General features: G+C 39.6%; 1 protein-coding gene across 1 annotated transcript; it reads right to left on the bottom strand.

The window, feature by feature from the left end:
• Nucleotides 1–12,356: 12,356 nt before the first annotated feature.
• Nucleotides 12,357–54,999, bottom strand: VDAC1 (voltage dependent anion channel 1). Its single transcript, XM_075209779.1, has 9 exons — nt 54,906–54,999; nt 36,344–36,413; nt 31,690–31,739; nt 29,793–29,945; nt 29,639–29,691; nt 22,877–23,104; nt 21,257–21,407; nt 17,210–17,267; nt 12,357–13,326 (listed from the first exon to the last, which is right to left on the bottom strand). The coding sequence occupies exons 2-9, from the start codon at nt 36,408–36,410 to the stop codon at nt 13,235–13,237; spliced, it is 852 nt and encodes a 283-aa protein (XP_075065880.1). The 5' UTR covers nt 36,411–36,413; nt 54,906–54,999; the 3' UTR covers nt 12,357–13,234.
• Nucleotides 55,000–72,089: the final 17,090 nt, after the last annotated feature.

Here is a 72,089-nt window from a genome sequence, read left to right as displayed (position 1 = left end):
TACATTTACACAAGCCAATAGGTTAATATTTGACTACCTGACAGCTTAGTCTGGAGGGTGCTGCCTGACCCTAAATATTTAAATTGAAGCCCAGGGTTGCTCGTTTTTAACTAGTGATGCAAATGATCCAGAGAAAATGTTTGATGAACACTTACAAAAATAAGACATAATTTTTTTTTTTTTTAAATGAGCACACTGGGGATGCTTATCTAGAAGGATAATTTTCATGGCTGTACCTGGCTGATTGGGTCAAGGGTATAAGAGGATGGTTATCAGGTTTTATACATGTTGTACTTCAAGGACTGTTATTAATTATCCTTATGATTATTATGTATACTAATAGAACTGATGATGTGGCTTATTAACAGGTGTATTAAAGCTAAGTGTTTCTCTTCCCAAAACATTAAGGTTACCACATCTGTCTTAACCGCTGTACTGTACACCCCATCTAATAAGTGTAAACCTTGTGGAACTCAGAAACCAAGAACCTTTTCCTTGGATTCCACATGCTCCTTAGTGAAGCCTATCCTTATGAAGTAGCACTGCTAACTCCCAGTAACGTTACATTTAAGCAGTGCACAATGTTGAATCCTGCTGCCTTATTGCAGCAAGTTTCAAAAGATGGGAGAAGTATCTGTATATATTGGGGTTACCCTAGGGATTTGGGGGAATTCCATCCCAGCTTGAACAGAAAGAAAAGAAAAAAAATGCAAACAAAATTTTTCTGAACATGATTGTATAGAACTAATGAAACAAGAATCTCTGGTTTTATCTGACATTAAAGATAAACAATTACCAGATGCAGACATCACTCTTTTTGTAGATGGTTCACACTATTACATAGATCCTGTCCCGTATCCAGGGTGTGCTGTAACTACACACACAGAAATAGTGATTCAACAGACTCTACCGAGTCACATGTCAGCACAAGAAGCTGAACTAAAGGCCCTGACACTTGCATGTATATATGCAAAAGCACAAAGAGTAAATATTTACACTGATTCAAGTTATGCGTTTGTAATTGCGCATGATTATGGCCCTATATGGAAAAGTAGGGACCTTATGGGTTCAGCAAGCAAACCAGTCAATATGCTGAACGTACCAGGGCACTGTTCACTGCATTCCAGCTGTCCTCCAGACAGTGATGAAGGTGAAGACACACACAGAGATACTACCCCCGAAGCTAAGTGCAATGAACTGGTAGACCAGGCCGCACGAGAAGCCGCCATAGCTCCAGTACCCCAAGGGGAGTCTATTTACATGGTGACTTCCTGACCCCAAGTTTGACCAGACCACACTCCAACTTATGGAAAGACAAGCAACAGAGAATAAGAAAAGGACTTGGGAAAAACATGGAGCACTAGAAGTGCAAGGAGAGTGGTGTAAAGGTCAGTGTTTGTGTCTGCCAAAAGTAGTTTATCCCATTATGGCCAATATAGCACATGAGAAAGTGCATCTGGGAAAAGATGCTAAGGTTGTACTCACTAACAGGTTATGGATAGCAGCAGGGTTCGCCCAAGCAGCACAGTCATTAGTGGCAGGATGCCTAGTCTGTGCACAGAATAACCCTGGTAAGTCTGTTCCAACTCCATGGAAAAGCACACCCCAGACATTGTATCCCTATAAGGGGATACAGATAGACTTTATACAACTTCCCAAATGCTGGGGCTTTAAAAATGTGCTTGTCTGTGTCGACTTCTTTAGTCACTGGCTGGAGGCGTGGCTGTATAGAAAAGCAAATGCTAAAGCATTAGCCAAGAAAATTGCGAATGAGGTAATCTGCTGATATGGGGTACCAGAGGTCATTGAAAGTGACAGAGTAATACACTTTAAGAGGCAAGGATTCCAGAAACTAACACGTTCCCTACAGACCCCAAAGTTCAGGATGTATGGAGCACCTTAATGGTACACTGAAATTGAAAATGCAGAAAATAATGGCTGAAACAGGTCTGCCATGGATCTCATGTTTACCTGCACTCAGTAAAAAAAATACTGCTAGGAAAGACACTTGCCGAGCGCACTGTGTATTTTCTTCCTCCCTTTCCTTTTTCATCCTTCCCTAAGAAATCCATATGAGATACTGTTTGGCACAGCAAACAGAACAGGCTGTTATTTTCCATAGCAACTATAGCATGTTTATAGTGATTTGTTGAATTATGTTGACTTATTACAGAAACAACTAACTGAAATACATGGTCAAATGTTCTCCTCCATTCCAAACCCTAATTTTGATACAGGTACTCATAAACTGCAACCTAGGGAATGGGTGGTCGTGAGAAAGCACATCAGGAGAAGTCTTGAACCCAGATACAAGGGTCCTTATCAAGTCCTGTTGATGACTCCCATGGCAGTGAAAGCAAAGTCTTCAAATCAGGGGAGTCTTGTTCTGATGAATAGAAATGACTGTCTCATGGTATCTCATGGTATTGATATGTCTTGCCAGAATAATTGTGACTAAAGATCAAGGCCTCCCTAACCCAGTATGAAACAGACAGATAAGTGACAAATTGCTTATGCCACTGTGAGAAACATATGAGAAGGAGTGCTCAACAATTTGCACTCATAGTAGAGTAAACTCCGAAAATGCCTTTGTGTAGATACATAACCTCACTGGTAAAGTTGTCAGTAATGATTCATGTTGGATATTGGAAATATTGGCATTAGTAGCAAATGGTTTTGCAATCCTGTTGATCGTATATGTGATAATGAAACTAAATATATTTCTGATTAAGAAGTTACTGACACTTGATTGTTGTCTCTCCAAAAAGGGAACCACTGAAAATCCCGAACCTCTGATGATCACAGAAATTACTGCTGAAACCTGACCTGACTATGAGCATCATGAATTATTTGGACTAGCAAAGCCAAAGAACTGCACAGTTTGCAACAAGAAACTACTAAAGACTGAACAAAGGACATGCAAGGCCTGCAGAACTACTATAGACTCATTAACTACCTACTAAGAAACCATCTTTTAAAGAAACCATCTTTTCTAGACATGGACATTTGCCAAATTGCATCTCCTCATAAATCAAGTTAGGACAGGGAGGATCACAGGCTTATCAATAGTGGGGGACGAGTTGAGATTTCTAAGGGGAACAACTCTATGCATGTTGCCTTCTACATGTGTATACGTACCTGCTTATTAAGAATGTGGTCCTATAGATAGGATTAGGTAGGTAGGAGGAGAAAGGGCCGAAAATTGAATAAAAGATGGGAAATGTTAAATATGATTTTTTGTTAAGGCCTCCTAAGGCCTTTGTTCAGCCATTTTATTGTACATTGCATAGAAATATTATTTGCTAGAAGAGATTATTCATTTTTCTGCTGATGTGAGCCTGTGCCCTTGAAGTTGAGCTGATGGAGAACACAAAAATAAATGTAACAAAATATGAGGCAATGAACTTTTTCATATCCAGCTGGCAGTATGGGAGTTGTGCCCGTGATGTTGCACATAGCATATCTCCAGCTCCCCTTGAGATAAAAAACAATAGGCTCATATGTCCTTAAAAGAGAGAGAAAAGTAAACACTTCAAGAATACGTGAGAAAGTTAATCAGTAGTGCCTCTCATAGACTAATGGTATAGAATTGTATGCATATGACGTAGGATTCATTTATTCAGTAGGCTACAAAAACTTGTATCTTTGTATCAATAAACTAGAGAATATTACTTGTATACAGAACTTGGTCTGTGTCAATTCTCTCCAGCTGATTGAAGCGCTTCCAGATATACTTGACACCACAGGCAGACGTGGGTCAGAATTTTAGATCTAACAGTATCCTAATATATTTTTGTATATTTATAAAAAATTAAAAAGGGTCTGGGATGGACATTGAAGAGAACTTCAAACCATTGCTTTATTTGACACTTTGCAGTATATCATATACCTTTAAACTGTTGGCCTTGTTAGCAGAAGGAGAAGGGGAAAGAGAAAAGGAAGATAAAAAAAGGGAAAAATAAGTCTTTATATAACTTTATTTGTATTTCTTTTTTTGTCTGTTTGTTTGTTGTGTTTTTGTGTTGTTGTTGTTTTTTTCTTTTCGTTTGGATGTATTTGGAATATGTTTATAATTTCCTTTGTACTTTCCTATTCGCTATTCACACTCTAAATGGGCATTGTGTGTTTGGAAGTATGTTGGTGTCAGACTTACAGCATGCTGACATTCTATTTTGAAGCTATAATTTGATATATGCTATTGCCATTGCGATTGAAGGAAAATTGAATTGAAGGAGAAAAGGAAACAAAAGTGAAGGAAAAAGAGACAAAAATACTCCTTTTTATGTCACTGATTTGAATACCTTAAATCTGAGTGTTTATATTTTGTCTATTTCTTGTGGGATGAAATGTTATTTACATAAGCCTGCTATTGCAAAAATGGGAAAATCTAGACAAACCCAGTCTAATTCTCAGTCACGTAAAAATTATCCTCTCCTATGCCCCCCCCTGAGAGAGAAGATACTACATCAGTTTCTGCATCTGCCTTATTGGCAGCTCTTTCAGCTTCTGAAGCGGCTAAGGAGATGTCACTAATTATTATGCCCTTTCTCAAACAGAAACTTGGGGATTTTCAGGCCACGGTATCTAGCTTACAAACTTCTATGGCTTTAATAATTGCTTGCTTAGACTCTAAAGACAAACGTATGTTAGCTATAGAACAACGCGTCAGCGATGTAGAGGACTACCATACAGAGATTCTTGACACCTCTTTATCTCCAAAACAAGCTATACACTCTTTAATAGATGAGGTGGAAGACCTCGAAAATCACTATAGGCGAAACAATTTACGTTTTGTCAGCTTATCCGGCTCCTTAAATACCTGAATTTTCGGGATAAAGATGACATATTAAGAGTCTATAGAGAGGAAGACTTATTTTAAAGAATGATAAAATCCTGATTTTCCAAGATTTCTCCTTACAAGTCTCATAGCTGGAGAGAATTTACACCTTTATGTAAGCTTCTTTCTGATAATCATATTCGCTTTGCTTTATTGTTTCCAGCGAAAATTAATATTTGACATGCAGGTTAAGCATCTTTGTTCAATATTAATAAAGCTAAGGAGTTTATTCAAAATCTGAAATGATATGATTGACAAATTAGATCATCATGTATTGTATATTACTTTGGTTACTGTTTTTTTTATTTTTGTTTCTTTTTTTACTGTTCTTCTTGGTATTTATACCTAATATGGGCGAGGTAATGCTCTATATGCTTTACAAGTTATTTGTTGTGATCTATAATCTGTTTCATTTTTTTTGCTACAATACCTACAATACCCGTCCCCTCTCGCTCCCTCCTCTCCCCTCTAGGGGTCGCCCTGTCATCCGCACCCTCCCTCTTGGGCTCCGTCCTATGCGGATCTTCCCTCTCCCCTCCCCCACCCTCTCTAGCTGTGCTTTGAGCTTACTGAGTTACTGCGCTTATTGTTTACTGTACTGTGCTGTCTCACCTCGTATTGTAATCGTTTGTCCCTGTACGGCGCTACTGACACCTAGTGGCACCCTATAAATAAAAATTAATAATAAAAATATTATGTGCTTTATGTTGGATACTTACTGATTTGTGTGTTTATTATCTTACCACTACTATTATTAGATTGGTGTTCTGGGCAGAGCATTATGCATCAGCTTTTTTGCCCTTTTTTGAGGACATTGTAGTATCTTGATTCGCTGGCTGAGTGTAAACCTATTATTTAGATTTATGTTTGGTAATCATATGTTAAATATATCTCAGGCACCTCAGGCATCTATAACTTCAACACAGTTTTGTCTGGTTTCATGGAATGTGGGAGGATTGAATAGTCCATTGAAAAGACATTGGGTCTCCTCCCACCTTAAATTTTTTAAGCCAGATATAGTATTTCTTCAAGAGACGAATTGGTTGATTAAACAGAGAGTTTCTATGCAAGACTCCTGGATTGATGATTGTATCTCGGCTTCTTATTCGCAAAAAAAAAGGCGTGGCAATTCTTAGAAAAAACCTTCAGTACAATATTTTGGATCGATTTGAGGATCCTGGTGGTAGATTTATCTGTTTGGATATAAAAAATTATTCAAAAAGGTTTACTCTTTTGAATATCTATGTCCCAAATCGGGACTTCTATGTATCTTTATCAGTGTCAGGCGCCGTCCCTGCACTGCTCATAGGTGCCCGGGAACGGCCGCCTGCTTGTCTCCCTGCTCGCGTCCCATTGCTAGGCAATGGGATGCTGTTCTGGATGTCAGCTCCCTTCACCGCACACATATGCATTTCAGCCATGGCAACGTCGGCGGTCAGCTGTGCTCTGACCGCCAAATTCCTAATCCCCCAATTAGGAGTCACTTCCTCCTACTTAGGGACCTCACTTTCACTGGCTCCTTGTCAGATATTGGTTCACCAGTCTACAGCGTTCCAGTGTCCTTCTCCTTGTTCCTGTTTGTTGCTTATCGTTCCTGACCTCTGGATCGTTCCTTGACCCCCCCCTTTGGCTTTGTGATTCGGTACCTTATTGTTCCTGACCTTGGCTTACCTTGACCATTCTTCTGGTATTCCCCCTTGTACCTCGTCTCGGCTGTTCCACTCTCACTAATACTGCCATCCTGTGTATACTCCATTGCACTGGTGACTAGTTGGGAGAACCGCAACCTGCGCACCTCACACAGCCAAGCCCATACCTCCTTGCAGGGGTCCCTGGTGAATACCTGGGGTGCGTTAGACTCCGCGCTTCTCAATCTAGTTGTGTCAATACCTGTCAGTGGCTACTTCAGTACTTCAAACGTGACAATCAGCTTTTTGTTACAGCGTGACACTCCAAATCTTATAATTGGGGGAGATTCCAATGCGGTTGCTGACTTAAATTTGAAAAAATCTTATACTTCATCATCATCATCATCATCAGATATTTATATATGTATCCAGTTCACAATGGGAACAGATTCAGGGTTTAAAACATAGACATACTCTGACTGATCCATGAAGATTGCATAATCCTGCGGATAGGACATATACATACTACTCATCTGTTCACCGTACTTTTTGGAGGCTTAATTATTTTTTAGTGACTGACTATATATTGCCTAAGATACATTCTACTAAAATTATTAGTATTTTGATTTCAGATCATGCCCCTATATCAGTTTCAGTATTGGCCCACACTCATATTTATGGGAAAAGCAGGTGGAAATTCCCTTCTAATCTTTATCAATCTGAGGATTTTGCAACTTTTTGATTGCTAGGTGGTCTGAATATGTAAATGATTTATCTCATTTCGATGATCTTATTTTATTTTGGGAGACTGCTAAAGCAGTGTTGAGAGGTCATATTATTTCTTATTTGGCCAAGAGGAAGCAAGAGTACTGCGAAAAATACAGCACTTTACATATGGCAATATCTAGTCCTTTTAATGCCTATATAAAGAATCCCTTGGAGGAGACTCTTTATGATTACAGTTTAAAGTGACAACTCCTTAAAAGTTTCTGAATTTCTAAGGTTCAGCTTAAATTGGGCTATTCTAAGAATAAGCTTTATAGATGGCGCAATAAAACTGGTAAAATCAAAATCAAAGACCAATCAGATATCTGCAGTTAAAAACCTTGATACAGGGATGAGCTATACAACAACGGACGAGATTATATCAGTCTTTCATTCGTATTATGTACAACTCTATTCAGTCACTCTGACTGATTTACTTTTTCATTCTAAATTGATGGAGGCTGCCAATCTCCCAGAGTTTACAACAGAACAAAGAGAATTTTTCAAATGCGGATATTACCGAAGAGGAGATTAGTGATACTATCAAATCTTTAAATAATACAAAATCCCTGGGTCCTTACGGATACACTACACAATTCTTTAAAATGTTACCTTTTACAGATTACCCCTTTTTTAGGCACACTGTTTCGAAAGCTTTCTTCACAAGAACTCTCTCTACCCAACTTTTAATGAAGCACGCACTATACTACTATTGAAACAAAACAACCCAGATTTAGTTATTTCCTATGGCTCTATTACTTTACTAAACCAAGATTTTAAGATTTGTCAAAAATCATAGCAAATAGGTTACAATTAACTCTTCCGCAAATTATTACATCTCATCGATTAGACTTCACACATGGCCCACACTCTGTTAAAGGAGTTAGAACCGCTATTGTGGCGTCATCTCAAAGAGGTCAAAAAAGTATTGCTGGAGATGTGCTTTTGAGTATTGATGCTGAGAAAGCATTCAATACTGTTTCTAGGACTCATCTCCAACAAGAATTTATACATCAGGCTTTTGGTTCTGCTCTTTCTCAATGTACTACTTTTTTTATATGATAAGTCGCCAACTTTTCTTAATATCAATGGTCAGACAAGCGTGCCTAAAACTATGACAAGGGCAACCCATCAGGGTGCCCATTATCTCCATTATTATTTAACTTGGCTCTCGACCCCTTTCTACGTATTTTAGATGCTATGCCTAGTTTTAAGGGAATTCAGTCTGGTACATCTGAAATCAAGATTACTGCAGTGATAGATGATTTAATGCTTTATATATCAAACCCATTAAGTTCCCTTAAACACATTGTGGATATTATTACAGATTTTGGTTCTGTATCTGGCTTTAACATCAAAACAAATTTATTAGTATGATTATTAATCCATTGTTAGTTCCTCATTGTCTTAAAAAACGAAAGCTCTGTTGGGCTGGAGCAGCTATAAACATATTTAGGAGGAATAAAACTTCCAAAAATTTTCAGCAGTTATATTCTATCAATATGAAACCACTTATTAAACGAGTTTTGAATGAAATTCAAAGTTGGTCGAAATTTCTTTTGTCATATTTGAGTCATATTAATTTGTTAAAGACGGTTGCTCTTCCCAAATTACTTTATCCTCTCCAGATTCCTCCCTTAGACTTAGACTCATCAGACTTCTGCTGATGAGACGCTTTTAAATAGGGAGTTTCAGAAATTTATTTGGCAGAACAAACATTCACGAATTAGCTTTATCAAACTTCAACAAAACGTAACCTATTCGAGACTGGCTCCATTCTACAAATCTATATACTGATACTCAGTTAATCAACTCCTTTATGGCTAACATTAATTTAATTTAATTTCTGCATTTACAGAAAGCTGATTTATCTCATGATATTCTAGATATTCCTTTATTGATATCTACTTGGGCAACTTAGAAGACAGTATGGAAAAAATGTAACTTAAACAGTTCTCAATCAATATTTTTGCCATTTTTGAGGAACCCTGCCTACTATAATGGTAAAGCCTCTTATCCTTTTTTGCTTATGAGTAATTTGGGAATTTGTAATGTTCGATCTTTAATGAACTTATCAGAGTACAAACCCATGATTTAAATTTGGGATACCAATGATGCACTGGTTCACTATTTATCAAGATCAACTTAATGTCTCTACAATTGTAGCGCTATTAACATCACGCGATTAGTGTAACGAACTTGATGATGTATTGTTACAGCCTTTGGTTGCTCGTGGGGCTGTTTCTTTGCATTATCAACTTCTGCATGGATTATTTGATCATGTGGGAGCGTCTTTTAGTTTATCTTGTTGGCTTATGATATTCCCGAAACTTTCTATGTATTGTCTTATTAAAACCCTATTTTAATTATTACACTACAGTCTCAGCTAGTTCATATAGGGAGATGTTCCTAAATATCTTTCACCGGGTTATCCATCGCCTAAACATCGGTATGCCATGGGTTTATCTGAAAATGATATATGTTTTAAGTGCGGATCCTCTGGGGCTTCTTTCGTACATTGCATGTGGGAATGTCTTCCAATTTATTTTTTGGGGAGACAGGTTCATCAATATGTTTTGGAATATCTTTTGAATTATAGCCTATTTACTCTGGTATGGGTGATACTCCGAGTGGTTGATTCTGCTTTTAAAATGTCTCTAGGGAGTAGGAAGCTACTTCTTATTATTTCAGCGGTAGCAAGAAAGTATATTTTACATCAGTGGATTTTTGACCAGCCCCCTTTTCTTACTTTACTCAAGATCAAAGTATTTTTTGTGTTTAGGACTGTCTGGAGACATCATTACATAAAAAAAGTTATGTTAAGAAATGTTTTATTATTTGGGAAAGTTTTATTAATAGTTTAACAAGTTCTACACAATATTATTTATCGTTGTTTTCATTTTGTTTCATTCTATATGGTTTATGAACCACTACATAGATCCTCTGTATGGTCTTCTTAAACCCTCTATTCACCAGTTATTGAAATAGAGGTTGAATTTATGTGTGTTTAATCATTCACTTTGGCAATTTTGTCAACATATACAATAAGTATCTACGGATGCAACCATTGTTTACCATTTGCTTAATATATGCATGCATGCAATAAATTGAATTTCCTCACTGCTGTTTTTTATCTATCACTATTAGACCTATCTATTTACTTTACCCAACTGCGTCAAGGGGAGACTTTTTCTTTATGCTTAGCGCTATACACTTTGATTTTTAAGAGGCACCACTTTCCTTTGCCCTTCTGTCTGAAAGACTGGGGCCTTATGGCACTAATTTATTTATTGACACCAGAACATAGCTCTTTTTTCACGTTCTGCTTGTTTTTTGTTGTGTCCTGAATGTTTTCAGGGGTTTGGGTGTAGACCCTTATGGACGACCCTCTCCCCAAGTCATCCAAGGCTCCCTCCTTTTTCGGGGAGCTGAAGAACCAGTCCCCCGGGGAAAGCGTCGGCCAAACTTGAGATAAAGGGGATCACCCGAGCCTTGCTGCGGAGGTGGTCCTGAAGACCCTTGCCTCCAAAAGGGCCTTTTGGCTGCGGAGGTCCGGATGTAAAGGGGCCCTCCCTATCTTTGGTGAAGAAGGGCCTGAAGATCTCATTTTTTCTCGCTGTAGGGCCTTCTGGCTCCTGGGGGAAGGAGAAATACGGTACCCTAGGGAAGGGTCCCAAGTTCCCAGCACAGTATTGCACTACACTGGGAGATTTGGAGTCACACACCTTGGGCTTCAGTTAAAAAAAGATTTAAAAAAAATTAGTAAATGATAGATGATCGGGACTGACAGAAAATGCAGACAGCGGGTAACTGCGATCTGTCAGCCTGTGAATGGGCATTTTAAGACATAAATTTGCCTCACTTTGGATTATTTTACCGTGGTCTACATCACTAGTGGGGTTTCATCAGCTTGTTATTACAGTAAACTATTCAGTACTTGGTGACAGCTAATAGCTGGATGGTGTTAGGTGGGATGATGTTCTCTTTAAACTTCTCACTGCTCTCAGATCAAATCATAGGAACTCATCTGATTTAGTGTCATAGGTCTGATTAGCACTATTACTATTGTCATGAATTGTGAACAAGGTTACCTCATGTAGCTGTTAGGAACCCCCACAGCCAGCAACACAAAACCCGGAGTCTGCTCAGAAGTCTGGTTTTCACTGGAGCCCCTAGTGGTGGGGACAGACTTGGCCGCAGACAGCTGAGGGTCGTGAATTGTGCGCAGACTGGGGAGAACCCAGCAATAGCAGATGGGAGAAATAGCAGAGTGAGGTCAGGCAAGGGTCAAGGCAGGCAGCAGACAGAATATCCAGGACACGAACCGGAGTCAGAGGGCACAGGCAAATCAGCAGTGCAGAAATCCAGGCAAAGGGTCAAAAGGGCACAGGCAATCAAAACGGAGTCAGGAATCAGGCAGAAGGTCAGCAACGAAGTATCAATCCAACAAAAGTACAGCAACCAGGAACACGAGCAGGCTAGTCAGCAGAAGCAGGAACTATAACAGGCAGGGAAGGATTGCCCCTCCCTGCCTTAGATACAAGTACTGGCCAATAGGAATTGCCAGAAGCCCAGGAGTAAGTGGCCAGCTGTTTCTATTTAGTTTGCGCACGCGCCCGGCTGCCCTGGATGCCGGGACGCGGCGCTACACAAGGGAAGCATTCCGACCGTTGCCAAGGCAACGGTCTGGGGGTAAAGCGGAAATGACGTCTCGGTCGTCATGACGACGGCCGGGGCGTCCAGCAGCAGACGGGAGCGAGTCGCGGCGGTGCCCAGAGCCGCCGCGACTCGTAACAGTAGCCAGTTCAAGCTTGACTGGGATACAAGTACTGTTGTTCTATTAACGCCATTTTATTAAGTCAATCCTCAAGACTGGGTGAATGACACTTTTATGCCAATATTATTATGGTCAAACAAAGTTAACAACAGCATTACACAATTGTCAATGTATCTATACAGTGTGTTTTTGCTTATTCTATTAAGCGAAATCTAGATTGGATTGCCTGAACCTTCTTCAACTTTAGATGAAATAAAAATGGTTTAGTAAAGTTAATGAAAAACTGTTTGTTTTTTTTAAATTAAGATTTATTTACAGTAGTCAAATAATAGACAACATATACCACACAGGAGTTTTAGTCTAGTTTAATTTTAGTTGATGTCGCATACAGCATATTGGGAAATCTAGTTTCACAAAATGGAAGACACTACATGAATCGGTCACACTGCTAAAAATATTTTTTTTTAAAAAAAATGATGCAGGAAATAAAACAAGTAAAAGTATTTTGGTGAATAATGGTTACAGGTGACATCACTATGAGAACTTGAGAAACAATGTCTCTTCCCTAGCATATGGCTCTTCAAGCTTTCCTGTAGTATTTCAGGGAAGGGAATTACAATTTGCAAAATTGTAAGATGCAAAAACTACCTAGAGGTGGTCTATGAACAACATTTGTAATGTCAGACAACTTTCATATAAGACTAGAACAGTTCATGAAATACTTGACTTTGAAGTCCCTTTCTGTGCAGTCAATAGCTACGCACATGGATATTGATAAAAACTTCAGAATCATTAAATCCCTTTCCTTAATTTAGGATCCAGCAATGCTATGCTGAGTACTATATGCTGTTTTCTCATGTTTGAAAAGAATTGAAAAATCTAAAATATACAACTGCATTTTTTCAATATAATTTTAGAACTACTGTGGTAAAAAAAAAGGCAATTGATACCTTCCTGACTAGTAAGCATGGTATAAATGAGCAGCTATGAAGTATTCCACATTTATCCTGGAATAACAAAATCTGTTCCCTAAAGTTTCTCCGGCATTTGAACAATAACACTTTAAAGCTTAGTTGTTATTTTTTTTTCTCTCTGATGGAAACACTGGTCATTGACCCAGAAGGTTCCTTGCATCCAGGACATAGAACATAACAAAGGTACACTAGATTCATAGGATATCTATGCTGCAGAACAACTGGACAATGAACTTGTACAGAGTGAGATGCATTATGCTTCAAATTCCAGTCCTAGACCCAGTTTGTGACCTCCTGCATTGATGTTCTTGCCATCGAGCAGCGTAGATAATGTTAATTTGATACCTGGAAGACATAAATATTGTATCACAAAAAGTGGCTACATATTTGTAAAGTGGGATTTACAATTATCAGGACTAACTCATGTGAACATAAGACACATTTTAGTGATGCATTTTAATGCTTTTTCTTTGTGCTTTTGATGCATTGGTTTCTCTGTATTACTTGTCATTTTTTTAATACATAAAGTATGGATGAAAGCCAGGATGTATTTTATAAAATAAATATAGTAAAGCTAATAATATAGTAATCATATGGATTATTTCTAATAGAACCAACAACAATGAATTTTCTTATACGTCTTACTTTGAAAGACTTATTTTGATAACAATTATACCTCGCTTGCCAACCAATCAGCCAGGTGAATGTGCTATATAAACATTGCAATAAAGTTAAATTATAAGCCATTGAAAAGGGAAGTAATATCCGAAACACATCTACAAAGGGGAACACGAGGACAATTCGGTGGTCCACAAATGGTCATCGAGTGCTGGTCACCAACCTCTAGATCCCCGGTATCCAGACTGTGTTAGTTTTTGAAAATGCTATTTTAATGATTTGGAATAAATATTTATACTTATACTGGTCTTCTCTGAATTGTTTCTTTTAATTATACCCTAAAATTATAACCCATACTTATGAGTGTAGCAAGAGAGCACAATGATGAAATTTAAGCTACATGAAGAAACACAAATTAAATTGGCTTAAATACCGACATGGTATGGGAAGTTAAAGGGTTTGACCAAATTACCTAAATAGTTACGTGTTGTGAGTATACCACTAAGTAACAACCACCAGCAAGACATTTATTGGTTCGTATGCCATAAACATGGACAGCAAATAAATATATGACATGGAAGTGAACTGCATACTTTTCTTATGGTTACTTCTGGCATAAGGAACATTAACAGGTGGTAGTATTTACTTGTTTTGCATTACGTTTTAGAAATTCATGTGCATAATAAACTTTTTCAAACTGTATTAACCTTTTATTGTTACTACATGCAATTTTCAGGATATCAATACAGGCTTTACTTTTTGTACATACACAATTAATACACGTATATATTCTGCAAGAAGTCTGGAAATCAGCTCATGTTTCATAGCCCGGTAGCTAAGTAAAAGCATTGACTGCTATTGTATCTGGCAGTCACAGGGTCTATAAGTGGAACCAATTGGATGACAAGAGTAAATAGCACATAAATTTTTTTTAATGTATTGTAAGACCCTTAGGGGCTCATGTAGAGTTGGATGCCTTTGCGGCGCAACTGTATGCAGGAAAATAAGCACGCATGATGAAGCTCATCTCACGATGGTTCCAGCTACTAGCATTTGCGCCAGGTGTACATCAAGAGTAACAATTGTGTACACATACACCCCACAATTGTGTAGAGATGTTGCTTGACAATCTTAATAATAAATATGACTTTCTCATTACCCAATTTTTATGAATGCTTGAATTGGGTCGGTATGATATACTGACACTTCTCCGCCCCACTTCAGGAGCATCCGGGGCCGGCTGTTAGCTAGGAAAGCAAGGTGAGGGAGCGCTAAGCCTAAGCTGGAGAGGCGCTCCGCTCCGCCTGCCATCCCCGCTTGTCCCTTGTCAGGGAGCTGCATCCGGCAGCAGCTCCCTGCTCCTCTCTGGTCCAATTCTTACTGTCAGTGTCGGGTGTGACATCATCACGTCCCGACACGGTCAGTGAGGAGCATCACCAGAGAGAAGCAGGGATGCAGCTCCCATGGACAAGCAGGTGGAAGAAGAGAAGATATAATTAGGAAGCTCAAAGAAAATTAAGTAGAAACGGAGGAGGACAGCAGGGGAAACAAGGTGATGGAGGGTACAAGGTGATGGAGGGCCACAGCGTGGGTGATAATGGAGGGCACAGTGCGACGGAGGAGGCACAGGGTGATGAATAAGGGCACAAGGATGATGATGGAGGGCCACATGGTGATGGAGGCCACAGGGTGATAATGAGGGCCACAGGGTGATGGAGAAGGGCCACAAGGTGATAATAAGGGCACAGTGTGGAGGAGGGCCACTGGGTGATAATGAGGGTAGAGGGTGATGAAGGAGGGCCACAGGGTGATCAATGAGGGTACAGTGTGACATGTAGGAGGCACAGCGTGATATGAAAGGGTCACAGTGTGCTAAGGAGGGGGCACAGTGTTCTGAAGGAGGCTGCAGTGTGATTTCACTAGTGAGAGGGAACAATAGGAGCAGGAACAAATATAGATAGAGAGGATCAAGGAGGAAGAAAACAGCGAGAGAAGAAGGATGTAAGACACAGGGGAGAGTAGGTAGGGAGGGACTGAGAGGGATACCTGCAATGAAGATAGGGGCACATAGGAACACAGAAAGGAAACAGATAGGGGAAAGGGTAACATGGAAGATATGAGGGAGATATTTTGGAAAGTTTTCTTAAAATATTATGGAGATATGATGGAAAATGTAAGTGCACAAAGGAGACATGAGGGAGAGGTGGAAAGGTAATCTTGACGCAGCTGCAGGTGGGGGACACTGGGCGGATGGCCTTGCATCATTTAATGTTTCATATTATACTATAGTGTTAAAATGCTTCTAAAATGAATTTCATTCTATCAAAATCCCTAAACTTTTGGGGGGCCCGGACGTTCATTTCAAAGTGGAAGTTCCATACCAGCATTTCTAAATTTCCACTTCGACCACTGATTTGTACACAATAAGATAATGTAATGAAGTGCCATATATACACCAGAGAATAGTGTCTTGACCGTTATTGATAAATGTGAAAGCCACATTTACCATATAAAATGTAATGAAATACAAACACAAAATACAAATGAAATTCAATTATACAGAATAAGAATACAATTATCTGTTTTCCCCTTTTAAAATCAAATGGCAATATTCTTGTCAAAGTCCAAATGGAAATATCATCTAAGTAATGAGAATAGATGGCCGCAATTTCATATAATATAGCAGCTACACTAATGAATTAAGGGCTATTACCTAGAGAGGTCAATCAGCAATCAGCCCATCGGTAGCAGTTAATTAGTGCTGCTGATCATTATCATCATCGCTTCTCATTGTACCATTGTCTCAACACAGAAGACATACGCCTCTTGACAAGTGGATCTGCATTTGGGTTTACTTGAATTGCAATTACGTAAACATGTCCTTACTGCATGCCTATGGCTAGCCACCCCTTCTGTTGCCTGTTCTAAGAAGGCAAAAACGTAAGATGTGCAAATAAAACAACAACATATGTCCAACTCTACATGAGCGCCTTAATCCTTATATGCACGTAGTGACTCATAAGCAAACTTCCGTCTTACTCAGCAAAGTGAACTTAGACACTGTGGGTCATATACTGTATATTACACAATGGGCAGTTATCGTTAGATATTATATCTTAGAGTGTACTTGACATTCCTCTTTGTTTTCAATGGTTTCCATGGGAAATCATTTGAATAGAGGGGAAACAGATATATGATACTTACCCCCAGACATACCATTTATTTGACATTACTGAGGTTTCAAACATCCAGAACGAGAAGCAATTGATGATGCTGGGTGTTTAAAACCCCGATGACATCATACAAATGACAAAATAGGGAAGGAAATCCACACAGTGCCCTTCCTTGCAGTTTAAATGCATCCCCTTTGTAAACAGATGAGGAACAAAAGTAATTAAATGAACTATGTTAAACAGTTTCTAACCAATTACAAATGTGAAGTAGGTCATTCCTTTTTGTAAATTAGCCACAGAATATAAGCTTTTTAAGTAAGATTTAATAAATTAGGCGGTTAGCGTCTAAAAGATGTGCTGCTTTCATTTCTGCAACATTGAGCACTTTGAGCATCTAAATCAGATAGTTTGGTAGGAAATTGCTTGAATATCATTACCTGGCTTCAGAGTTTGAGTATATCCTAATCCAATCAGACTTGAGTTATTCACTTTAGCCTGCATAATAAAATAAATGATGAAATAATTAGTCATTCAAAATAGGAAAATTTTGCTTTAAAGACAATACACATTTATAAACATTTTCTTATACGAGTCATAATATTAACCAAATATAAAATTGCAGTATTCATAATAATTTAGAGCACTTTTATATCTCCCATTATTTTGTAATTGCTAGAGATGAGCGGTTTGGATTACTTAAATTTCGATGATATCCGAGTAAAACAGAGTTGTGACTCGGTTTCTCCCTCCAAACTTGGATTTCAAAATGAGGAAAAACACCATTTCATTTCCATGATTATTTTTCTGCAAAACTCAAGCAAGCTTTGGATCGCCATCTTTTGTATATATAGTCCGCCCTCATGCTCTCAAGTGCCATTTTAGAACAGCGTGTAAAGAGGAAAATAGCTGCAGTGCTCTGCTCATAAAATAGTGTTAAGGGTGAACCAGCAGTTCTATAGAGAATAGTCATCTACAATAGTTTGCTGATCAATTGCTTTCAGTTGCAATCTTAAATACACTTTACACAGACTACTGGCTATTGGTGGTTGTTAATGCATTGCATTACATATATATAATAGAACTAAAGAGTATATACAGACTGAGTTAGACAGATCTCATTCTGAACTAACTAGTATATTCTTTGAGAAAAACGGTGTGCTTTTGCTGTCAGACTATTAGCAGGAGAATTCAAAAAACAAACAGATTTCTCTTATAATTGAAAGTTTTTCTAATGAAAGTAATCTTGTGTTGGACAGTGACAACTGAAAATTTTGAAAAAAACTGGGTGCTTGCGTGTAAGATTCAGCAGCAGTTGCGCACCCCAAAAAGGGCTATATTATTATATTCTAATCTTTTGTATTTTTCAACACTTTGGAAGGGTTATTCAGTGAAATCTATATATAAAATAGGTGGTTTGTGAGGGTCCGCACACAGCTGCACACCCCAAAAAATGCTATATATTATAATCTTTTCTATTTTTCAATCTATTCAATTCTATCTAATTTGCTGTCGCTATATAAATAAATGAGCATGCTGAGAGATGAACGTGGTCTGCACCCATACTACAAACATTCAAAAATTAGGCACACAATACATTGCCAGAGTATTCATCGGTTGTCAAGAACATGGCTTTCATTACCTAGTTTTACTTATATACTCTGTGCCATAATGCTACCCTTCTGAATCAAACCAGGGGAGTTGTGTATATTTATGGGGAAGGAGGGCTGAAAAATCATTCTCCCCGATGAAAACTTCATCAAACCCCATGGTAAAGGGGACTGCCTGAGACTTGCAGCGGAGGTGGTCCCCAAGACCCATGTATATAAATATGGAATGTATATAAATAATATTAATATGTTCTATTAGTGACATGTAAGAAATATGTAAAATAGACAGTCCAGATAGGCCAATAGTTGCCCTTCCCACGCATGTAAGTATGTATAATACTTACATTGATGCAGATTTGGTTGCCCAAAACATGTCTTGACAATGCAATTGAAAGTTCACATTCTGAGAAATTAACAGTAGATTTTGGACCTGGCAAAAAATACATGTATAGATGGAGATATGATGGATGATGATTTATGCTATGTGATGGAGTTGGAGAACCGTAAAGTATGGGTAATTATTTTTGGAATTGAATTGGAGAAAGCAAAAGTACCAGTGACAGATTTACAAAATCCTTTATTTAGACAACAACGGACAATTATGGACAGCGGCATTAGTAGACATTTAAAAGATGATGAGAGGGCACAATGTTAAATGGTGCAAGTTAAGATGGCATTGTCCTTGGAGTGAGGTACATCTGTGCTGTAATGCTGCAATTCTGAATCAAACCACGGACTCATAAATATATATGTGGGAGGGTGGGCAGAAAAATCATTACCCTGCGGTAAGCTTCATCCAATCTTGGGGTAAAGGGGACTGCTTGAAACTTGCAGCAGAATCTGTCCACAAGAAGTGGTGTACTCACTGTAACGCCAGGGCTGCATCCCGGCGGGTAACATTATTTTACCTATTTTTCACAATTTTTTATCAAATCCAGATCCAAAACCTTTCAAGTTTGTTTGACCAAACCGGTAGCAAAGCCTAAACACGAAGTTGAGTTAGAACAGACACTGGTTTTTGAAGCACGAGGGTCAGCACACATCTCTAGTAATTACACATTAGTTTGCTTTGATGATATATTAATGCATTTTAGTGTAAAACAACTGGTGGCCAAACTGACAAGCAGTTATGAAAAGGGTATTATGGAACACAAGTGATTTTTAAACACCTACATTTTGTTTTCTGTATAATAGTTTATTGCACTCCGATGACCTAGGTGTCCCATGGCAGGCAGTATCTATTGCTACAAACCAGTTATCCCTCTACCAGCCCCTAAACTACTAAACAATATTGTTCTACATAATTATTAACTCAGACATTTTTCAGATCAGTGTAAGTATCCATAAGTTTATTCTCATCCAAGGTCCAAGGTCACTTGGACTAAAAATGAATGATTCACCACATTTTGATGATGTTAAGCTGCATTCATTAACGCCTAACATCTTAAACACCTGTTGGAAATGTAATAATGAGATTGGGACTTTGACATATTCTGTCAAAGTTCTGGAATGATAACTCGGCTTTTGTATAAAATGTAATCTCCCTTCTTTCCCACTCTCCCCAAAGCATGTCATTTAGGTTTAGTTCAATATTTTGACAGTACTAATGTTGATTTTGTCCCCACTAACTGGGGATTCTGTGATACTTGAAAAGCTCTAGCAATGAAATGGAGGAACACTTAAATCTTTTTCTGGATCAAGCTAATAAATTCTCACTCTAACAAAACTTATATAGATAGTTGCCCAGACAAATTTAGCAAGATTTGGCTACCCTGTCTCAAGTGTCCAACCATTAATGTCCCTCTTTGATCTACCACTGTATTATTCAATGGTGTATGAGCTGCCCATTAGTCCTGCATCTTTATCGTACTATTTTAGTTACCCAAAGGACACAGACACCCTAAGGACTGCTATGATGTCAATAGACATTTGGATGTTTTATTTATTTATTTTATGTATGCAGGTGGTGGCTAATAGGGTGGAGTGTTTGTGGTGTTTATTTCTGTTGTTCTAACCTTTTCCTCATATACTTAAATTCAGTCAGCTATTAGTTTCTAGACAAGGAAAGCCTTCTGGGCTGCTTGCTATAGTATAATGCAAACATATACTGAGGTTACTAAATAAGCCTCATTGTCTTTAGCTACAAGGGTAGGATTATTGTGCCAATTCATTCATTTTTATGATAAGAAGTAAGCTACACATTTGTGGCTGATGTAGTTGGTGCTAGGAAGTTCTATGCAACGATCAGTATATATAAGAGAATAATAACAGAATTTCTTACTGAACTTATAATTGTCATGGTGTATAATATATTCAAGGACTGGATTTTGGTCCCTGTGTCACCTTGACACAATTATTTCTTATAATAGTTAAGCAATGACAAATACTGATTATAAGCATACATAATTTACTGGGATCATGAGTTTGATTCCTGACCATAGCCTTATCTGTATGGAGTTTCTATGCTCTTCCCGTGTTTGCCTGGTTTGCCTCCTGGTACTCCGGTCTCCTCCCACAATCCAAAAACATACTAGTAGGTTAATTGGCAGCTATAAAATTGACCTTTGTCTCTACCGGTCTGTGTGTTTGTATGTTAGAGAATTTAGACTGTCAGCTCTATTGGGACAGGGACTGATGGGAGTGAGGTCTCTGTACAGCGCTGCAAAATTATTGGCGCTATATAAATAGCAGATGATGATAGTAAATCCATTTGCAAATCAAGTGATTCCCTTAACATGAGGCTAATCTAATTACATAATTTCTAAACACCCAATATATATTCTAAATTCAAAATAAACCTAATGGTGTACATTGTGTTTTGGGGCTTATAATGCCTTCTATTGTCATTCCTGTGGATCTAAAGATCTGTGTACTTACAGAGAATGAAGCATCTGAATCAATTTGATATTTGGCTGCAATTCCAAAACGTGTGTTGCTGTTTCCTGCTGTCCATGCCAGGTTGATGGCAGTCTCCAATTTATCATTTACCTTCTGATATACAGAGCCACCAAACTCTGTACCATCGTTCCTGTTGGCAACACATTACGTATCAGTTAAGAAGAAACAAATTTGTTCTAGCTTGAAAGCAGACAGAAGAACAAGAGTAATAAACATAAACCTTTATATATTAAACTCAAAGATCACCTCATTCTCTACTGTAGCTCAGCTGTAATTACAGTTCACGAAATCCATAACAGATGCCAGATGACCCCCAATATATTCAAAAAAATCATTGTGTAGGAAATTAAAGCAGTATTCTGTATTAAATAGGTCTAAGTTAACATAGTTATTGGTTTCAAACAATAAAACTGTACATAATAGTATGATTGTTATGGATGGACTAACTTAAGACTGCATTGGTGTCTTTAAAACAGTATTTAGTGTACCTGTGAGTTACAGACAGTGGAGATATTTTGTGAACTGAACCAAAATTCACGAGAGCGCAGCTACTCTAATTCAAAGTATGTATGCTACACATATATAGGTATGTATGCTACACATATATAGGTATGTATGCTACACATATATAAGTATGTATGCTACACATATATAAGTATGTACGCTACACATATAGAAGTATGTACGCTACACATATATAGGTATGTATGCTACACATATATAGGTATGTATGCTACACATATATAAGTATGTATGCTACACATATATAAGTATGTATGCTACACATATATAGGTATGTATGCTACACATATATAGGTATGTATGCTACACATATATAGGTATGTATGCTACACATATATAGGTATGTATGCTACACATATATAAGTATGTATGCTACACATATATAAGTATGTATGCTACACATATAGAAGTATGTACGCTACATATATATAGGTATGTATGCTACACATCAGGGCTGCCTTCAGAAAAAAAAAAATCGGGCCATCCGTGCCACCCGGGCCCCCCCCCCCATGAGCAACACATACTTTCATACTTACCTGGGGCCCGCCGCTGGTATCCGCTATTCTGTCTTCAGCCTGGCTGTCACTGTGACAGCCAGGCACCATGATCCGATCGCAGGGGTGGAGGAATCATCCCCACTGCGATCATGTGAAGACAGAATAGCGGAGACCAGCGGCGGGCCCCAGGTAAGTCTGTGCAGAGCTGTTGTACCGGGCCCCCTGGTGAGCCCAGGCCCGGTAAAACAGTACCCCCCTGATGGCGGCCCTGCTACACATATATAGGTATGTTTGCTACACATATATAAAGAGTTTTTGTTTGAGAAATCTTGAAAGTGGAATCTTCCCTGCCAAAAGGCTGCATTAACCACCACAATGAACAGTAGTTAAGTAGTTAAAAAAAAATTACATTGAACAAGACACTTCACAAATATACCTTTAGGATTGTTATACATTGCTACATAGGTATAGGGTAGGTACTATTACCGGTATAATTTACTTCAAATTTCTCAACTTTTAAACTTTGCATAGAAATGCAAATCTCCACACTGGAAAATATATTTAATTTTTCTTTACTTACACGTTTGTGTGCAACTGGAATTCATCAGTTTTATAGCCAACAGCAAAGTTGCTTTGTGAGACTCTTGACTTGGTTGATTCAAATGTCATTTGGTAGCCAGCTAACCAACCTTCATAGCCAAACACCACAGCTCCACGTATTGATGGACCAGCAATATCGAAGTCCATATCACAACCCAAGTTAAGGTGTTCCCGCTTGAATGCCGTCTTAATTTTCGCATTCTTCTTTCTAAATATTTATGTAAAAAACAATAGAGTTAGGTTGCTCTTTAAGGTAACAATATAGAACAACTTTTAGGAAGGACTCCACTAATCTTAGCTACGGTGGTCATTGGCAGATAGACTTGTTATAGTCACAGTTAACTATGATGACAAATTTTATATCACGCTGTATTGTCTTCCAGGTTAACAGTAGTAGGAGAATGTCAACTATGGGCAATACATTGAAATTTCATTATACAGTAATTCAAAATTGACAATGCTTTCAAATGAAATAAGGAATCTAGTTACATTTCAAAGCAAATGCTTGACATCCAATCGATCTGAAATGGATATTCGGGGGGAATGAGTGTCATGGCTCTGTTTAAAGCAGCGAGCATGATTCTAAATAAAAACACTGGGCTACTTCGAGCTGGCGTAAAAGCACATGTAGTACCGGTGGACATGATGGCCCGCACATGTGCACTAATGTCAGGGATTGATAAAGCTTTGCTGACAGTGACGTCACAGAGACCAAGGGAGCGAGGAAAAAATGACAGTTAGGTGTGAGAGGAATTGGATACTGGCAGTTGAGGTGTGGCGGTTGGTCCCTGTCAGCAGTGAAACCTGTGAGTCTGTCAGGGCAGAACCCTGTCATGTCGTCAGCAGCAGAAGTCATGTGAAACTCTGGAGAAAATCAGCCCAGGCGGAACCAACCAGGAGAGACAGAGGAGTATCAGCCCTGACAGGAGGGAGAGCCCGGTCAGACATATCAACCCTGTCCTGTCAGAGAAGTAGCTGAAATTTCCTGTAAGAGGTCTGAGGAGAAAACCGAACTGAAATGGATAAGTAATCCCTGTGTATTTATTATTTGATGGGACAGTGCATTGTGAATTTTCTTATTAGGTAGATAGGGACTTGGTGGGAAGGCACAGAGATAATTTGTACACCGCTTTGCAAGACTGTGATAAACTATCAGGGGTAGTGATAGGGAGAGATATTTAGGGATCAGAGACTGAGATATATTGTGAACATCTGCATTAAACAACAAAATTTACCTCAGACAAGTGACATTAATTACAGTGAAGAACAGAGGAGAGAGAGCTGACTGCAGGACTGGGTCTGTGTAGTAGCATGAGACAAGGAGGAAAGTGTGTACCAGACTAACTTCTTCAAGTCATAAAGACAGAATAGAGATTGTGCTTATTGGAAAAGTGAGGGAAACCACAGAGAGTCACCATTAAAAGAGATTTAGGTTTGACAAAGCTAAGGAAAACGGACATCAGCGATTTTATTCTGGAGCCTTTTCTACCATAATCTACCGTTTCTGGGATAGAGAAGTGGAGAGACATTTGCTTGTCATTAATTTCCTCATAGGACCACTTGCATACATTGTATTGCTAACTATGCATATATTGATGTACATAACATGTTAAATTAGTAGATATATGTTGAGTTTAGAATGTACTATTGCTAGACATTATTATTATGGAGAATAATTGCAAGTTAGCATTTAAGGTAGAAGTTCCTCTTGGTTAGGGTAGGAAAGATGAAGTTATTGCATTGTATTCTTGTACATTTACTATATTTCATCTGTTTTAAAGAGATACTTTTAAAATACAGTTTATATAAGGGATATTCTATTCTGGTATATATAAAGTCTAATTAGAGATGAAAATCCTTTGAGAGCACGCACACAATCAATAAAAGTGCAGGCGCGGCTTTCAAAGACCAATTTGCCTATTGCTGCCTCTTTCTGTGTGTGCCTGTGGTTTTGTTAGTAGAGGGCGGAGGGTTCCTTGATCGCCCTCTGGTGTTACTTGTCAAGAACACTACCCAGCAAAGAGCCTACTGCACTCAGACCAAGATGGGGGCACTGCGCTAACTGAGAATAAAAGTAAAGGTAACACCACAGGTCACAATACAGTTTACTTAGACACCCAGCTGATCTACAGAAAGGGGGTGCTACACACAAGACAGCCTTCTCCAGGACAGGAAGGAAGTTCGGGTAAAATAAATGGTGAAGCACAGTCAAGATTGCCAACAACTGTTTGTGTCAAGATTGACTATGTCATCTTTCATCGTCTTTCCTCATTCCAGCACACCACCGGTATCTAAATTGCCAGTCACCAATGGCCACTTTGATATTGGTGGCTGAAAATGCTTCCGACTTAAACTAGTCACACACTTTCCTCACCAGCAGCTACAGTTGTTATTCTGCTACCTTATTTATTGATTGCTTCCCAAACCTCTTTTAAGCTCATTTGGGTTCATTTTATGTAATGAGTGTTTGTCATGATCCACTGATTGCACTGCACGGCATAATATGTTCGCATTTTTTAAATAAATAATAGTAGTATGTCAGGAAAGCTTAAGTTGTCAATATATGGGCCAAAAAACGAGATGTCTCCCATTCAAAAGAGACACGATTAATGTGATCAGATTCTGACCACATAAATGGATGTTGATTATGTTCAGTGGTCTTTTTAAGAACACGCATGCTGCAATTTACAGCAAATTAATTTGCTTATTTCTAGTTCAGAGCCAATTGTTACAATCAAAGGCACATTTCTAACAATGTTAATCATTTGAAATCTAACAATGTTAATCATTTGAAATCTAACACATTTAATATTTCAGCCTCATCTGAAAGGTCTTGATAGTATATTTCACACTTTCATCACACTGAGTGAATTTAAGAAAAACAAATGGCTCACCAAGGTTGGTGTTAGACACATCAGCAGAGGAGAGTATGTAAAATCGTGTTTACTGTTCAGCAAACAATTCACTACTATGTGATATACTCATTTGCATTTATGTCAATCCAACACTCTTATTTAATAAATAATCAATTCAGTATTTTTATTCACAATTGGTCATGCAGGACATATTGGATCTATTGTGAGCATCTCATATACTATAGCATTACAGATTCAGTTTTTTTTTAAATAAAAATGTTAGATACTAATAATAATCTTCTCCCAAATATATAAAACAGTTAAACATTTATGAATGCAGTGTGAAAATACAAGGTGGTGTCAAGGATTGTAATCACAACAATAACAGGCGGGTATTGAAGATCTACTGGAATATCATTTCAGTTTAGCTGGTGGACCCAGTGATTTCAACTTTCATTGCTGTTGCCATCTTTGCTCCCTTTTTTGGACTCTTTGGTGACAACTTCGGAGAAGATTGGGAGAAAGTGTCTTGGTTCTGTGTTCTGCAGCGAGCATCATGCCAAAGAAAAATACCAGGCATACAGCTACTTTGAGCTGGTATCTGGCCCCAGGAGTGCTCATGCAGGACAAAAAAGCCATTTCCAGGACTAGAAAAGGAAGGAGGTTAATCTGAGATAAATGGTAAATGACCATCCAGGATTAAGGGCACTGAATGCAATATCGTTAACATATAACACTAACCATTGGGGGCGTGGCTTGGTGGCCATTTGAGACGGCCGTACTTCATCTCGGCTCTGCGTGTCCGGCCACAATAACTGGTCCTCCTCATACAACCTCGCTGCTAGACTTTGCCCCCACCATCTACTGAGGGGTCCGGGATGGCTTGCTCTCCACCCCCCTGCACGCCAGACCTCAAATCAGGCATCCCTGTAGCTATTGCTGGCAACCTGGCTCTGCCCGAAGATCAGGGCTAGCCCTTATATCGCTGACCCGGCACTCGGTCGGTGGGGTCCCTGCTGGCACCACTTACCTGTGTCGTGACCGGTCGGCTATGGGATCGTGGGACTGGAACTGCCTTCCCCGCCATTGCTGCCTTCTCTTCCGGGACGCCCAGACTGCCGCGGACCCTGATTGCAGGCTCCACATGATACCATGCGTGGGTCTCTGTAGATGGTGTCGGTGGCGCCTCCATGTGGATGTGGGCTTTGGAGCTTGCCCTGTGAGCTGATTGTCCCCTTGGGAGCCTAGCACAGCGGACCACCGCCGATTCCTGGGTTGAAGTGGCCCAGTGTGTTAGTAGTCCTGATCCCTCCCTGCAACAGGTACCTGCTGCATATTTGATACCATTAAAGAGGTGTTTGCTAACCCCTAGTTACAGCCTGTATAAGTAACGGTTTGGATCTGACTGCAGATTTCCTCGTGCAACTCCACCGCCACCTAATGGTGGTTAAACAATATTACATCTGACATTTCAAGTTTTCAAGTCTGCACCTTTGAATCTGATTACTTCTCAAGATGGGGGTATGGTATATTGGACACATTGCAATACTCTTCTATGTAGACCCCGGTATAAGTCCGTTGAGATGGCTGCCTAGGCCAAACGTGAGGGGACAGGGACAGCAACAACTCCCTCTTTGCATTATGTACTAATAATGATGACTACCACACCTTTCACAATTTGCTGAACACGCTTCCTAATCTCCCTGATGGGCAGGGACCGGAAAAGCTCTGCTAAGAAAGATCCTAAAAAAACCTCTGGAAACCCCCCAACGCTCTGATCTTTGTACATATTGGAAACCTCACTCGGCTCTAGAAGAACCTGGTATGGCATCTTCACCTGATTCACATCAGGAGGGCAAACAACGTCAGGGTGGTTCTGTAGTAAACGAGCAACCTGACCTATCTCAAGTCCTGCAAATGCTTAAATCCCTTCCAACTAAGCAAGAGCTACCCTCCAAAAAGGACTTAGAAGCACTAGAAGCTAAACTACAAGAAATTGTTCACCGAGAATTGGCCTCGTTGCAAACAGATATTGCTCACTTCGGTAATCACTTGGTAGCTCTAGAGGAACACAAGGAAACAGGTGATGAATGCTTTACAGCCCTACAACATACGGAGGCTGAACAGGTGAAGGCACTGCAATGGTTCCAGCATAAGGTGGATGAGTTGGACAATGCGGGCCGTCAGAACAACTTATGAATTCAAGGCCTACCGGAGGATGTTCCCACTAAGGGTCTGGTAGACGCTCTAACAAAGGTGTTCAATGAAGTTTTGGAGCTACCACCAGATAACATAATCGCATTTGACAGAGCTCATAGGGCTCTACGTGCCAACGGGGTTTCCCCGGCACGACCCAGAGATGTCATCGGTCGTCTACACTACTATACCCAGAAAGATGAGATAGTTGCCAAGTTGAGGGGTCTTCAAGGTCTTGAGTTCAGTGGCCAGGAAATTCTTTCCTGGCATACGTAGCACTAACCGTTATCTATGCACTGTTGATTACAACTGTTTCGGTACTTTAATTTGTTACTCTCTAGTACAATTTGATTCTGCTCATTCTAGTGTGGTAAATTAGACATTTACTTTCTACTGCACACACATTCCCTATTCCCCTTTCAATTCCCTTTCTTTTTCCCCTTTCAATAATCTCCACAAAATATTGTTTTTACATTGATCTGCACAACTAGGAGTAACAGTGCACATAATCTAGCTAGGATCTCACTCCATCCAACTCCCATCAGGCGGTACATACCAAGGCGCATGGCACCACCAGAGGATTTTGCCCTGCCCCATCGTTGTTTTGCTCTTCACAAATGGGGCCCACTGAGTAGGAGTAGTTATATTATATCATCCCCACACAGCTATTTTGTATTTTGCAAGCTAAAATAATGTGGAAAAAATAGTAAACCTCTTTGTCCAAAAACAATCAAATAATATAGGATTAGACAAGGAAATAAGGCAATAAACAGGTAAGTCACCAAAATATGCATTTGGATCTTAAAAAGCAAAACCATTTTGAATATTGTAAGAAGCTTTAGCGACTGATGGCTCCCACCTCCATTCAAAAGTATTAAGAATAGATGCATAAAAGGTAAGAGATGCATGGCTGGATAGGATTATAACTTTTCTTTTTATACATAACATATAATGCAGACAGCAACTTTTTCTACTCAGCCATACATAATAGAGCCTATATAGTGTCTCCTACTCCTAAGTAGAAATACATATATATATATATATATATAAAAGTAAAATCCACTGCATGCAATAAGCTATACTCACATCTTTACTGTACATAATTGATATAAGTTAGTAGCAAAATTATAAACAGAAAATCAGGTTTGCCATGACAACAAACTTGATGGATGTATGAACCCCCTTTCTCATAGAGACACGCGTTTAATGTGCCTCTATATAAAATACAACATGAGACAAGAACATAAGCGTATTTACTGTACTTTTGACATATTTTTATATTGAATTGGAGAGCACAGTTCAAATGTGGGGACATATGGACATCCCTGCCCTTAAAATTAATACATGAGTTGAGCAAGAATCCAACTAGTGAATTAAATGTAGCAATTAAAGTGGTAACAATAATTAGTTACTCATCAATGCGCTCTCTAATAATAAAAGCATAAAAACTGTATATCCTTTCACATGTGCAGTTCAAAAGTGGGGGCACACAAACATCTATGACCTGAAAATGGATACTATAATCACTGACACCCCAATGTTGTGCACCTAGAGAATCTACTGCTAACAGAATGTTAAGAGATAATGACAAAAGGTTATTAAATTAATATACATTCTATGCTTTTATCAATCAGTAAACATATATCAGCAAAGACTCCTTGTGCAGACATTGAAACATGGTCACTTCTTACCCAGTGTTAGGAGAGAACGAAGAGTCAAAGGTCAACTTCAGTCCTTTTGCAAGCTGAACAAAAAAGAAATTGACCAGTTGCATTTACATTGGTCTGATACAGTTTAGTAATGTGCATGTACTTTAGAGGCCTGTTAGGCTTCCTTGTAGTTTACCTGATCTTCTACAGTGATCTCTGTGCCTAGAGTGTTATCTGTGTTCCATTTCTCTGTGAATGTCAGTCCATATTCTGACCACTTGTATTTGGTTTCCAGGCTGCCAGTGACTTTACTGGTTTCTGCATTTGCCGATCCTGAGCTTGTGAATTCCTAGGAAAGGGAAAAGGAAATGTTTATTAACTTACTATAGTAAGTGTGGATCACGGTGTGTTTGTGTAAATTGGAAGCATGGTTTGAACATATCAGACAGGTCTTTTTTATTGTGATTTTTCTTGGTTAAATGTTGACAGGTATAAAATTGCATTGCTTTATCCATTGGGCTTCCTTCTGTATTTTTCACAACAGCTGTGCTGCTATGTGAATACTATTGTAGTCTATAAACGGCATACTTGCCAACTCTCCCAGAATATCATTTCAGGTGAGTCTCACGGACTCCCGGGAGAGTATGGCAATCTCCTGCATCTGCTCACTTCCTAGTGAAGTGGGCAGAATTAGGTCCAAAATTCCACAATTATCAGATAATCGCAGCATCTGGCCGCGCCCCCGACTGTAAAATGACGTCATTTAAAATTTGCGTCATTACCTCACGGGTCCAAACTGACACGATTTTCGGAGCCCCGCCCTCCACACACCTCCCCCGGGAGGCTCCTGGACACCAACTACAAAAAGTTGGTAAGTATGATAAACGGTTTTATAATCAAGGGCAAAAAAAATAAACAACTCTGAATTGCCTGTAAACTAGAGGGTTTTCCCTGTAATGTTTTTTTGGACCTGTAATTTGGAGCACTGTAAATAAAATATATTAAACTACACTTAAAAGTACTTTTAGCATTCCCACAGTGACTGTAAAAGTTGGGATCTCAGTGATCATTTATTATTGTCACCAAGCAGACGATATAATACATTCATCTATCTATCTGTGTTAACGGCCATATCTACGTGAGTTAAAGGCATTTCTGTAAGTGTGACACAGTATGTAAGAAATTATGTGGTTGAAGGAGAACATAAAAATAGGCTTATTATATTAAATATGGCTAAGTTAAGTTGAACTCCCGATATATGAAACTTGTGTAATGACCAAGAAGAAAGGGATCTGTATCGAAAAAACATAAATGTTTTCTCATTGTGTTCTGCACATAACATATTTTATTATTTTCTATTTGTTCCATTGTTTCAAGCTATTAATAGTGAGTGTCCTGTAATTGTATGGTGAATCTATGCTAGTGTCTATACCTGATACCTATACCTTCTAAATAACTCTGGTCTTTATCACTTTACAGAAGCCCTCTGGATCTTAATTTATTACGCAACATATGTATATGTAGCCTAAATAATGACTAATGAATAGCTATTTTACTAATATATATTATATTCATTGTTGTGGCTCTATATAGAGTCATAAATTTGGATTGGTTTGCTGTCTATGCCAGGATTGTATTCAGTCCCAGTCCAACTGTAGACAATACTGCAACATGTAAAATATATGGCCAGTAGTCAAGTAAGTGCTGTATAAAGTTATTTTCATATGACTGAACATTTGATTTCACAAAAATAATTCTGGATGCAGAAAGCATGTTCCTTTTAATAGTGTGCCATTATCATCATAATTTATTTATATAGCACCAACATATTCCGTAGCACTTTACAATTGCATCATGATAATATCAAAATACTAAATAACCAGAAAAACATATGAGAAAACGAATATTAAATTGAATTGTTGAGTTTTATGACTAATATGTCTACCCTCTGAAAAGTAGTGTATGTGTTCAGCATGTAGGCCTTATTGAAACATAATCAGTTGGCAGAGTTAGCACACTTCCTGTATCTGTGACTTTAAACAGAAAGGCATTTTAGCTTAGGTAATACATATTACTGGAGTATTAGATCTTACCAGTCCATTTTCAGATTTTGTTTTCAGATCAAGTTTTATGAAGCCAAAACCTGCAAACAGAACAGTTACATTAATGACTAATATAATAAAAATATACAATACAAACTAAATAAAGCACAAATCAAAACCTTTACGTACAATATTTTCTTTCTTAGACAGTACAATGTTTTCTCTTTTAGCAGTACAATGTTTTTAATAAATAAAGGAAAAATGAATCTCTACTAGAGTAACCACACGCTTACCTACATTAGTGGGCTGGTATATGGTGGTATGCCATACAGACACTTCTCCTACTGCTTTCATTGTAAAACTATCAAATTGCATTTACTTACATTCTCACTACATTTTCCATACCGCCACTTCTACATGTTCATACCGCCACTGCTACATTTCCACACCGCCACTGCTACATTTACACACACCGCCACTGCTACATTTACACACACCGCCACTGCTACATTTACACTCTGACCACTGGATGTAAACGCAAGAGAATATAGTATAGACCAAATGAGAATTTTTTTCTTTCCATGAATATATGTACTGAATGCTAATAGCAATAAATAACGGCAATTTTAAAGCGGATATTTTCAGTAAAGTTAGCAGATATCAAAAATAATAATATAACTCTCTCATTGTTAATGCTAACTCCTCCTAAACATAAGTATTCAATGTGGGTTAACTGATAGTCGATCATACAAAGCCAGGTGCCAAGTAGCCATTCCCTCCTAAAAAATGAATGCTGGAGCCTAACTTATGGGAAAACGGTTGCATGTAGTAGCCTCCAGCGCTCCAGCTAGAGGGGAGGGCTTCATGCACTGATACTTTTTACATCACTTTAATAAAGGTATAATGGACTGGTGTGTATTTATGTGGGACTCCTTTCACTTAAAAGTGTAAATCTTGTCACAAAGAAGTAAGGTGCAGCACACAGTGTATTGGTCCATCTATCTGTATGCTTGATTGAGCATTTACCTGGCTGCATTCAAGAACTGGTCATATCATATGTAGAAGGATGTTGAAATAAATAAAATTGTACTGAACGGCCACACACACCAATAATAAACTCATAGAATGCTGTGATCTTTAAATTATGGCCTCCTTTTTAACTCACAGGCCTAAAATGGATTATTTTTGTTTTTATATTTGCGAAGCCTACCTATTTCTTTTAAAAATACTTTTAAAATGTCTCAGTGAACAGTACTGGAGACAGCAATGCACATAATTTAATCACACTCCCATGCTATGGACCTCAAGAAATCTCCAAGGACAGTAAAAGATAACACACCATCAAATGGACAACAACCAATTCATCCGTTCATCACTGTTACTGGAAAGCACAAGGCCCAGCTGGCAACTTGGGGGCTTTGGCATTTTCCAGAAGGACTGCTATATAGTATGCCGTTATGGCAATTAAAACTTAATTTCCTGTTCAGCTGTACCATACTAATTATCTATGGCCTCAGTTATCCCATCATTGCATAGGGTAGGCTGACTTTAATTCTAGTTAACTATTTCATCCCAGTTTATTGCAGGTGGAAAAACAAGTGGACGAAACAAAAACAGACTATAATCATAATAAAAGGGCTCTGGCTAGAGTGTACATAGCAGGCATATGTACCATTGTACCATTCCATTCTACGTGTAGATGATGAATACTCTAATATAAATCACAGCCAGTTCTATCATTAGGCAATTGAAGGTGTCTTAAATGCTGAATGAGTGACATAATGTAATTCATTTATAGTTTTTATTTTCCCCTGCATTCCTGTGCTGAGCACCCTCCACTAATTATATATATATATATATATATATATATATATATATATATATATATATATATATATATATATATAGACATATGTACGCTACTATGCTGCCAAGTATGAGAGAAATCATTATGGTAGCTCCCTGATATTTTATCAGTGTTAGCCAATAATCAGTTATATGGATGATGGTGGCCAATTAGAGGTTTTATTTTATTGTTTAGCTGATATATGCCTACAATTGCAATGCAAAGACCTCATTTTACTTAAATATAGTTTGCTACAATATACTTTACAAATAAATAGCATTTTGCTTTCACTAGAAAATAACTTATTGCTTTTTGAAATTATCAATATGAACTAGAGATGCTCACTGACCCCCGTGTTTTGGCTTTGGTTTTGGATCTGGATTAGCATTGTGTTTTGGTTTTGCCAAACCGCCCTTGCGTGTTTTGGTTTTGGTTGGTTTTGTTTTGCAATTTTGTTTAAAAATCAATGTTTTTGGGCATAAAATAACCAAATTTAGTGCTCCACCTGTTTCTTGGATAAGTAATGTAATTGTAAAGCTATATAATTATGAAAAAAACCCAGTTTAATTCCTGGTAGGCCTTCATTAATTCTACACACAAACCAGATTGTCTTCCTCTCCATCTATGCATATTGGCAATGCAGCCATAGTCTTTGGGTGTATATTACACCCTACACTTACAGTTAAATATCTAAAGAAATGGACAAAGGCAGTTTGGTTTCTGTCTTTCTAGGCCCCCCTCCACTTGTAGAAAATACTAAAAAAATCAGCTGTTATAGACTGTACAATATACATATATGGACTGCTTTGAATCCATTTTAATGAGCCCAAAACACTTGTAGTGCAAAAAATTGTATTAGATAGATACTGCTGATAAATATGACTTTTTGACAGCCAGAAAAATTAGTGTTTGACACTGGGGAATATGGGACACCCCCAAAGCACTTGTAGTGCAAAAAATTGAAAAATAAGCCTCCTCTCTTCCTGCTCTAACAATTGCTAATAATAGAATTGAATAGATTAGAAATTAAAGAATAATACAAAGAATAAGGTGTACAATTATTGTTCTGTCCCTGCTCTAATACAGCCTGTGACCTAACCCTGCTCTCTCCCTCTGTCAATTGGCGATGGATTGCTGTGGAGGCGGATATTTGTGCTTTTCAAATCTCGCGAGAACCAAGCTCAGAAATACGAATACGTCACAATGACGTTTTGCCTCGATTTCGATCCCGAACGAGCGGGAGAGTACCGAGCCTGCTTAGCTCGGTACTCGGATAGGCGAAGTTCGGGTGGGTTCGGATCTCGGGAAACCGTGCCCGCCCATCTCTAATATGAACACAGGCAAACCCGGAGGGGGGCGGGGGGGTTCTAATGCCTGGAAACGCCCCTCCCAGCCTGGGGCACTGTATGCTTGAGGTGGCTGGACCTGCCACTTTGCAGCTTGTGTGCAGATTGTTTCTGTCTGCACTGGTCAAAGCCATCTCTCCCCTGCTGTGTCCACGCCCCTTTCTCTCGCCAGCATGTCTCATGTGTGCAGCAGGAGGACATAAGACACAACACTAGATGAAGAGAGTAAATATGTGTGTGTGTGTGTGTGGAGGGGGGGGTTATCATGTGCTTTTAATGTAAGTGGGGGATTTAATGTATAAGTACAACAGTTTCTTTGTAAACATGGGCTTGGAGGGACTCTTAATATAAGCAGGGGGGGGATTTTAATGTAAGTATAAGGGGAGTATTTTATGTGATGTGGATGGGGTGTGAAATACTAATTTCAAAGTAGGTTGAGAGTGGGAGCTTTTAATTTATTGGTGGGGTGAAGTTTGGGGATATTTAATTTAATAGTGAGGTTATGGCCCACCTATTTCAGGTGGGATAATGGGACTATTCATTTAATGCTGAGGTGGTTTGGGTGCTATTAATTGAATGTGTTGTCTGAGTTTGGGGAGAAGGAGAGCTATTTCTTAAAAGTGAATGCTAATTATTTAAAGTTTGGGAGGAAAAAGTTTATTGTTTATTTATTAAATGTAAATGCTATTCATTTAATGTTGGTTGTTTGGGGGGAAATGAATCTTTTTATTAAAGGTGTATGACATTAATTTACTGTCCAGGTTAGTTGCTGGGAGGCCTAATTATTAAATGTGGTTACTTTTAATTTAATATCTGGCTGGTTTGTAGGAGAGAGGCCTACTGTGTTCACTCATTGCTGGGATTTCTATATCATGTACTTGTTATTTTTCCAAACAGGGACCCAACATTCCAGGATCCAGACAAGCAGCAACTGAGCTTAGGACATGAGCACCAGTAACAGGTGGTGAAAGCAGCAAGAACAGGTAGGAGAAAGCAGGACAGTCTGCCATCTGTTCTGACACACGCAGTAAAGACTTTGTCCTGACTGTAGGGACAGTTGAGAGGTATGTCCCGCTTCACACGCGAAAAGGGAGAGCTGTGTGCACCTATCAGTAGTGCATACAGCATTGCCCGAGTATATGATGGGGATAGGAAGAGTTGGAGAGCAACCAAGCACTGTCTAAAATTATAACCACGCCCCCATGCATGCTGGTCACGATCACTGGTGGCGTGGCGTGGCATGGAAACCCCTCTCTACAAGTCCTGCGTTTGCTTGTGATGAAGACAGTGCTGAATGTACGGACTTGAAGGATATAAAAAGGACAGTTTAAGGGCAGCACTGTTGGTTTCCATTGTGAACCTTACACCACCAATCTCTCCTGGGGCTACAGTGTACAGATCTGTTCCATACACTGGCCAATTAAAATGTCAGAATCTGTCATTTTTATGGAAGTTCTGTCACTTCATTAGCCACATCTGCACCTATTTAGTCCTCTTCGTGCAGATCACTTACCATATCCTTTGGTGAAAACATCCCGAGCAGATTTTCCTAGATCGGCATAAGGAGGAGGTATAGCCATTTTCTGTTGACAGAATAAGAGAACACAATTTTCATATAAAAAGTAACAAAAAACAAATAATTAAATAGATAAATTGCTAAGTTTGATAATTACAATGATTGCACTAGCATGATAGTAAATACTTAACTAGAAAACAATAGTAAGTCTTTGGAAGGATAGGAGCACATATTGCTCAAATGTTAAGTGGGGTTCATCAAATATATTGTTTATTATAGTTGTGTTTAAATCCTGATGGAGGCTGAGAAGCTAAAATCTGAGTCATGTAACATGTGCTTATACTGACAGCTAATATATGTCATCCTAGATTTGTTTGCCTCTATATAAACTGAACTAAATATTATAAATTTTTAGAAAAGTGAGCAGCAGGAATAAAATTAGCCATTTCGATACATAAAAAAGTAAAGATGTCCTTTGCTTCCAACCATACCTGTGTACTTGTACTCAAATTAATACAAACATTATTAGTGCTAGCTTGGCAAGATAGGAAGCTCTTCCAGTGAAAAGGTCATCTCTGAAAGGGAGAGGACCCATCTCTAGCCTGTGCAATGAGGTTTTAATGATATACCTAATAGTAATGGGTTCAGCTGAAAACCTTTAAGTAGGAGATCCACTGAACCAGACAAATTCATTTATAAAAGGTGTGCTTACGGAGAAGCTTAGCCAATCTAATCAGTAATGTAATACGCAGGTAGATCAGAAGCACAGGACATCTTTACCTTTTATTTTTTATACACACACTCAAAGTTCCCACACCATAGCACAGCAGTATAAGGACTCCTAATTCAGAGTTTATTCAATCTCATTCCAAGCTGCTGCACTTGCTGTGGTATGCTGTGCAAAGCATACAGTGTGTATATTTTCCCGTAGATAACACATTTAAGAAGTCACGTATAGAGCACTACTGCAATTAACCACAAAGGCTGAATAAATAAAGTACATTAAGATGAGTCACAGCCAGAGCTACTTTATCCAAGCAGAATGTCAGCAATGATTCATCATGCAAGCATGGCTTGTTACACCTAAAGCTTTCTGGGTAATCTGCCATTTTACATTTTAGCAAGTACTTAGTAAAGACCAAATGTGCTTAGCATACCTGTCACACATATGTACATTAGAATATGGTGTACCTTTGTTGTAATATTGTATGCATGTTCATTGTATAAAGACTTTATTTAAGCTATTGAGACACTGTTTCTTTTTAAGTGAAACTGATTTTTTTTTTTATTTGATACCCACGTTTTATCTTTAATCTACCTCCCTCCCTATAAGATCTCTTCTCGTCCTAGCACATTTCCAAACTAGTTTAACGTGGCGTATGTTTAAAGCAAAATGCATCAGTAATCCGTACATAATGCCACAAGACAGAAGTCTAGTTATTGGTGCAGCAGGACATGTCATTAGACACTACATAGTTGCTAACTGTCCATAATTTTCAGGGAAAGTCGCAGGATTTTAAGATTTGTCCCTGAAAATATCCTTATCTTTCAGTACTGAAATGTGTAGTACATTTTCTATTATTCTTTATATAAGATTTTTTTTTCTATTTTTTTCTCTGAGCTTTTCAAGTTAATAGACATTAAACTATAGACATAAAAATTATTATTTAAAATACTTTTTTTTTTATTATGAAATGTTCAATGAACATGTCATAATGCAGATTCTGCTGCACCAAGGTCAGCTGAGCCTGTATAATCACATGCTAAGATGCACATGGCTAAAAGCTCAGTTCCTGGAAATCATTTTACAATCTTGGCAACTGTGGTATCACAGGGCAGCATATGGTATCACATAGTAGTAGATTTAGGCTGGAGTAGGGAGACATAACAATAGTTAATTTTACTAGATAAATGTAAACATGTACTTTAATGTACTATAACGCTGCCCATGCATGTAAAATAAAAGCAAAATTCTGTAAATTACACATTCCTACAGAACTGGTACTTTTTAAGCATGCAGATAAAGAAGTGGTACTGTTCATTTTCATATACATACTGAATCTCTAAAATTAATGATAATTACATAAAGTATAAAAAATAAAATGTGACCAGTATTAATTAGCAGGTGCTTATATATTTTGGCAGAGCAAAGAAATGTAAGAAAGAATAGGATTGACCTGTTTAGTTGCAAGTATGGCTGACCTAAACCTGGGACAGCTTTATAACTTAGTTAAGGTAGTTCTGGTGATTTTCTATTTTCAGGATTTGAATCACTCTCCATAAATGACAGTATCCATGTAAGAAAGATTTAACAGGTAACAGGGAACTGCACTTGCCAAACATCTTCCAATATTGTATCAAGTAAATCAATAATGTACTAATAATAAAGGCAGTTCCACAACTGACATTCAATTATTTGCTATTTCAACATTTACACCAACACTTTCAATAAGGCTCTCCTATAGCCTAAAAAAGATCCAAACATCCCCCTCCCCATACTTTTATGAATTTTGTGGAACTTGGATGAATTCATATGCTAATTATGTACATATGCTTAAAGAGTTAATAAGAGTTAATAGTATGCAGAAGAAATAGTCTGCTCAACGTTTCTAACAAAGAACAAAATAAGACACATTCCTGTACCTGGTTGTACCAAGTTTTAAAAGAAACTAGATGTACTGCGGACCCCTGCAAGGTCAAACACTGTAAATGGGGGAGTCCCAGGATAGGGTGTATAACTAAAATCTGTCCAGTAACAAGAAAGGTATATAAGACTGTGCAAATGAATTATTTGTAGTTCTGATTCTTGCTAGAATGCTGCACCCATGATTGCATGCCTGAATAAAGAAGCTCACATTTGGATCTTTGGCGGCTTATGATATTTGACTTCATACCGATTGGTTAAATCCTAGCTATTCTAGTGATTGTCTGTATGTGCTCTGGCCAAGGTTGGCATCATCTAGCTTGATATCATAGAGAAACAATATTAAAAAGGAGGTTCACACAGATAATGATGAAGAAGACTAATAACTATAAGAAAATATATGGAAAGAACACTTTTTTTTAAATTATATAAACTTTATTATTATTTTCTTAGATATACTCGATACTGGTAAAAATTAATCCCTTAAAGAATGAGTGATAGAGATAAGAACTGCAGGAAAATGGCAGCCCCATTTCTTTATACATCTGCCACCCACTAAGTTTATCCAATATGCTTCTGAAATACTCAACAGGTTATAGTTCAAGAATTTCCCTCTGTGGGACAACTTATATTATAAAGGAAAATGTATTTAATGCAACACACACCCCCCTCCCCTCCAATCTAAGGATGAGCGGGCTCGGATTTCGCTAATCTGAGCCCACCCGAACAGTGCGGATCCGACGGGATCCGAGCACTGTTCGGGTATTTCCGGCACCAAAAAAATGAAACTAAGGCTCTGACGTCCGAGTCTCGCGTCGGATCTCGCGAGGGAGGTTGTAGGGTAGTGGTACTCCTGCGTGATCAGTCCAGTTGTGCTTTATGCTTGTGTCCAGTGTTCTGTCCTTGCTGAGTCCAGTGGTGCTTTATGCTTGTGTCCAGTGCTCTGTCCTTGCTGAGTCCAGTGGTCCTTTTGTCCTGTGCTCTGTCCTGCTGAGTCCAGTGGTGCTTTAGTCCTGTGCATTTTTGTGCTAAGTCCATAGTAATTGTCCAATTATTAAAAACTCCAAAAAAAAAAAAAAATTATACAAAAAAAAAAAAGTTAAAAAAAAATATTAAAAAATAATTTAAAAAGTATAAAAAAATTCTAGAGGAATATATTATTGCAGTCCTGAAATATTAGTACTGCAATACCTACATTCACTGTTTCTGCAGTCCAAAACATAGAAACTGCAATCTATATTACTACGTTCACTGTTTCAGCAGTCCAAAAAATAGGAACTGCAATCTATATTACTACGTTCACTGTTTCAGCAGTCCAAAAAATAGGAACTGCAATCTATATTACTACGTTCACTGTTTCAGCAGTCCAAAAAATAGGAACTGCAATCTATATTACATTTACTACGTTCATTCTTTAAGCAGTTCCAGAGAATAGGTACTGCAATCTATATTACATTTAATACGTTCAATTTTTAAGCAGTGCAAGAGAATAGGTACTGCAATCTATATTACATTTACTACGTTCATTCTTTAAGCAGTTCCAGAGAATAGGTACTGCAATCTATATTACATTTAATACATTCAATTTTTAAGCAGAGCAAGAGAATAGGTGCTGCAATCTATATTACATTTACTACGTTCAATTTTTAAGCAGTTCCAGAGAATAGGTACTGCAATCTATATTACATTTAATCCGTTCAATTTTTAAGCAGTGCAAGAGAATAGGTACTGCAATCTATATTACATTTACTACGTTCATTCTTTAAGCAGTTCCAGAGAATAGGTACTGCAATCTATATTACATTTAATACGTTCAATTTTTTGGCAGTGCAAGAGAATAGGTACTGCAATCTATATTACATTTACTACGTTCATTCTTTAAGCAGTTCCAGAGAGTAGGTACTGCAATCTATATTACATTTACTACGTTCTTTCTTTATGTAGTTCAAAAAAGGAGTAACTGCCGATTCTATTAATACTTTCTTTATTTCAGTAGTTCCAAAAAATAGTAACTTCCATTTATATTACTACGTTCTTTGTTTTTGTAGTTACAAAAAAGAGGAACTGCCATTTTTATTACTACGTTCTTTCTTTCTGTAGTTCAAAAAAATAGTAACTTCCATTTATATTACTACGTTAATTGTTTGTGCAGTCCCAAAAAAGAGGAACTGCGGTCTTAACATCTATGTTGGTTTTAGACGTCCATCCGGTGTCCGCCATCTGTGCAGTGGAATTCAGACCTGTTGAGGGTGATATATTGTGGCCCCGGTACCAAATTGGGTACCGGGGCCACTCCACTACGCAGTCCAGATAGATGCGTATCAGATATTTAACTACATTCAGTGTTGGGGGCAAATCCAAAAATAATTAAAATGCACTGTCATGATCGAAAACAAGAGGTATTGACACTAGAACTCCACCCTCTATATGCTGCAGAGGATGGAGGAGCAGCCATATGTGCAGTGGAATTGAGACCAGTTGGAGGAGATATTGTGGCCCCGGTACCAAATTGGGTACCGGGGCCACTCCACTACGCAGTCCAGAAAGCTACCGCGGTGCAACGTTTTGGACTAAAAAAGAATATTGTGAGGTGTTAAAAATAGAATGGAAATTAGTGGAAATGATTGTTATTGAATGTTATTGAGGTTAATAATAGCGTAGGAGTGTAAAAAAACCAAAATTATGTATTTTAGCGCTTTTTATGCTTTTTTAAAAATAAATCAGAACCCAAAACCCTAAATCAGAACTAAAACCTTTCGTCAGGTGTTTTTGCAAAACAAATCAGAACCCAAAACCTCAAGCTAATCAGAACCCAAAACACTAAATGTGCCCGGTGCACACCCCTACTCCAAACTAGCAGAACTATCGGGGTTCCATTCAGGACATTCAGGAGCTAGAACTTTGAATTAACTGCCATAAATGCACACTACAGTACATTGCTGTAATTGACATAATGACAAACAGTATATGAATAGTTAACAAATCGCAGATAAGTTACTTTAAATAAAAATAAAATGTGCACTTCCTTGACCTCTTTAACCATTCATTATTTTAGAATATATTGATGTATATACACACCTCAGAAAACATGGACAACTTTATAATGATCGATTACGGTGGCTAAGTGGTTAGCACTTTTGCCTCCCAGCACTGGGGTCATAAGTTCTATTCCCGACCATGGCCTTATCTGTGTGGAGTTTGTATGTTCTTCCCGTGTTTGCAGGGCCTGATCAACCACTAGGCTGATCAGGCTGCAGCCTGGAGCGCTGAGTCCTGGGGGGGCGCAGCGCGGAACACTGACAAGCTGTTGGGTTTTTTTGGGGTTTTTTTTTCTTCAAGTGCCGGTGATCGGCTTCTTTCTCCTCTAATGGGGCCGCCCCTGGCCTCAAGGGGGCGGTCCCGCATGTTCCTGTACCCAATCATGCAGCTAACAGCATCAAACGCTGTTAGCTGCCCTATCAGTGTATTGCTTTATGTGGTCACGTGAGATCTCACATCTCACGTGACCACACTAATCACACAGAGCGCGCCTGCAGCTAACAGCGTTGGATGCTGTTAGCTGCGTGTGAAGATGACAGAAGCGCCGGCGTCTGGTCAGAGGAGAACAGAAGACAGCAAGGTAAGTGCTTGTTAAATGTCAGTGGGGTGACACATCAGATGTGGAGGGGGGGAGAAGATGACTGGGGGGATCTTATAAATTGGATATGGGGGGATTAATGATCTGCTAGTATGGATTGGATAGGGGGGATTAATGGAGTGAAAATGGGGAGGTAATGAACTGGCTGGAGGGGGGGGGGGGCTTATGAATTGGATAGGGAGGCATATCAATTGGATGGGGGGTGTTAATGAAATGGCTAGAGGGGGGGATTAATGAAGTGAAAATGGGGATTAATGAACTGGCTAGAGGGGGGGGGCTTATGAATTGGATAGGGAGGCATATCAATTGGATGGGGGGTGTTAATGAAATTGCTAGAGGGAGGTGATTAATGAAGTGAAAATGGGGAGGTAATGAACTGGCTACGGGGGGGGGTTAGTGAATTGGATAGGGGGGGGGGTCATAAACTGTCTGGTGCGGGTTGATAATAATGACAGGGGGGATGAATTGGTGGGGAGGTGATGAAATAGCTTGTAGAGGGCAGGATTTCTGTATTGTGTGGCGGTGATGTTGATGCTGACTGTGGTTTCAGCGGTCACTAGAATGCTAAATACTAGATAGACAGGGCTGGTAGATGTTACTATAGGAGTGTAAATAATTTTCATATATTTTATTGTCTGTCTGTACTAGGGGGTTGTTTTGTATCATTCAGGGTTTGTTAAAATTTTGCACTATAATACAATTTTTGCAATATTTTTTGCAATTTAATTTAAATACAGGACTCCCAAGTTTCCAGAAGCCAGCCAACGGACAACGCTCCAAGAACAAGCAAAATAGAACACCAGGTAGTCTACACTGCAAGATCAGGTAAGAGAGGAAGTGCATAATGAAGTGTGTTTAATGTATTAATGTTTTACAATTTTATTTACAGATATATATCTATATATATATATATATAAACATTTTATTTACACACACACTGGGGGGTGGGAACTAGTGTAGTAGCCTGGGGCGGCTGTGACCCTTAATCAGGCCCTGCGTGTTTGCGTGGGTTTCCTCCGGGTGCTCTGGTTTCCTCCCACACTCCCAAAAACATACTAGTAGGTTAATTGGCTGCTATCAAAATTGACCCTAGTCTCTCTCTGTCTGTGTGTATGTTAGGGAATTTAGACTGTAAGCTCCAATGGGGCAGGGACTGATGTGAATGAGCTCTCTGTACAGCACTGCGAAATCAGTGGCGCCATATAAATAAATGGTGATGATGATGATTATAAAGTCTGAACAGAAACTCCTGTTGCGTGGACATTTTTAAAGATTAGCCTTATGGTGTTGCCATGTGATGTCGCCAAGGACTCCTTAATGAAATGCAGACCAATGTAGGAATATGAGAGCATATCTCAACGAATTAGGTCATGCCCCAGTCCTCCCAAACTACTCTCTGATCCATCGGGCTACATTCATTTCCAGCGATGCAAAACATCCCATTTTAACAGGTTACCTCCCTTTTGACTGTCAGTAGTCAGGGCAGTTAGCAGACGGAACAAACAAATAAATTTTAACTTCAGATTACGCTGGAGCTATTCATGCTTCAAATAGATGTAGTTGAAAATTCATTGGTGATTACAAGATCTGCCCTATTATTGAAAAACAAGTCTCTACACTTGATGTTCTTATAGCCGCTACAGACGTTAAGTACTCATATCTGGTACCCCTATTGTAAGAAGAATTACAAAAGTAGAAGTAATTATGTACACTAAGAAATAAACAAAAAAATGCAGTGCAGAAATATGAAAAGTGATATAGTTATTGAAGTGTAAACCGCCTACTACTATGAATAGTCAGAGCAACTCATAATTTACCACCAAATTGAATATTTGCTTATGTGCAGAATCAGGCCAGTGTTACTGGGATGCCCCCTAAGCTTTAAATAAATGCAGCTCAACTCTGTTGCTCTTCAGAAAAATTATGTAAAGGTATGTTTACAATGAGTAACAGTGCACAGCCCCATTAGTGCAAATATGATGTTTGTGCCATCCGGAGGCAAATAATTACCAAATCAGGGAAGTAACAAAATAAGGTCATAAGGGCTGATGCAGATCTGGCTGCAAAATGTGAGTAACTTACTACTAAAAAAAAAAAAAAAAAAAGCATGGACAATTAGCGTATTTCTATCCATATGCACAGCCGAACACATCTCTAGATGTGCCCCTGGCTTACGATACGTCATCATCATTACCGAGTATTTATACCTGCCCTTTAGTAGGTGCAAAAGATATGCCTCCTAACTGGCAAATTTGCATGTTTTGTGAGATCTGCACCAGCCACATTACATAAACAGTCCTTTGCGGTACTAAGCCAATGTTAACACAACCCTGCCCTGTCCTGTCCTGCTTCTCCAGATTCAGGAAGACGTAAGTACAAAAATTGCGCAAGTCTGCATAGGTGCATATGCTTATGCCCACTTTCTGGTCATGCGTTTCAAACTATTAATTAAATGCTTTACTATGTGCACGTGTGTGTTACTAGCACTTCATCGTGAGCAACGTATTGGACTTGTGTATGAACACTTCCAGGTCAGATGATAAACACTACCAATTGGTTTATTTGCACAGAAAACATCACGCATATGTATTGTACTTGATGAGATACAATAATTATTCACGCATTTGTTGGGTTTCGTGTCCCAACCAGTATGCTTCATAACTTCCACAACTGCTGATGCAATCAAGTTAATTTTAACAGCTTTGCTGTTGCTGTCAATCAGCAAGCATGAGACAATTGTGTTAAAGAATTAGACACTGATAATAATGTGTGATTCCAAATGAACAAGTTGTAGTGTGAAGTCCTCAGTTATAAAACTGTAATGTGAACTAGAAAAGAAAAATAATCCATATCCTGCAAAGATACTTTATGAACACAATTCTATCTTTTGGTCCATTTAAAATATCAAGACGCCATTTACATTTAAAAATCTAACAGGTGAGGTCCTCACTAATTAATATGGTGCAACAATGCATTTACTAATGCAAACCAGGGACAAAACTCTGTTTAACTGATCTATTCTTGTCAAACCATAGGTTTACATAACCTCTTTTCTAAGGATGAGCGGGATCGAATTTCTCTAATCCGAGCCCCCCCAAACAGTGCGGATCCGACGGGATCCGAGCACTGTTCGGGTATTTCCGGCGCCAAAAAAATGAAACTGAGGCTCTGACGTCGGATCTTGCGAGACTCGGATTGCATAAATTCCCCGCTCGCGCCCGGCATCTTCAGCCGGGGTCAGATCATTGAAGAGGGAGGTTATAGGTTTAGTGGTGCTCCGTCCTGTGTCCTGCTTAATATCCAGTGGTTACTTGGTCCTGTGCTCTGTCCTGCTGATCAGTCCAGTGGTGCTTTGGTCCTGTGCTCTGTCCTGCTGAATCCAGTGGTGCTGTGTCCTGTGCTCTGTCCTGGTGAGTCCAGTGGTGCTGCCTGTGTCCTGTGCTCTGTTCTGCTAAGGGCATTGTCATTTATAAATTATTCAAAAGTTATAAAAAATGAAAAAAAAAAAGATAAAAAAATTAGTTAAAAAATACTAGGTACTGCTATTTCAAAGTCAAACTACGTTCACTGTTGCTGCTGTACCAAAAAATAATAGGTACTGCTATTTACTATTTATTTATTTATATACTGTTCATTATTTCTGTAGTTCCAAAAAATAGGAACTGCCAGTTGTATTACTACGGTCATTGTTTCTGTAGTTCCCAAAAAATAGGAACTGCCAGTTCTATTACTACGGTCATTGTTTGTGTAGTTCCAAAAAAATAGGAACTGCCAGTTCTATTACTACGGTCATTGTTTGTGTAGTTCCAAAAAATAGGAACTGCCAGTTCTATTACTACGGTCATTGTTTCTGTAGTTCCCAAAAAATAGGAACTGCCAGTTCTATTACTACGGTCATTGTTTGTGTAGTTCCAAAAAAATAGGAACTGCCAGTTCTATTACTACGGTCATTGTTTGTGTAGTTCCCAAAAAATAGGAACTGCCAGTTCTATTACTACGGTCATTGTTTGTGTAGTTCCAAAAAATAGGAACTGCCAGTTCTATTACTACGGTCATTGTTTGTGTAGTTCCAAAAAATAGGAACTGCCAGTTCTATTACTACGGTCATTGTTTGTGTAGTTCCAAAAAATAGGAACTTCCAGTTCTATTACTACGGTCATTGTTTGTGTAGTTCCAAAAAATAGGAACTGCCATTTCTATTACTACGGTCATTATTTCTGTAGTTCCAAAAAATAGGAACTGCCATTTCTATTACTACGGTCATTATTTCTGTAGTTCCAAAAAATTAGGAACTGCCATTTCTATTACTACGGTCATTATTTCTGTAGTTCCAAAAAATTAGGAACTGCCAGTTCTATTACTATGGTCATTGTTTGTGTAGTTCCCAAAAATAGGAACTGCTAGTTCTATTACTACGGTCATTGTTTGTGTAGTTCCAAAAAAGGGGAACTGACATTTTTAATACTATGTTCTTTGTTTTTATCTGTGCAGTGGAATTCAGACCAGTTGAGGGTGATATATTGTGGCCCCGGTACCAAATTGGGTATCGGGGCCACTCCACTACGCAGTCCAGATAGATGCGTATCAACTACATTCAGTGATGGGGCCAAATCCAAAATTAATGAAAATGACCTGTCATCGTCAAAAACAAGAGGTATTTACGCGCTCGAACTACACCCTGTATATGCTGCAGAGGATGTAGGAGCAGGCAGTTGTGCAGTGGAATTGAAACCATTTGAAGGCGGAGGTATTGTGGCCCCGGTACCAAATTGGGTACCGGGCCCACTCCACTACGCAGTCCAGAAAGCTAACTCGGTGCAACGTTTTGGACTATAAAGAATATTGTGAGGTGTGAGGTGTTCAGAATAGACTGGAAATTAGCGGAAATGATTGTTATTGAATGTTATTGAGGTTAATAATAGATTTTAGTGCTTTTTATGTTTTTTAAAAAATAAATCAGAAACCAAAACCCGAAATCAGAACCAAAACCTTTCGTCAGTTGTTTTGGCAAAACAAATCAGAACCCAAAACCTCAAGCTAATCAGAACCCAAAACACTAAAAGTGCCCGGTGCACACCCCTACTCTTTTCATACATTTACCCCTGAGAGTCTAACATCTTTGAGATACATATATATTAATAATAATGCTGCCCACACAGGCATGTAATTTTTTTCAATTTTAAATAATTTCATTGCAAGACAAGAACTTGCTGATCTCCTGTAAATTACACCCAGTGAACGCAGCCATTTTGTGGGCTGAACCAATATTCATGTAAGCATGTAAACAATTTGCTAGAAAATAATAACATCAGTGAGGCAAATCATAAGAGAAATTCTTCAGGTTTTGGTCCAGCACCGCACAACAGAAGCCTCCACTAATGGTGTTCTGAAGAAACGATCACTACTGAACATGGTGTGAACTGGCCATCCCTGTAATGGTGTTTTGATGCAGGCTGCGCATGCGTCGATTGGCACTTGCCCTGTAGCTGATTAACTACATGATGCCGGTTGCATTTTCAGATGCAGACTGTGCTTGTGCAGTATTAACAGCGTGACAATGGCTTGCGCCTGGTAGACAAGGTATCGCAGCTTTACAGGAGGCCAGCAAAGCTGACTGCTGCTAGTTACTCTGTGACTTTCTTTCCCACTTAACAAACCAATTTTCTGGTTTAGAAATGTGAGCTGCTTAGACCATTCCTTAATTAACATTTCTTAAGACATCCTGTTCTGGGACTCAACCTACCTTAGGGGGTGGAGATAGATCTCCCTAGGCGCAAAGGAAATCAGTATAAAATTGGATATGGAAGTGGTGATGTAGAAAAAGATATAAGCTCAGAAATGAGGTGATGGTTACAACACTGTATGGTTATGTGCAGTCCAACACTGTGGTCATGCAGTTTATTACATACAGATAAACATGTATCAAAGTAGTACATATGACCAGAGCTGCAACCCTTAATATATAGAGAGACAATGTAGCGTGGAAAAACAGTCAATAACTTGAACTGTGTGGTAAAACATATATAAAGCCAAGAAGCACTAATTCCAAATGTCCCTTCAAATACGTATCAAAGTTATCAATATATTAGACACCGTCATCCAATAAAGGGAACAATATGTCATATAGCAATTCAATGGCGTGCATGCATAGTGTAGAGGGCAAGAACTAACAGAATGTCCTGATACATGAAATATTATATATATAGATTATGTGAGGATTTAGTGTCATATAGCGTGGTAAAAGGACGGAAAAAGACGGAAAGTATAAAAGTGCAAGTGGCTAAAGAGCATATTTAGGTTCACAATCCGAAGATACTGTGCACATTTACTGAGTAACTGCAAAAAAAAATTAAAGTGTGATAGCTGAATTTTAGGCATGCAATGAACCAATCACATTTTTATCAATGCAATCACTTAGCAGCCCAATTACTGTTAAACAAACCTAACATAAACAACACATTTCACCTAAGGGTTGAACATCGTAGGATATTTGAGTTGAACTGAATTATTACAATACGCATGCTTCAAACTTAATGTTTTCGGATGCAAATTTTGTACAGTCCTTCCTGACAGACTGGATTTGTGATATATTCAGTCAACTAAGGTTTGATTGTATTGGATTATTTGCCACTACTTATTGAATAGTAAAATTCAATAAAATTATTTCACGGTACAACCAAATTGATGCACCTGTGTACAGCAGAATATTATCTTGTGAGCTAGATTTTAGTCAGCACAAATCAATATAATTTGATCTAATTGGAATGAAGTGAGATAAGTTTGTGATAAATTAGTGATATATTAGGCCAACCTGTTGGCATAGTTGGTTAAGTAATTTCAGATTGGTTGCTGTGGTTCTGTGCAAATTTTGTGCTTAAATCCATTCTCAGTAAATAAACCCTAGAGAAGAAAAATGGCAGCTTATAGATCACATGTCCACATAGCAACAGGACTGTCCCACTGGTGACCAGCGGTTCTGAGGCTCCACCCCAAGGCTTTTTTCTGACCCCACGACTACCTCTGACAACTTCTATTGAATCTATTGCATGACCTAGATTTTTTTTTTCTTTAATATTTGGTCCATGAGCATATGGTTACAACACTTATACTGAAATCTTCAGGTGAATGTTTGGAGAACACTGATCTATAATGTTTATTTTACTACAGCAGTGGTGGAGGCTACAACCTAGAAATCACTTGTAAACTATGGATAAAAAGGGTAAGGTAATGTAGACCATAAGCATAGTTACATTTTAACATCATAGCACAGGTGGATTTATGAGAAGTGCCTGGGGTTACTTGTAATAAAACATTTCAGTACTAGATTGGTAAACACACTCACTGAGCCTCATTTACAGTTAACAGGAAATCCCACTGCAGCACAACATGGTTTTTCCACAGAGGCGGCAATTTAAATTGTGGAGTCACATTTTGAGTTGGCTAGGGGGCGCTTCCTTGCTCAACTCTAAATTGCAGTGTTAAAGCTGCACTATTAAGTACAGAAAACATTTTATGAATCCCTTCTGCAGCTGGAACCCCAGGGGCTGCTACATGCAGCCATTTTTCATGGGGCCCTACCGATTCTGTCATCTAGAACCAGCAAATCAACTTAGTTTGCTGCTTTAAATGGTCAGCAGAGAGAGTAAGTGGGAGAACAAATCACAAGCTGCAATCTCGTGATTCTCAGACATGGCTGTCAGAGTAATAGAGGAGCACCCAGGAAACCGACTGCATGTTGTAGCCCCAGGGGCTCTGGTTAGGGGAAGCAACACCTTCTAAAATATTTTCTATAAGCGGTATTACAGATTTAAAGTAAAGCTGCTCAGTATTGGTGTGCTACATGAAAAAGCAGGCATGAATACAGAAGAAAACTGCACATTTAGCTTGATTTGTTCCAAACTCTACATGAGGTCCATAATGAGCACATTTTAAATGTGAATTAAATATAAATATTAATAATATTAAACAATCTAATACAGTTATTTTGATCTAAGGTTTTCATAAAACTAATTATTTCTACAACAAAACTACACATCCAAGTTCCTTCTGTGTAACTGTAATTGCCTTAATTCAGAATTAATGAATTTGATTTTAATGATGTAACGACCATGCCAGTGATCCACTTTAGAATGATATTTCACAGAGCTGATATTCCTCCACAGACATGCCTTTATCCCATGGTCCCAATTATCACAACTGCAATACTACAGATGCCTTTTACAACATTAACAATTTTAGCATTGGTGGCAAATAGGAACTTAACTAATTTCAGAAAAAAACGGGAGCTAATTGTTACTGTTTAGCCTGTACAAAGAAAACTTGAGACCACAATATTTTCTACATTTAAAATATGCCTCTGGCCTACTTAGAGCGAAGGCAGCATATAGCGCCTCTTTGATGCCCATAGTGAATTGATAAGCCGAATATGGCCACAAAATTGTTGCCTCCATTGTGTTTGGAGGAGAGGTAACCAATATAAGGGCATATTCAATTCCCATGCACTATTACCCTTACTAGTACTACGGTAATTTCTCTGCTGATTTTTGCTTGCAGCTCCCTGAGCCAGTGTCATTTTCTAGTACAGTTTAGTAGAAGACAGTTAACATTGGATTGGCTCTTGTCTTCAGTATAGTTACCCAGGCACCAGATTTCAGGAGATGTTTGCTCCCACACTGCTGGAGGTCTTTAAATTGCTACATTTTAAAAAAAAAGAGGCATTCCAGTTTACCTGTGGCTCCAAATTGATTGTTTACAAACCTGTTGGTACAACACTGTCAGGACTCATTCACAAACCAGTTGACACCTGTTTGAGCAAATTGCACTTTTATTGTGTTTGGAACATTGCTGCATGGGCATCTGTGAAGGCACCAAACAAGATTCAAGCTTCGCCTGCACTTAGAGATCACAAACACAATAGCAGGTTTTGAAGAAATCTGTTAATTTGGAGAATAACACTTAAAGGGGGGGAATTCAATTCCCCCGAAGTACCGCCACGCTAAAACTATTACTGTTATTATGGTAGTTTTAGCCCAGCTTTCAGCTCGCAGCAGCAAAAAGCCGGCGTTAGAACTACCGTAATAACGGTAATTACGCACGTTATTACCGTAATAACGCGCAGGCTGCGTTACTTTTAACAGTAATGCGGCCAACTGAATACCCCCCCATATACTCATATATTCTGTGTAAGGATACTGCCACATTTGATTTCTCCTTGGTGTTTCATAACAACAGAGACTGGAAGCATTGTTTAACTGGACTACCTGAATATTTCATTTAGCATCAATGGCATTTGTAATGCATTTTTTAACGCATGTTAAAATGCAAGCAAATGCATATAAAGTGCATTGTGTTTATGTACATGTTTGAACTTATTTGTAAATGCACATCAATCTGTTTTAAACATGTGTATGTGACAATACAGTAAGTTAAACATATATGGAGGTGCAAATGTAAACACTTTGTAACCGTATCCAATTAAAGCATTCAGCAGCTTTCACATGCATCAGACGCAGGAAAAAGTTACAAGAAGCATTCAAAATAACACAGTTCATGGTAACCACATAACTAAATAACATAATATAAATAATGTTATCTAGTTCAGTCTGCCTTGTCATTTTCAGATCTTTCTGAAAATCTTATCACTTTGATAATACATAAACTTCTCCTGGGCTGCACCCATCTTATTTTTCATGTTACTAATGGCACTACTAGAATACTCATTTGTGACTTTATTATTTGCTTGATTATTGTAACACATTACTAACTTGTCTGCCCATCACTAAGCTGGCACTGCTTGAACCCTAGAATGTGGCTGCTACACGAATATTGCTTACTATTCCCTTTACCTGAATCTGTCACTTACTGTGCTCGCCAGGATTCAATTTGAGATTCTGGTTCTCCCATTGAAAACATGCAGCACACATATACTTCTCCTGCACATTTCCATATATAAGCTCTTTGATTTGATTTGCCATAGCTATAAAACTTTCATCATCTATAATCTAACTCCCCTGATCCTCTCCTGCAAGACTTCTCCTGTGCTGCACCTAAATTTGGAATGCTCTCCCCCGTTCTATCAGTCTGACCCCTTACATTTCAAGCTTTAAGAAGTACCTGAAAACTAATCATTTTGGGTGGCATATATTGCCTATTAGCTCAATGATAACAATCTCTCCATCTAATGAATACACTTTCTGTACTACATCTAGCATATTATACAGTCTTATGCCCTAAGATGTATATGTGTGACCACTTCATTCAGCACTCCTGAGCCCTGAGCTCTTAAAAATTCTATATCATATATGTTAATATGCAGTTGGTCCACTGTTCAAAATATGCATTTGTACATTCTACATAACTCCCTTACTTCCTGTGAAAGCTCCTTTGAGTAGGGCTTTCATTCCATCTGTTTCAAATTATATTCTGTATTGTAACCCTGAATTGTGATGAATGAAAGTATGTTTATCTGTCTGTTCTACGGTGCTATGGAATACGTTGCAGCATTATAAATAATATAATACTGTAATTGGGTGTTGTGGTCATTACAACTAAACAATCGGTAGATTTAGAGCTCGTTTAGATGAGCATTTTTGCTGAATTTGTTCATGCCGTATTCAAGAGGGAATGCAATGCGACCAAACTCCTTTGCAAATTGTGCAGACATCTGCGCTCAACCTTTCACATGAATGGCACTGGGATCAATCATTCTGACGCCTGCACGATTTTTAGAGCCGTTTGCTTATGTTGTGTTCCCTCTGAAACGAGACATGGGCAAATTCTGCAAAAACACTAGTCTGAACAAGCCCATAAATGAGATTCTACAAAGCCTAAAATTAGGAACTGGACATGTTTTATCTTTCTCATAAGTATAAAAAATGGCTGCCATCTGGTATTATACATTCACATACAGCACAAAAATTATACATTCACATTGGCACGTAATATATCATTCAGGCCTAGGCGTGCTCCTTTAAACATATGGTAAGCCATCACAGTACCCCAGAAAATCAAGTCAACGCTTAAATCTTTTAATTCACATATAATCCTGATATAAAATCATAATGGAATTGAATTATCTTGCAACCGATCTACATGTGTAGGCATGCACTGTCTGCTATATGTCATTTCCATGCCTTGAGGGATTGATGCCAAATGAGGAGTGTCCTTCATACTCAGGGTCAAATGACACCCTATGGCAGGGACACAACAAATGGCTCCTGTCTATGATTCATGCACCACTCTACAAAATAAATGTTTTGGAATTTTTCCAGTTTATAAATTGTGACATTCAGGTGATGAATGAAACTATATTGTTTGATTATTCTGTGCATAGTTCACTATCCTAAATAGTTGAGATTATACTACATAGAACAGTCTCTAATAAACTGAATTACCATTGCCAGCTGATAATGACCTTGAGCATTAATTTCAATGGGCTTTCCCTAATGCACTAAATAAATAAAATAGCCGATTTAACAAAATAGGGCCTGTGTAGCACATTATTACAATGTGTTGAAGGCTTGTTTCAAGGTGAACGGTCTAATGCTGCTTTGCAGTTAACAGAACTCACATTTTTTCTTCAAATAGGATTGTGCAAGCATGCATTAAGAAACACTATACACGTCTTTCACAGTAAAGGTCACATGCCCTTCAAAGATAGAGATAGATAGATAGATAGATAGATAGATAGATAGATAGATAGATATTTCACGCTCATTATATTCAAAGATGCAGATGCATGTATAGTACAGATAATTGACAAATATAATTAGAAACACTGTAGCATACAACCCTCCAGCCAGGATCTACTGCCAACTTCATACTTATAAATATGTAAGTAGAGCTATAGAAAGTATACAAGATATCTCTGCTCCGAGGATTAATCTATGCAAACAATGGATTTCTCTCTCACATACGTTGCAGATAGTGTGATCAGGCCAACAGTCTTGCAGTGCTGCTCATTTCGGAATGTGAAATATAATTTAAATAATACACACATCGGGTGGTCAGCAGATGTCATAGTGGGAGCATTGCCTAATCTGCTTTACTATTATTTTGTTTTACTCCAATTCCACACCCATCGCCATGCACATTAAATATACAAAGGTTGCCGAGCAGATCTGGCCTCCTCTATCTTCAAGATCTGTGTGGTGATAAGATATCAGAGCAGCATGTCTCTAAACATAGATATTGCCGCATAGCAATAAAAAATGTAGTTACCGATCTTATATCAGATACTGGTTTTCATTTTAGATAGCAATTCTAGTGCTGTTCTTTACCTTTCTATTCCAGAGCCTGCGGTCTCTGCTGCTAGATCTGACTGACAGTACAGGAGGAGGAGGAGAAGGCGGAGCACTAAGGGAAAGCCTAGGAGAGTGACTGTGACGTCAGCAGCACACCCTCTGGAACTTGACACTGGCAGCTGAATCAGATGCTTGCTTAGCTCTGAAAGGTTGTCTCCAGATAGCAGGGAGTGCTGGAGATAAGTGATATAGTAAATCAGAAGTCAATAATGAACACTTGAATACTACTGAGCCAGTGCTCATATATATATATAGATATATATATATATATATATATATATAGATAAATATAGATATATAGATATATCTTGCAAGGTGGTACTGTTATATAATTGACTAGGTAGTAGGAGAGATAAATACTCACACTGTACTTTTAAAATATACAAACCAATAAATGTCGATGCAAATCTCGCACCTAATAATCACCTGCAATAAGATTTATTTTATTTTAAAAACAATTTAAGATACAATCATATGCATCTTTATGATACACTGTAACATTATTATTGTACAATTGTCGCTATTTATTATTTCTCTCTGGTTTCTAGGTTCAACTTATGCAGGTGTGTTTGCATTGAAATGGCTTTTTATATTTTGAGTGTGACAGAGAGGAACTGTTTCAATGTTGTACTTATTTCACTCAGCAGTCAAAGCCATTGTAAATAGAACTTAGGAAAATGATTTGTGACCACTGGTCATGTGGTTTTGGGTATGTGTAACTTACCTCCCCAACATTTGTGAGTTAAGATTTGGGACAGAGTGTGCCTGCAACTTCGCATGGAAAAGTAGTATGGTCATCAGGTGGGAACAACGGAGTCTCCAACAGTAAGCTTCTCCATCACTAAAAACACTTGCACTTGCTGCTGGTACATGTGATATTGAAGGTGCATCACTTAGTGGCACATTTCTCCCAACTGTTCACAAATTGGGACAAAAATCTTTTTACAAGGGACAGCATGGCAGTCCCCACTGTCTAGAGCAGTGGTTCCCAAACTTTTTCAGTTCGCGGCACCCTTAGAGTCTCCAAATTTTTTCAAGGCACCCCTCCAAAATAATTACTGAGCAGTCCTGTTTTAGAAGTAGTTGGGTCAAAAAATTGTAATAAGTATTTAGGTCACAACAGAAATACTTATTTAGTTGTATGCAAAAATGCCCCTCTGCATCCAGACACTCTGCCCTCTCTGCATCCAGACACACTGCCCTCTCTCACGTTGCCCCCTCTGCCCTCTGTCACGCTGTCCCCTCCTCTGCACTCTGTCACGCTGGCACCCTCCTCTGCCTTCTGTCATGCTGTCCCTTCCTCTGCCCTCTGTCACGCTTTCCCCCTCCTCTGCCCTCTCTCACGCTGTCCCCCTCCTCTGCCCTCTGTCCCCCTCCTCTGCTCTCTGTCCTCCTTCTCTGCCCTCTGTCACGCTGTCCCCCTCCTCTGCCACCCTCCTCTGCCCTCTGTCCCCCTCTTCTGTCCCCCTCCTCTGCCATCTGTCCCCCTCCTCTGCTCTCTGTTCCCCTCTTCTGCCCTCTGTCCCCCTCCTCTGCCCTCTGCCCCCCTCCTCTGTCCCCCTCCTCTGCTTTCTGTCCCCCTCCTCTGCCATCTATCCCCCTCCTCTGCCATCTGTCCCCCTCCTCTGCCATCTGTCTCCCTCCTCTGCCATCAGCCCCCCTCCTCTGCCCTCTGCCCCCCTCCTCTGTCCCCCTCCTCTGCCATCTGTCCCCCTCCTCTGCCCTCTGTCCCCCTCCTCTGCCCCTTCCTCTGCCCTCTGCCCCCCTTCTCTGTCCCCCTCCTCTGCTCTCTGTCCCCCTCCTCTGCCATCTGTCCCCCTCCTCTGCCATCTGTCCCCCTCCTCTGCTCTCTGTCCCCCTCCTCTGCCATCTGTCCCCCTTCTCTGCTCTCTGTCCCCCTCCTCTGCTCTCTGTCCCCCTCCTCTGCCCTCTGTCCCCCTCCTCTGCTCTCTGTCCCCCTCCTCTGCTCTCTGTCCCCCTCCTCTGCCATCTGTCCCCCTCCTCTGCCATCTGTCCCCCTCCTCTGCTACGATCCCTCTCACTCTGCCTCACGCCAGGCGCCAGCCCTAGAAAAAAGAAAGAAAACAGGAACTTACCAGTCTGCTGGGTCCCGGCGCCCGGCGGATTGGTAAGTTCCTGTTTTCTTTCTTTTTTCTATGTCTGGCCCGCGGCACCCCAGTGACAGCGCCGCAGCACCCCTGGGAGCCGCGGCGCACAGTTTGGGAGCCGCCGGTCTAGAGTATACTTAAATCATTGCAATTTTTTAAATAAAATGTCTCCCTGATGGATCATATGAGGATTGAAATGTAAGCTGATTAATAGCATATCTGACTATGATGTGTATTGTAAACGTCTTAGGAATTGTAAATTGCTCAATAGAATGCTCTGTGTATTGTATGTCAGTCACTAGAATGCTTACTGTATTGTATATTGGTCACTAGAATGTTATCTGTATTGTATAAAGGCCACTATAATGCACTGTATATTGTATATAAATCACTAGGATGATCTCCGCAATGTATAGAAGTCACTAGAATGCTCCTTGTGTTGTATATCATCACTTGAATAGTCTCTGCTTTGAATACCAGTCAGATGCATCTGGTAGGTGACCGTGTTGTATTGATTATAGCTCTTTGAAATAACACTACTGCACCATTTTTGTCACTCCCATTTTTCCATTGCAGCGAGCTGGAAGAAAACCCTTCGCCACTTGCTACCAAGGTTTATACTGCAGGTGGCGTCCACTGTCAATATTGCAAACCCTCTACATGTTTACCATACATACAAAATAATAGCAAGGTAAACAAAGAGAAATGATAAGATTTGTTAACAGTCCCTTGCAGATACTTATAATAATAATTGTCAAAACCCTGAAACATCTCGATAGACTTCAAATTCTTACATAGTGTCCAACCTGCAATGACTTGGCTGGATCCATATGTAAACCTGAACTATAAAGGTTTTAACCTAGAAATGAAACCTCAACCGCATCAAATATATAGTTATCTAATTTTCTAAAAAGTTCTTAAAAGTGTGAAATTGTTACATTGAGTGTAAGCAGTATTTGAGCTCTGTGCTATGAATGTCTTGTCACTTGATATTAGAGATGCTCACTGACCCCCCTGTTTTGGTTTTGGTTTTGGATCTGGATTACCGTCGTGTTTTGGGTTTGGTTTTGCCAAACTGCCCTTGCGTGTTTTGGTTTTGGTTTTGTTTGGTTTTGTTTTGCAATTTTGTTTAAAAATCAATGTTTTTGGGCATAAAATAACCAAATTTAGTGCTCCACCTGTTTCTTGGATAAGTAATGTAATTGTAAAGCTAATAAATTATGAAAAATTCCTGGTAGGCCGTCATTAATTCTACACACAAACCAGATCGTCTTCCTCTCCATCCATGCATATTGGCAATGCAGCCATCGTCTTTGGGTGTATATTACACCCTACAATTTGTTAAGAGCGTTTTGTCGCTATCCAATAACGATTGTCGAATCTCGATTTGTGTTTTCCAATGCACAAATATTTATTCTCAAAAAGTAGCAGAATAATTCAAGCGAAATAATAATAAGTACAGCAGGTGCTCTGGATCCAGTGAACAGTCATTCAGTCCTGAAGTCTGTGGTCAAGGTGACTGAACACTAGATGAGGAGCTGCTGCTTATATGCAAACAGAAATACAGTAAAACAATGCAAAGGGTGTGGCTTGCTTCTATTGGTCCAGGTTTCAGGAGGGTCCAGGGGGTTGCAGATCATAGGCTAGTTTAAGCTCAGGAATCCAAAGGTGAAGGTCATCTCTCCAGGGGATGGGTTCCGATCTTCCCGCCAAGATTACTAATCCTAATAGTCCATAATTCCTTAACATTAATAACTTGCGTATGCACTCTGCGATCCCTTCACAGAGTGAACTGGACAGTTGCGAATGTGAAGGGGATTAGTATGATACCACACATGACATGATTCCTATAACGTGTACCATATGTTTAACTGATATGCATATAACTTATAATATTACACATAAACTCTACTATATTTCGACATAAATAACTATGTGCTGCAACTACCATTAATGTGTACTATTTTACAAGTGTGAATATTTGTGCGAATGTATGTAAAAGCGTAAATACTGTTTGTGCCACGTGTTGCGGCTGCGTACGCCCTTTCACGCCGTAGCGTGCCATACGCATCTTTTCGGAGAAATACAACCAAGTTTGCTCGATTTTAATTGAAATGACTTTATCCAATTTGCTAACTTCGACAAATTATAGTTACCGGTAAATATCTAAAGAAATGGACAAAGGCAGTTTGGTTTCTGTCTCTCTAGGCCCCCCTCCACTTGTAGAAAATACTGAAAAATTCAGCCGTTATAGTCTGCACAATATTAATTGAAATGGACAAAGCCAGTTTGAGGTCAGTCTGTGTATGACACCTTACCCTTATTGAGAAATTGCCAAAACAGCAGCCTTTCAAGATGGTACGTTATATAGAAATGCCCTAAGTCCCTTTCCTCTTTGGGGGTAGATTGCACCCTACACTTAAATAGAAAGTTTTAAAAAGATGTTTGCATCACCATCTTCAGCTTCATCCTCACCCTCATCAATGTGAGCGTCATCATCACAGACTATCAATTCATCGCCGCTTGAGTCCGCCATTAGAGAACTGTCAGTGCTTGGATGTCTTTGATGGTGAAGGCCTTCCTCGTGGAAGATGTAGTTCATTTTTATAAATATCATTTTCTCCACATTTTTTGGAAGTAACCTTCTACGGCGATTACTGACTAAGTTCCCGGCTGTGCTGAATACTCGTTCAGAGTACACACTGGAGGGTAGGCAGCTTAGGTATTGCAAAGCAAGTTTGTACATGGGTTTCTAAATGGCCTGCTTTTCTTCCCAGTAAGGAAAGGGACTGTCTGACATTTCCATATCAATTACCTCTTGAAAATAATTCTCCACCATCCTTTGAATGTTAATACTCATATTGGATGGAGTTATGGACAAGGTCACACATTTTTTTGAAAAATCCTTCAAACCTGCCCAGATGTTAAACTGTTCTGGTCTGCCCCCTGCGTCTTCCCTGCTTCTTTTTGGAAAATTTAATTTTTTACAAGCAGCAGCTGCTTGAGTACTGAAGGAGGACACGTTGTCAAGCCAAGGCCCAGTTCAGCGGACAACTTGCTGAGCAATAGCTCCTTGCAAAAGTTCACATCTCGCTTATGTGGAAACAAAGACTCAATGTAGGTCTTAAACCTTGGATCAAGCACAGTGGCCAAAACGTACTGATCCGAGTTCAAGATCTTAATAACTCGAGGATCATTGTGAAGCGAATTAAGTACTTGATCTACAAGGCCAACATACGGAATTGCTTGCTTTCATCTCCTCCTTCAGTTTCTCAACCTGCTTTTCCAATGGTCTAATTAAAGGAATGACTTGGCTCAAGCTAGCAGAGTCTGCACTCACTTCACATGTCACAACTTCAAATGGTTTCAGCACCTTGCACAGCACTGAAAGGATTCCCCACTGTGCTAGAGTGAAATACATCCCCCCTCCTTTCTCCTTTCCCAATGTCATGGCTTGTGCAATACGCTTGGATGGCTTTGCGCTGTTCCTCCATCCTCTGAAGCATGTACAGGGTGGAATTCCACCTAGTTACCACCTCCTGCTTAAGTTGGTGACAGGGCAAGTTAAACTGATCTTGGAGCTGCTGCAATCTCCTACATGCTGTGGCCGAATGCCTGAAATTGCCTGAAATTTAACGGGCCACCAAAAGCATCTCCTGCACCTCACGGTTATTTCTTAGGAAGCTCTGCACCACCAAGTTGATGGTGTGAGCAAAACAGGGAATGTGATGGAATTCACCCAGCTGTAATGCTCGCACTATATTGTTGGCTTTATCAGAAATGACATATCCTGGGGAGAGTCCAAGTGCTATAAGCCATGTATCAATCACATCTCTTAGTTTTCATAACAAATTGTCAGCTGTATGCCTGTTAGTGAAGCCGGTGATACAAAGAGTGGACAGCCTGTGACAAATGTTACGTAGTGGTGTACATGCTGCTGCTGTTCCTACTGGTGAAGGCGAATGACAAACCCAGTGGGCTGTCACAGTCATATAATCTTTGGTTTGCCCACTTCCACTTGTCCACATATCTGTGGTTAAGTGGACAGTGGGCAGAATGGCATTTTTTAGCGCAATCTCTACATTTGTACACACTTTTTGGTATAGTTGTGGAATAGCTTTACGGGAAAAATGGTGTTGCAATGGAATTCTGTAACGCGGACACAAAATCTCAATTAACTTTGAAAAACCAGCTGCGTTTATTGTGGATATTGGACGCAGATCTAACACTAACATGGTAGCCATGGCGTCTGTGATTACGCTTGGTAACTGGGTGACTGCTGTCATATTTGCTTCCCCTAGCAAATTATTGTTTCACAGTTAATTGTTGAAATGTAGGACTGCTCTTTTTCTTAGCCTTCCTCTGGGCTGACGATTCACCCCCAGCAGCAGCAACGGCAGTAGCAGTGGGACTAACGCTTTCTTCAGAGGAATCAATTATAGTGCAGGAGTCATCCAGCCTTACTAAGTGGGATGCAGCGCTAACTCCGAGCACTACTGAGGATATTGATGAGGATGGTGTTGTGGGTGTATTTTGTAGCCGTCGGGATGTCAGTGACCGAAGGGTCCTAGCTGATGAAGGAGTGCTTGTAATTTTTTTAGAAGAACTTTCAGCTTTTTCCAACACTTTGCCATGAACTATCGTCAAATGGCGTAACATAGACAAGGTTCCAAGATGGTTAAGGTCCCTCCCTCGGCTCACTGTGGCTTGACATACACTACAAATGGCTATACAATTGTTGTCTTGATTTGGGTAGAAATAATTCCACACATAAGAAGTGGATTTTTTGTTTTATGCCCAGGCATGACAATGGCCTTTTTCTTGTCACGTGCCAGAACGGCTGCCACTGGTGCAGGACTTACACAAACAACCTCATCCTCATCAACATCTTCATTAGCGCCCTCGTTGCCTACACAAATCTCCCCCTCATCCTCTTCTAATTCCAAAGTGGCATCCTCAATTTGTGTATCACCGTCTAAACTCGGGCTGTTCAGGCACACATCAGCAGAATTGCTCAAAGGGCCCTTGTTTATGGGTACACTAACAGAATGCTCACGATTAGACATACCACTGGTGAATGGACTCTCCACAGGGATTGGTGTCATTCTGATTCTGAGCATATATTATCCTCTAAAGCCTTACTGTTTTCTTGCAGCTTGGCTGTGACGTGTAACAGTAGTTGTGCACCACTTTTGGACTCCAAATTACTTGGTTTTGCTTGGTCCGAGTGACTGTACAAGAAGAAGGCTCAGTAACATTTTTTGATCTGCCACTAATAGAGAAAGGCGAAGGCCTCATTCTTTCTTTACCACTGAGTGTGTAGAATGGCATGTTGGCAATTTGGACATCCCAAAGCACTTGTAGTGCAAAACATTGAAAAAAAAGCCTCCTCTATCCTCCTCTCTTCCTGTTCTAAGAATTGCTAATAAAATTGAATTGAATAATAGAATTGAATATATTAGAATTTAAATAATAATACAAAGAATAAGATGTACAATTATTGCTCTGTCCCTGCTCTAATACAGCCTGTGACCTAACCCTGCTCTCTCCCTCTGTCAAATGGCGATGGATTGCTGTATATGCGGGTATTTATGATTTTCAAATATCGCGAGAACTGAGCTCCGAGATCTGACTACATCATGATGACGTTTTGCCTCGATTTCTATTCCGAACGGGCGGGAGAGAAACACGGATAGGCGAAGTTCGGGTGGGTTCGGTTCTCGGGGAACCGAGCTCGCCCATCTCTACTTGATATAACGATTGTGTGCTACTGTGGGTAAATTGTTACATTTGTATTTCCCAGCAAGAGAATCTAAAACATTGGTAGGAGTGCTAAGATTTTAATTTCTAATAGCTAATACTAAGATCTGTCACTTTGCAGACTCTCCTTGTACTGGGTAGACTGAGAGACTGTACAGTAGGGAACTGCACAAAGCATAAAATACACAAATACCCACATCAGACAATTGTCTTTATCTTTATAAATTTGAGTATTTAACAAATAAGGGGAGATGAGAGTACCATAAGAGACAAATAAACTTGTGTAGTTGTTACTTTCTCTTTCCTATTAAGCCATTCTTTAAGGGTCTATTGTCTAAGGATAAAACTCTATAGGGCGTATCAACTGGTATAAAATGCAAGCCTAAAGAATTATCAAGAACATTATTTCCTGCAGAACCACAATTCTAAAAGCCATAAAGTGAGTAGAAGAGATTTTCGATTATATCTCAGAAATGTATATTTTCTCAAGACTAAGAGAAAGCACCTGGTCACCTCAATGGGTTTCTCCTGACAACTCTCTTAAAGATTTATATACCCAGACTGACTCTGTGACAAATCGTCAGGGAGATTTAGAAAACTGACCCCGAAGGAGTATTTTAAAGAGATACTTGAGATCATAGTGGATTTACATATCTATCCTAAAAACCTATTATGCACAATAATACTTGACCCCTTTGCCCCACCCTGTGACTGTTTCTGCAGTCACAGAGTGCTACACCACCCTATGAAGAGGGGAATCTCCGCATGTGATCATTATGTTATACCACGTCTTCTTCAAGTATGTGATAATGCCAACAAATGGATTCAAATTATTGGCAAAATATGAGCAAACGGACAAAATTTAATTCTTAGTTTTCTTATACATCCAGATCAGACAGCCAATAATTTCTCAAAAAATTAATCTGACATTATTCACAAAACATTATAGCTAATTTATCATGCTCTCCATCGTAAATCACCACTTATGTTTCTACCCATGGACACTAAAAAGGCCTTTAAATGAGCAAACTGGATATATATGAAATCCTTTTTACAATCCAATGACTTTCCTTTGAATGCAGATATATAGGGCCTTTGAGATCATGAATACAATGTGTCTTTATTGGCAGATGACACACTGATTTTCAGCACCGAATCCATAGTCTCCTTTAAAATACTCAGAAATATCTGGACTCAAAATATATTTCAGCAAATCTGAGGTGCTCAATATATCTATAGTAAATTATAGGTGTCACAAATCGGGGTCTTAGTCCTGTTTACACCACTCGGCCGTACCATATGATTGTACATCTCCATTTTGGGCGAAGGCAGCATTCTATCCTGGGACAAGCGTGACTTCTGTCTGCAGTACTGGAGGCTGCCATCGTGGGTGAGACATTTGCTAAACATCCTGCTGAGTCTAAACACCTGATCTCATCCACCAGTTATCTTCCTCTGCAGACTATAAGAGGGGTATTCAATTGTTAGCGAGTTCCGCTAAATACTCGCGCTCTAAAAATATTACCGGTAATACGGTAAAATGTGCGTAAATACCGTTAATACGGTAATTTACTCGCTGGATTTCAGCTCGCAGCTCAGGGAGCTGCGAGCTGAAATCCAGCGAGATATTACCGTATTAACGGTAATATTTTTAGAGCGCGAGTATTTAGCGGAACTCGCTAACTATTGAATACCCCCCTAAAAGTCTCCTCCTACACTCAGAAAATTACCAGTGCAACACTTTCAACCCTTCGTGTGAATTCAGCTTCATCCTGTTTGCTGCTTCATTCCACCTGCTGTCTACAGATTTCAACCATTTACCCTCTGAGTGAATTCAGCCTCATCCTGTTGCTAATACATGGACTTCAACCATTTACTCTGTGAGTGAGTTCAGCCTCATCCTGTTTTCTGTTATATGGATTTCAAACCCTTAACCATTTGTGTAAATTCAGCTTCATCCTGTTGCTGTTATATGGACTTCAAAACATTAACCCTTTGTGTGAATTCAGCTTCACTCTGCTTGCTGAAATAAAGACTTTGGCTATTTATTACTCGTGTGGATTCACATTCATTCTATCTGCTCGTGTACAGTTTTCAGCTATTACCTTCTGTGTGGATAATCTTCTCATCAATCTATTCCTGCCTCTCCTACTGGCTATCTGGGGTAGTAGGTTGCTGTTCTGAGTCATCCACTTTCTGGAGCCATCTCTATGTCTCGGGGTACCAACTTCCAGTTCCTGGCCTACCTCAGGTTCTGAGTTGTCCAGGGCCAGCTCCAGGCTTATTCTGTTCAGGAGGCTGCCACCCCCTGTATAGTCTCTGCCTGAGTTCTGAATCTTTCCAGTCTCAGTTGTGGTACTATATTCCTCTGAGATTCTGAGTTCTTGGCGGTATTGGGTCTCTGGTCATGGGGTCAGTTCCTCCCTGTTCTCATGTCCAGGTTCCAGTCCATCAGGTTCAGATTCCAGTTGTTTATTCCAGTATGGAGTCCAGTCCAGCATTCCCCCTCCTTACGTCTGGTATACGGGAATAAAAGTACCCATATGAGCAGGGGCGGATTGGCCATATAACCTACCGGGACTTTTCCCGATAGGCCGGTGGCCTCAGGAGGCTGCCTAATGTCTTTACTAAGGTTTTAAAAAAAAATAATTATGTGGAGCGCCCCTCAAACACCTCCCCCCCTTCCCCGGTAGATGGCTGGCTGGCCCTTCCTCCTGGACCAGCCACCTTCCTTGTCCGAGGATCTGTTTCTGTCCCTCCCTCCTCCCCTTACCTCTGTGGCCGGCTGCAGTCACATGGGACGTGTCACATGACAGGTGCCGTCCCATGTGTACAGAGAGGAGTCTCCACAGCAGCTGCAGCTGTAACAAGGTAAGTGTGAATGAGGGCAGAGGGGGGAGCTGATGTGAGAAGGAGGGCAGAGTGAGGGGGGGCTGTTATGTGAGAAGGAGGGAAGAGGGGGGGCTGTAATGTGTGATGGGGAGCTAAATGTGATGGAGAGCAGAGGGGGGGCTGTTATGTGAGAAGGAGGGCAGAGGGAGGGGGCTGTAAAGTGTTATGGAGGGCAGAGTGGGGGGGGGGTGCCATTATGTGAGAAGGAGGGCAGAGTGGGGGGGCTGTTATGTGAGAAGGAGGGCAGAGTGGGAGGGCTGTTATGTGAGAAGGAGGGAAGAGGGGGGCTTTTATGTGTGATGGTGGGCTAAGTGTGATGGAGGGCAGAGGGGGAGGGCTGTTATGTGAGAAGGAGGGCAGAGTGGGGGAGCTGTTATGTGAAAAGGAGGGCAGAGTGAGGGGGCTGTTAAGTGTGATGAAGAGCAGAGGGGGGGCAGTTAAGTGAGAAGGAGGGTAGAGTGGGGGGCTGTTAAGTGAGAAGGAGGGTAGAGTGGGGTGGCGGTTATGTGAGAAGGAGGGCAGGGGGGGTTGTTAGGTGTGAAGGAGAGCAGAGGGGGGCTATTATGTGTGAGGGAATGGGGGGGGTCTTATTATATTGTGTGATGTAAGGGAAAGGCGGTAGGCTATTAATTTAATGGTGGAATTTAAAATTAAATGGGTGCTATTTTATTTGTGGGGTGGTGGTGGGGCAATTGTATTTATTTGTGGGGCTTTTTAATACTGGAGTCTATTAAATTAAGATGAGGTGACGGGACCTTTAATTTAATTCTGTGGTGGTTTGGGGCTATTAATTGAATGTGGGGCTGAGTTTGGGGAGGAAGGCTATTAATGAAATGTGAATATTAGTTATTTAATGTCGGGGATGGTTATGGGAAATGGTTATATTAAACGTAAATGCTATTAAGTTATTGTTTGGAGGTAGGGAAATAGGTTTATTTTTTAAATGGGAATACTATTACTTTAATGTTGGGGTTGGTTGGAGCGAAATAGGTCTATTTATTAAAAGTGTATATTATTAATTTAATGTCAGGGCTGGTTGGAGTGAAATAGATCTATTTATCAAATAGGAGTACTATTATTTTAATGTTGGGGCTGTAGGGAGGCCGCTTAGTCAGGATTTGGTCCGACAACAAGAACAGTTGGGAGGTATGTCCTGCATCACACTGTACTGCTCGTGAGGGCAGAGCTGCGTGTACCTAACAGTAGTGCACACAGTCTTGCCTGTGTATTTGTCTAAAATGTATCTAAAATAACCCACTGTCTTAAGTGCCCCAAGGCCCCCTAGATCCTTATTCCAGCTCTGGTGATACTTTAGTGGTTCTTGCATTGATTCTATGAACTGTCTTTTATCATTGCACTGACAACATCATTAATCCTTCCTCCTTTGCACTTACTATATCACCAGCAAGGCCTTGGAATAGCCCTCCCCTACATTTATACCATTGTCTGCAATCCCTCCCTGCACTATTATTAATTCAAACCACCACCAATCACTGGGCACATTTAGGGCTCATACACAATTGTTAAAAAAAGAAGTGTTTTCTTGCAGATGCTTGAAGCATTTCACCTTTCTGATGATCGCACTGGATAGCCATTAGTTATAAGGATTATTTTTAATGCATTTTTTAAAATACACAGTACACATTATTATATATTAAAGAGGGGGAAGATGCAACAGTGCGGTGAGGTGTTCATATGCTGCTCTATGTTTTGCAATAGTGAATCTTATTAAACAAAGTCAGATATGTTTCTATGAAGGGAATATTGGAAGGATGTGTTAGCAGGCAACTAAACAAGTTTGAGCACAGAGGCATAAACCAGTCGCAGATAATGTAAAAGGATTCATGTATTTTTATAACACAGGACTGGCAGCTTTTTCCCTGCATTGCTTTAGAAAATGAGCCACTGTGTCTTAAGTCATCACATCTAGGTTTTCCTGAATGTTACCACAACCAAATTCTAGTAGTTTTAAACCCCGCCTACTTTTGTGTTGGCCCCACCTATGGTTGATTTGGTCCCGCCCACATGAGGCCACTTTAAGTTCCCAGTCTGCCCCTGCATATGAGCAAGACATTCATCCAGCCTCCTAGTTTCCACTACATCCCTGCCACAGCTAGCCCCAAGAGTCCATGGACGGATCCCAGAAACCTTATTGCCGTGACAATAGGCTGCTTTCCTTGCCACAACTGGTTACAATATATGTGGTGGTTGTGCTTTAAATCTGTTCTGCACCCTACCGTTCACATAATCTTCCCTCAAATATAAATCAGTTAAATATTTTTGAAAACATTGCAATCATCACACAAAGGACAGGTTTTTAGATGATCTATTGAATACATCTCAGTTTAGGTGCTTAACCCAGTGAGTCCAACTGTTGCTGGTACCTTTCCTGTTTCTCATTTGGGGATTTCTACTGCCTCCTTGGTGTCCTGGCTCTGTTTTCCAATGTGATGCTAAAGAAAAACACCAGGCTACAAACAGCTTCTCCAAGCTGGCAGCTAGTCCATGTCTGTGCATTACAAAAGTGACAGCCTTCTCTAGATCCAGAAAAGGAGACAGGTTCAGTTAAGATAACTGGTGCCGGACAGTTATATGGTTGCCTGCATCTGACTGTATTAAGATTTCTACAATGATTAGCTAATGTTTCATGTCTCTACTTCGCTCTGTCTCTCCTCATTCCAAATGTACCTCATCACCACTAGCCGCACAGAAAATGCCATTCACCAATGGTTGCTTTATTATTGGAGGCTTATAATGCTGCTGCCCTACAACAGTCACACACACATCCCCCGCCAGCTACAATTATTATACCACTACCTTATGTATTAATTGTTCCCCACACCTCTTCGATTGTAAACTCATTTGGGCAGAGCCATCTTTAGATTCTGTTTCCCTCCATTGTATGTAATTTGTTTGTATCATGATCCCCTCAATGTACAGAGCTATGTAATATGTCAGTTCTTTACAAATTAAGGATAATAACATTATTATTAATAATATATTTGGTATTTAGATATTAAACATTATATTTTAATATTATTATAAACATATTTTTTTATACTTAGGATTCTTTCAAAACAGACTGAAGGGCACTTGCTTGTAAGTCTCCCTGTAAAAGGAAACTGACTGTTTCAACACAATGTGCCTGAAAACCATGGCCAATGCTCACAATTTGCAAACCTCTCTGAAAATTGATGTTTGGAAAATGTAATTCAGCGTGGGCTCTGGGTTGGTAGCAGGAACTGATGGTATGCCAATCGGATGAGTGCCTCTGTCATGTTGCAGGGTACTGTATCAGGAGTGCAGGGTACTTGCTGAAATGTGATACTTTGCAGGGATGTGAAAAGCAAGACAGTTGAGGTCAAGGCAGTCTGCTCAGGATCAGAACTTTAAACATTCCAAGGTCAAATCAAGTAAGGCAATCTGGTCAGAAATGTAATAACAGAAAGGTACTAGTGACCAAATTAGGAAACTAAAGAGGAGTCAATACAAAAACAACGAGGAATAGGATATAATGCAAGATAAAACAAGAGCAACTGAAATCAGAACAGTCAATTAACTGGCAATGGATTATTCAGAGAAAACTGCTCTGTGCTAATGCCACTTGCGTAGATTTGTGCTGGTGTGCCTGGATTTCCACAAAAGTGCATTGGTTTGTGGAGCAAAATGGCAGCAGAGGTAGCAGACATTTGCACCTGCCAATTGGAGTAGTGGGGAAGGCATAGGTCAAATAATTCAGTAGTCTAGTGGAAGCAACACACCTGATTATATGCTGAATGGTTAAGCACTCTTAAAAATGCATTTGTTGCCTTTTAAACTGTACAATTATAAAAATTACAATAATGTTTATGGTTATTTGTTACAGGTATGGGAAGAAAAACATTTTAGTTGCTGCTTCAGGCAGTAGAATTGCTAGGCTCACCTTCTCCTATCTATTCATGGCTTCTTGCCAGACCACCAAAGTTTCTCCACTCACAGTCTGAACCATCTTTAGCTCAATTAGCCATGCAACATGCAACTATTATTATATTACTGCAAGACTCCATGGGATGATTCCTGCAGTGGTAGTGCGTTTCTCAGCATTTCCCTGTCTTCTCTTCATTAGGCCAGAACAGTGGAGGGTAGTGAAGACTGTAAGCGGTGAGAGCATGCACTTGCACAGTAGAACATAAGGAAAGCTGTGAGTGGAGAAATTATGTATCTGGCAGGCAGTGCCGTAACTAGACATTTTGGTGCCCTGGGCGAGACAGGGCACCGGCGCCCCCATCTAAGTGGAAGCGGCATTTGACAAGAGGGTGTGGCCAACCTAATGTGGGTGTGGCTAGCACTGGCATTGTGTTAGATGAGACAGAAACAACATGATCAATATAAACACCACAATATCCTATAAAAGCTCACATTAGAACAAATCCACCACTAATCTAACAAGCCTTCCAATTAATCTCCCATGTATGCATACACATTATATATCGTGATTGCATATAATCTGTTTTATGCGGATAAAACATGCCGCAGGGATGGATTTCAAACAGCAAGGGGAACTGTAAAATCTCACACCACAGAGCTGCAGGGTTTATCTGAAACAAAACAATGTTCCGTCAGACCCCGGCTGATTAAACGCCTTTCCTTGTGAGGGAGGAAATAAAAAGCTACTAATTCAAACAAAACCTGCCAGCGGCACCCGGCGATAATGTGTGTGCTGGCTGCGGGTGCACGCTGATAGTATCATACAAGTGTCCCGGGAGCAGGATGCCTGTGTGCATCTAAATGGTCTAGAGAGAGAATATGAATTTTATTTACCCTCCATATGAGGACCCAGACGCGGGAGGGGAGAAACAGTTGAAGTAGAAAGGAGTGCAGACACGACGCAGTGCATGCCAGCGGACCCTTTCAGTCAAGATGTGCCTCCTTTGACTTCCGCAGTGGAACGCATGTGCGTTCCACAGACAGGAAGTTCGGTATTTGGAATGCAAATGCAGAACTTCCTGTCTGTGGAACGCATATGCGTTCCACTGCGGAAGTCAAAGGCTTTCCTTATCCCTGACAACTGAGCTAGGTAGCGGGTGGCTGCTGCGCCCCTTTGGGCTTGCGCCCTGGGCGATGGCACCGCCCGCACCACCCTAGTTACGGCTCTGCTGGCAGGGCATCTTATTGGAACTGTTTACAGCCAGGGGATAAGTGGCAAAAGAGATCATAGAAAGAAAAATATTTTCAATTTTTGTTTACTGGTCTATGAAAAAACATTTATTTGAACAAAGGACACACACTTTCCAACCAACTTAGTTTGGCCTGACAATTGTCAAGAAAAGATTGTGCTTAAATATCCTCCAGTAGCAGATCTGCTTTCAACATTCCAAACCTCTCAACTGCTCTGATTTAGGTGGGACAGTCCAAAATCTAATGTACTATCCCTCCAGTCAGGACTTTTGTCCTAACTGTTGGGATGTATGTTCTGCTCAATGCCACTTGACCCATGTCACCCACACCTGCTATGAGTGCAAGTGGCAATACAGAGATGTATTTTGGGGAAGGATTTGCTGGCAGCCTAGTGCTTCAGAAACCACTCATGATGGAAGCTGCTTCTTGTAAAGCAATCGCAGTAATGGAACTCTGAAACACTCACAGATCTTCTTAGAATGAGAATAAACTAACTTTATTAGAGACAGAACTTTCAGTGGGACGCAGCTATCATTATAAAAGTGATGTGTCCCATAGGGACTTCCTATGAATGTCACGTCCTTATCTTTCTGTAATATTAATAATTGAGAATCTACTAAACAAATACATTTAAAACATAATGCAATATTACGTATATTTGTTTGTTATTCATAAGGTTAAACCCATTCTGACAGGATGGACTGCCTATGCCACCCTGTCTATTGTTGCTGGGAACCGGCTGGGCTTACTTTGCCACCGTTCCCTTTCGTTATCCCAAATGCGCCCTCTTAACGCAGTAAGAGGGGCTTACAAATGCTGCCACCACTGGACTCCTTACCGGCATCCAGTACCAGGTTCCTTCTGGGTAACTGACGCTGCGAGTGTATCCCGTTACTGGTGTACCTGGGCTGGTACTCCTGACCTCTTCCTATAAATCAGGGTTGCTGAAGCAAGAGATTATTTATTTTCTCACCCTGGTTGAAGGTACCGGGGAGCCGGTCAGATGGAACGAGAAGAACAATTTTCAATACAAGACAGTGCTTTTTATACAGATTTGAACACAGCCTCTAAGGGTAAGCCAGCCCACTGAGGTCTGAGCTATTTTTAGAATCAGGATGCAATTTGTTTACCCAAACATGGATTTATCTGCAATGCAAAGCTAACAATATTTACACTTATCTGTGATATCCTAAAATTTGCTGTGATTTCCTGCATCTTATTTTGGACACAGGAAATTTAACAG

This window comes from Mixophyes fleayi, chromosome 4 (assembly GCF_038048845.1).
Source record: "Mixophyes fleayi isolate aMixFle1 chromosome 4, aMixFle1.hap1, whole genome shotgun sequence".
Taxonomy (NCBI): domain Eukaryota; kingdom Metazoa; phylum Chordata; class Amphibia; order Anura; family Limnodynastidae; genus Mixophyes; species Mixophyes fleayi.
The sequence above is the reverse complement of the archived record's forward strand: the minus strand, read 5'-3'. Positions and strand labels throughout refer to the sequence as shown.

Excerpts from the sequence above, each read along its gene's own strand:
- VDAC1 (XM_075209779.1), bottom strand. The coding sequence starts at position 36,410 with ATGGCTATACCTCCTCCTTATGCCGATCTAGGAAAATCTGCTCGGGAT. Across the intron at positions 23,105-29,638 it reads TCGTTCTCTCCTAACACTGG|AAAGAAGAATGCGAAAATTA; the intron begins GTAAGAAGTGAC and ends ATAAATATTTAG. Across the intron at positions 17,268-21,256 it reads ATTCAGATGCTTCATTCTCT|GCTAAAGTGAATAACTCAAG; the intron begins GTAAGTACACAG and ends TTTATTATGCAG.